The sequence below is a fragment of the Pyrus communis genome, chromosome 9 (assembly GCF_963583255.1).
Source record: "Pyrus communis chromosome 9, drPyrComm1.1, whole genome shotgun sequence".
Taxonomy (NCBI): domain Eukaryota; kingdom Viridiplantae; phylum Streptophyta; class Magnoliopsida; order Rosales; family Rosaceae; genus Pyrus; species Pyrus communis.
Genome location: NC_084811.1, coordinates 5058623 through 5117449, shown reverse-complemented (window position 1 = coordinate 5117449; position 58827 = coordinate 5058623). Strand labels below are relative to the sequence as shown.

The following is a 58827-nucleotide window of genomic DNA, read 5'->3' as shown; positions in this document are numbered from 1 at the left end:
TTCCATGGCCACTACATGTTGTGAGATTACATGGTTGAAGAACATTTTAAAGGATTTGAAGGTGAGTCACCACAACCAGTCACATTGTTTTATGACGATCAAGCGGCCATGCACATCGCTTGGCCATGCACATCGCTTTGAATCCGGTATTTCATGAACGGACAAAGCATATAGAGATTGATTGTCATCTTGTAAGAGAGAAAATTCAAGGAGGCATGGTTAGTACAGTGTACATACGAACAACTAATCAATCAGCTGACATATTTACCAAGCTGTTGAGTTCAACACGGTTTGAAACACTACTTAGCAAGTTGGGTGTCATTAATGTACACTCCAATTTGAGGGGGAGTGTTAAGGAAGATATCTCAAATTGATTAAGTAAATATTATAAATTTTCATTTAGTTATTTACTTACTCGTTTGGTATTTGACTTCCCTTGTTTATAGGCTTTAGTGTAAGATCAGGATTGTATTGACTCCATATAAAAGTTGTAACCCTAGTTCGATCAGTGACAAGAAAGAAATTCAGTCTCTTTGTATTACTTTTGATATGTCCCCCTGACTAGGTGTAATTTTTTTTTTTGTTATCAATAAAAATTTTCCCACCGTTGAGGTTTCCAAAAAGAAAAAGAAAAAAAAAAGAAAAAAGAAATGCATGATTCTCATAATACCATTACATGTCATACATTAGTCGTGAAATTACTCTTGTCATGATATATTTACGACTTTCCTAACAAATCACGCTTATTTTTTGGTTCATCGCATTATTCGAGCACAGCACAGTCTATATAATTGAAACTAAATTTTTTTGTATTGAAGTTGACCAATAGAAAATATATCCTCATCGGAGGAAATTAATGATGAAATATAACTTTTTTTAATACATATTTTTGTTAAATAATGTAAGATATTGGAGTGAATTAAAAGTATTTGAAAGATGAAGCCTCTGGTGCTCCAAAGTTGAGGTTCTAAGCTCTACAGGTTACCTCATTCTCCACATTGTAACTTGATATTTTCCATTCAGTTCATATTGCCTTGATTTCATATTTCATTATTAGGTGGTACGCCATTTTACTGAGTCATACTTCACCTAACTTCAAATTCATTTTGCTGAGTGATTTCATATTACTCTCGATCGGAAATTGGAAGTAAGTTAAAGACTAAAATCTCAGATATATGAACGATTGCGTTCTAATTTTAATTTTAGTAAGTTAAAACTTAATCCTTCACTTGCGAAGAAAAATGTGTTGGAGACGATTTCTATGTGCTATAACACCACTAGTAACTTGAGCAACAAAACTATTGACCGAGAGTAATGATGATGCAAGACAAGCCTAAGGGTCTTGAGAGACGGGGTAGATAACCTGGGAAACGCTCAATGAGGGGCAACGAAATCACTCATGTTGCTAATCGTGAATTCACTCAAAACGAACAAGTTAAACTCTTGATTTGAGAAGGAGAAATCACTCAATTCAATTGCACAAAGCAAAAACATTTTCATCCAATCATGTCTTCCTAATTGCTTGAATTACATCATAATATAAAGGAACCAAAGATAAAGAAAGCACAAATGTTACAACGTTTTAAAAGAGTCTAATCATAATTTAAATGGGCTTAACAAATTCCTACGTAATTAAAATACACAATCTTTATTATTCAAATGCATGTTATCAGTTTTCAATTAAATTTTTATGAGGGAGACCACATTTGTAAACCATATTGGTATGACATCTTATGTGGCCATTGATATACAACCAACATTCAATCAAATAAGTTCATTAATTGACGTGGCATGTACACACCACTTATCAGATACTACACTAATGTAATATAAGAATGTGATCTCCTTAACATTTTTCATGTAACAATGATTTACGCTAGGGGTGTGCTATCCACACACATTTTTTTACTTCTCACACACCCCTTATTAATTTATGTCTTTTCATTTTCTTCAATTCATCCGATTCAACGGGCAAAAATTAGAAAGATGTGTGAAAAGTAAGAAAGGGTTGCACTAATAGCGACTCAATGTTCCTATTATTTGGTTGGTGCATTGCAATATTTGACCTTTACTTGGCCAGATATTTCATATTGCTCATTTATGCTTGTCAATTCATGAATAACCCAACTGAAGCTCATTTATGTTTGGTGAAGCGCATATTCAGGTATTTGAAGGGTACTTTGACCTGTGGCATTACTTATTCAACTACTGGAAAATTGGAGTTGCTTGCCTATAGTGATGCTGACTGGGCAACTAACATCAATACTGGACGATCAACAAATGGATATGTTGTTTTCCTGGGATCTAATCCCATTTCTTGGCAGTCAAAGAAGCAGGGCAGTGTGTCTAGAAGTTCAACGGAGGCTGAATATAAAGCATTGGCTAATGCAGCGGCTGACATTGCTTGGATTTGATTGGTTCTTAAGGATCTTCATATGTTTCTTCCTTGTGCTCCTGTGTTGCATTGTGATAATCTGTCTATATTAGCTATGTGTTCTAATCCAGTGTTTCACACTAGGATTAAACACTTAGACACTGATTTTCATTTTCTTCGTGAAAGAGTACAAAAAGGGGATATGGAGGTTCAGTACATTCCTATAGATGCTCAAGTTGCAGATGTCTTAACAAAAGGATTACACAATCCTTTGTTTGTTTGTCATTGTTCGAATCTCAGATTGGGTTATCCCAGCTGAGATTCAGGGGGAGTATTAACAGAAGACACCTCAGCATGTTACTTAGGCACCTCAGTATTTGATTAGCTTAGTGGTTAAATTTTATCTAAATATAACAGCTGTGATTTTAAGACTATATATATGAGGATAACCACTTGTATTTTGTAAAATTCATGTTAGTAAATACAACTTGCTCTCCAAGATCCTTTATCTCTATAATATTTCATTCTCTCTCTTGTTCTTCACATTCTATTTCCATTGTTGAATGTTTGAGTTCTTGAGATCATGATTTCTCTCTAGTTATCAGTTCCTTGGCTCTCTAATTTCCATGTACTCATAAATTTTAATGCCTTGATCTCTTTCCAATTTTCATAGATGTATTAGGAAAGCATCCAATTGTGTCATGGTGTTCACTACTCAGCCCAAATTTCTCTTATGTGATAATGGCACAAGCAGTAATCCCTAGTCCCACGTTGCGATCATCATCCATCACTTCTGCAGCCCCAATCCTGTCAACATTGCAATTGTCTCAAAAGTTGACAACTTTCCTGTCAATGGTAACATTGAATCTTCAAAGTGAAAACCGGAGCATATCTAAGCCTTCATCAGCAACGAGTCTTCTACGGCACCGCTGGACATATACTATCGTCACTTTACAAACGAAGATAATAGTAGGGAAATTTTTATCACAAATAGCACGTGACGTTTTAATAAGTCTATTATCTCTACTTATAGTACTGTGCTGCACTATCTTATTCATTTGTGTACTTATATATTCTCTGCACATAAAAGATGGCAAGTTTTCAGACGGGATAGCACAAAATCTAGTGAAACAAACTAGATATTTTCTTGGCAAATAAAACAGCCGAATTTAGAAAGTTGGTCTGCAAGTTCTTGTGACATATACGCTAGTGACTCAACCATCCTTGCCCAATTTTATAGTAGTTATGAAACCATTGATAGTACCATAGCAGGTTGTTCATCTGGAACTGCAACTTCTTAATGGTATTAGAGCAACTTGTATCACGTGTGAAGGCCAACAAACATACGTGCTCCACGTTACCCCATTTGTGTTGTTCACGTGTTTGTTAGAGAAGGATGTGTTAGGCTTGAAAATTTGTCACACGTGAGGGAGCATGTTAAGCGTATCAATTCTAATTCAGAGAAGGGAGGGATCTTCCATGTCATTTAAGTAATTGGACTGCTCTTCATATTGCTAATTGATTTTATGGTGGAACCTCAACTTCCTTCAATTATCAATTAAAATGTTATTATCGATATCATTCAAGAAAGGGGTGTGCTATCCACACATCTCTTTTTACTTCTCACACACCTTTTTAATTTTCGACCGTTGGATCGAATGAATTAAAAATAAAAAAATAAAGGATAGAAATTAATAAGGGATGTGTGAAAAGTAAAAATGGGTATGTGCATATCACAACCCCTAAAGAAAATCATTCATATGCCATATAAATATCATTTTTTTTGTGGTGGATTGTTTTCGTGTTAGGGTCTTCCTCTTACAAGAAGTCACTACTACAATATTAGCTTTAAGTGTCGGATGATGGTGGCGGTTAATAAGTCATTATGTTGGATAAAAGATATCCAACACATCATTTAGTTAGTGTCGGATAAAAGTGAATTTATGTAGAATATAACCGACAGGAATTCCTGTCGGATTAAACCGACATAAAATTATTATAACCGCCAGTATTTGTGAATTCTTTTTTTAAAATATTTTTTTATAGATTCTGACGGTTTTGAAGTTAATGGTGGTGGTTATAACCTACAGAAATTGACTATTTTATTATTTTAGTATTTTGGCGATTTTTTTTTTAGTATTATGGCGGTTATAACCGATAGAAATTGCCTATTTTATTATTTTTACACCAAAAGTTTTTCAGTTTGTTGTTCATTTAGATTTCTTTCTCTTCTTCATCTTCAATCCTCAATCTTCAACCTTCATCTTCAATCTTCAATCCTTTTCTTCTCTTCATCTTCAATCTTTTTGTTCTCTTCATCTCACAGTAAGTTTTTCATTTCTTTTGCTTCCATACTTTTTATCTTCTATTTCTTTCTTCATCAAGCACTTCATCTTTTTCTTCTCTTCATCTCACAGTAAGTTTTTCATTTCTTTTGCTTCCATGCTTTTCATCTTCTATTTCTTTCTTCATCAAGCACTTCGTGGCTTATTTTTATTTTCTGATTTGATATGGATAAAGATTACAAAAATGCTTCGTGCTGACATCATGGGAACCTTTCATTGGAGAGCAAAATATGGGGATTGGAGAAGAAGATGTTGGGCCATCTACTGAAACAGGAGATTGGTTGACTGGTATTCATGATGTTCTTAATGATGTATTTGTCCAACCATTAATGGAAGAATGTGTTGGGCCGTCTACTGAGCCCCTTTCTGAGGAAAGAGCGTCCGGAAAAGGTCGAGACTTTTTTTAAGTTGCTTGAAGAGGCATATCAAGATTTGTGGCCAGGTTGTAAGGGATTTAACAAATTGGAGGCGGTTGTAAGATTGTATCAAATCAAGTGTTTAGCAATAATGTCGGACGAGATCTTCACCAAGTTACTCAAGTTAATTAAAAAAATGTTGCTTGATAGAGATTGTTTGCCTAAATCTTGTTATAAGGCAAAAAAAACTTATAAATGACTTGGGTCTGACGTATATGAAGATTTATGCGTGTCCCAATAATTGCATGATCTATTGGAAATACATTGCAGAGTTGACCGCATGCTCAATTTGTGGTGAATCAAGATATAAAAATGTCAATGAAGAAGATGGCTCTAGAAAAAAAAAAATAGTAGCTAAGGTTATGGGGTATTTTCCTTTAAAACCACGATTGTAGCGGTTGTATATGTCGAAGCATACAACTGAACATATAAGGTGGCACGCAACTGAATGCCCTAAGGATGGGTTTATGAGACATCTTTCAGATTCTCCAACATGGAAGCATTTGGATAATTTATATCCGGAGTTTGGATCAGAAATTCGAAATGTCCGATTAAGATTGGCCAGTGATGGATTTAATCATTTTGGAAAAATGAGGCAAGACCATAGCACATGGCCTGTGGTGCTTTCAATTTACAATTTACCGCCCTGGATGTGTATGAAGCAACTGAATTTGTTCTTGTTGTCTCTATTAATACCAGGATCGCGCATTCCCAGTAAAGAGATTGATGTGTACATGCATCCATTGATTGATGAGTTGAATGAGTTGTGGGAGGTGGGCATTCCTACTTATGATGCGTATTCCAACCAAAATTTTACGATGAAGGCTATCGTCTTATGGACTATAAGTGATTTTCTGGCTTATGGAATGTTATCAGGATGGAGTACACATGGATATAAAGCATGTCCACATTGCATGCATGATAAAGAATCTACTTACTTGCCGGCAAGTCATAAGATTTGCTATTTGGGGCATCGACGCTTTCTTCCTATTGATCATAGGTTTGGAAGGCAAACCACATCTTTTAATGGTCATCGATAGCATAGTAGTGCACTAAGCAGTGGACTGGTTTACAATGTCTTGAAGAACTTTGTACTTTGAGATTTACTTTTGGAAAACCAAAGAAAGATGCTTCGGTTGGGCAATGCAGAAAACGAACTGAGAGTAGTACAAGTAGTAGGAGTCAGTGGAAGAATAAATCTATTTTTTATGAACTACCTTATTGGAGGCATCTGTTGATTCGACACAATCATGATGTTATGCATATTGAAAAAAAATATATGTGACAATGTAGTGGGACCATTGTTAGATATAGATAAAAAAAATCCAAGGATGGATTGGCTGCACGTTCAGATCTTGAAATCTTGAACATAAGACATGGACAACATCCACATAGGGAAGGAAATAGAACATTTCGACCTCCAACATTGTTCACGTTGAAAAGAGAAGAAAAAACTGCATTTTGTGAGGTGTTGTCTACTATTCGGGTTCTCGATGGATATTCATCAAATTTATCGCAATGTGTGCATGTGAATGAACAAAAAATACATAGATTGAAAAGCCACAATTGCCATGTTTTAATGCAGCAGCTACTCTTGCTTGCAATACGTGCAATTTTGCCTAAATCTGTTACTATGATATTATTAGAGTTGAGTGCAATTTTCAGACAATTGTGTAGCAAGGAGTCGGAGGAAGGTTTCAAGCAATTGAATTCAAGAATTGCCTTGACATTATGTCAATTGGAGAAGCTATTCCCGCTACATTTTTTGATGTAATGATGCACCTCCTAGTTCACTTGGCAGATGAAGCAGCTATTGCAGGGCCTGTTCAATATAGATGGATGTATCCAATTGAACGGTAATTAACAAATCTTTATAAAATTTGTTAATTTATAATGATAATTTTTATTAGTAATTATAATAATTTATGTTTTGTATTATAATTATAGGTATTGGCAAACACTGAAGCGTTATATTCGTAATAAGGGTCACCCTGAAGCTTCTATTGCTGAAGAATATTTGGTGGATGAGTGCTTGTCCTTTTGTTCCATGTATCTTAGAGATATCGAGTCTCGTCGCACTCGTAAAGGTCGAAATGAAGATGGTATTGGACGTGGAGTATCTGGTGGGTTATCAAATTTTTACTCTAAAGGATGTTATATGGGTTCAGGAGAAAATGTGGAGCTCGAGTTAAATGTTCTTGATCAGTGCCACATATACATTCTAAATAATTGTGATGAGGTCAACCCATATAGAAGGTAAGAACATCTAGTCATACGTCTTAATGTTTTATCAATTTTCTTTATTTTGAAAAATTAGTTAAGCATATTTGGACCTGATTGGCTAGGCAACATGAGGAATTCTTGAAAAATCAACATCGTTGAGCAAGGCGGATTGTGCGACAAATCAAGGAGCTAAGCAAGAAGGAATTTCCAGAATGGTTCAAGCAACATGTGAGTTAATATAACAGTCGCATTATTACTTATGTTATTTTATTTTTTACATTTTAATTATGACGTGTTTATATTTGTCGTGTCAACTTTTATCCATTTACTTATTACAGATTAATTCAAGATGTCATGCTAATGACATCTTGATATCTGAAGACTTGCGTTGGCTAGCCAATTATCCTAGTAGGGTTGTGATGAAATATAAAAGTCACATTATTCATGGGTTCAAATTTCGTACAAAATCTGTGAACGATAAGCATAAGAATCAAAATTGTGGTGTCTTTGTACCTACAAATGTCCCTGGTGCAATTGGGCAAGTGAATTGTTATGGTAAAGTCATAGACATGTTTGAGGTAAGATATTGTGGCCCTATCGAAGCAGGAGACAGGGGTCAAGCTGTGATGTTGTTTAAGTGCGAATGGGTTAATAGTGAAAGTCCAAGAGGTATGAAGACCGATCAATATGGATTTACTTTAGTAAACTTCAATCGATTGAGATTTAAAGAGGATCCTTTCATATTAGCTTCACAAGCATTACAAGCATTTTATGTGGAGGACACAATTGAAAAAGATTGGCATGTTGTTGTTCAAATGCAGCCAAGAGATTTGTTTGACGTATTGGAGGATAATGATGCACTTGATGATTATGCCTTACCTGATTTGGATGATCGTGTACTTGACAATGAAAATTTGCATACAAGGGTTGGCGTGGAAGAGACTCCTTTTCACGAAGTATTACTGTTGCCTACCCAGTTCCCTGATGTTGTCAATGCTGACGATGATCTAACAGAAGATGAAATGGAATAGTTTTATTATTTACTTTATGCTTTTTAAGTATTAATTAGACTATATTTCAATTTGTGTGGTGACTTTTACTTAAAATATTTTAGTTTGTGTGGTAAAATTTTAAATGTTATTTAAAAACACATAGTTTAATTTTTTTTTTTTTCACTCATGGCCCTGTTGTATATAACCGACATGAACAAAACAAAATTTTGGGCGGGATATTTCCCACGACTTGGATTCAAAAAAATTAAAGGCGCACAAAAACCGATAGAGGAAAATTTTGTGGTGGTTTTTAGAAATTTTTGTTAGTTACAACGAACACAAACCTGACATGCATATTAAATAGGCGGGCACTTTTCAGTCAGGTTGTCGGATATAACCGACACCATTTACTTTATTGTTGGTCATAATCGACACTATTCTGACATCTATAAATGTACCGTTCTGACATATATAAATGCACTGTACTGACAGAAACATAAAAGCTCTGTCGGATTTTAATTTCCTGGCGGATATAACCGACAACATTTGTTACCCTCAACTACTTCCCATTTTTACTTCAGTCGTTCATCTTTTCTTTCCCATTTTCACTTCAGTCGTTCTCATCTTTCCCATTTCCACTCCTTCCCATTCTCACTTCCAACCATTTTTACTCCTACCCATTTTCACTTCTACCCATTTTTACTCTCTTCCCTTTTCTATGGATGAACAAAATGAACGTGGGACCCGCGGAGCTGCTATTCCGAAGTGGAAAGAGAGACAACTTTGTCTATTTGATTCGACAGGGAAATGTGTTAGTGAAAATGCCGTTGAATTTTCGAAATTGATAGCCTCGGAGGTTAAGGCTCCAAGACATATTCCATTGAAGAGGGATTGGTGCTTGGTTCCTGAAAATGATAAGGAAGTTTTGTGGGAAAGAATTAAAGTATATATTTTCGTTTTGTACATCTATATTTCGGGACTATATTTTGGATTTGTACTAACATGTTTATTTTTATGAATATAGGGGAATATCATTTTTCTTGATGAAGACCGTGACATAATGCCATTGATTCATAGCATGACTCTCCATGTTGCGGATCATGCTTACAAGGAATACTGTAATGGTTTAAAAGCAGAGTATTACACCCAAAGACAAGAGCATGAGTGCTCAGAACCTCCCCCTGGTGTGGATGGTGGTCAGTGGGCCGAGATGTTAGCGTATTGGGATAATCCTAAAACAAAGGTAAAAAATTAATGATTTGATATTTGGTATTTGGTATTGAAATATTTTTGTCTTATAAGGTTTTTTTTTACTTTTCAGGAGGTGGCAGAGAAAAACAAGTATAATCGGGAGTTAAATACAATGAACCATACAACTGGTCCAAAAACGTTTGCTTGGGTTTGTGAAGAACTTGTATGTGTTGCTAATTTGTAATATATGTAGTGTTTTTTATTTTTGTATTTATAATTTGGGGTTAATATGTATTTGTTGTTCTGTTTCAATATATTTAAAGAAGAACAAGCATGGGAAGGAGCTGGATCCCGTCTCTTTTTTTCGAGCTATCCATACCCGGAAAGATGACTCTTGGATTGATGAATCGTCATAACAGAGAGGGGTAAATGATTTATAACTCTATTCAGATTATGACTATTTGTATTTAATTCGTATTTATCTTTCTATTTGGATTGATGAATCTGTGTTCTAACACATTATTTAAACAATAATATTGCATTTGTTAGAACACATTATTTAAACACAGAATCTGTGTTTTTTAAGAACCTTGTTTATCTTTCTGTTTGAATTGACGAATTTTTTTTTATGAATCTTTTTTTTTTTTTTTTTTTTTTATAATAATCTTTTATTATTTTGTTTAAATATTATATTGCAAGACATCTATGGAGAGTCAAATTTAGTCAATTATCGAGTCTGGAGAAGAGGACACTTTGAGGTTAGAACATAGATTTATGTTGTGCAAATGGGTTCTGAGACTAGAAATAGGGTTCGAGGTTATGGTCATGGGTGATACCAGAGATGGTGTCATATGCAAGCTCTTCAGGTGCTAGGTCTTCCAGGAAATCATCCAGGGGTGCATTGGCCAAAGTGGTAGTTGAGAACAACGAATTGAGGAAGAGGGAGGAAGAAGCCTCCAGAAAGTTGGCGGCGGTAACAGTTGAGCTTGAGAAATCAAAGGCCTCGCAGCAGCAGGCGATGAACCAGCAGATGACGATGCAGCAACAACAAATGTTGATGTTGCTTATTCACAACATCTGTAGCAGCCACCACTCAGCCCTCAGGCATCATAGTATTCGGCCCCCAGTCAGCCACATGCGCCTGCATATCCCATGAAGCATATGCCTTTTCAGCCGCAGTATCCAATGCCAGTATATCGACCTCAGATGGCTTCTCCTGGTGACTCACATATTTCTCCATGTGTTTTCAATGGTGGACTATCCCTAGGTTTGTTTTCCGGATTGCTGTCGGGTAGTTTTGATAGGGATGTGATGAGGTATTTGGGAGCACATGGAGGATTGGCAGAAGCCTTTGGATCACATGGAGGATCGGCAGAAGGCTTTGGATCATAGAGAGGATCGACAGAAGGCTCTGGAGCACGGGAAGGTTCGGTAGAAGGCTTGGGTTCTATTGAATAGTTTGTTGGTTTTCCTTACGGCTATGTCTGACACTTTATCTACTTTGGACAAATATTTTTTGCCTAGTTATGTATTATGGCGGATTCAGATGACCATATTGTAGGTTAATTTATATTTAACGTCTACTTTATGTGTTATGGCGGATTCAAAAGACATTATTGTAGGTTAATTTATATTTGAATGCATATTATGTTTGTTACGAGCTTTGTTTATTTTATTCACTCATTGATTTTTTTTTTTTTTATTCTGACACAAGTTCTGTCGGTTTTAGAGTATTTTCTGTCGGAAAATTAATTTCCTGACGCTAGTAATTCTGTCGCTTATTATATCCGCCACTACATCCATTTTCTATCGGATTTTGCTTAATATCCGACAGTAATATATGTTTTTTGTTGGTTATTATAGCGACACTAATAAATGATTTTGTAGTAGTGAGTGATTTCTTAAAAAGCAAATAAGTTTTTCAAAGTTCATTTTTTTGCTGGCACATTGTTACTTCGTAATACCAATTCACAAACGTTATAACTTAGTATATATTAAGTTCAAACAAACGTTTGGTTGTTCGAACATCACTCAAGGCTCAAGGAGCCTAGAAAAGACTCTCGAGTGACTATATTTTCTACATTTTTAGTACAAACAATATTCTATACTAAACTGCACAAAGGAGATAGTTGAAACTCGAAACGCATTGAATTAAAGTAAAAACGTTAACCACTAGCATAATTCAACACTTGAAACTATCTATTCTAGAAGGCCCGCTTGAGAACTTGGGGTCCATAGACAAGTCTTCAAAGTAGGGTCCTAAAATTCTCTGCGACTCTTTATACGCTGATATGTATAGAAAGAATTCGATAAATAAATAAAAAGTTTTTTTCTACATCAAATGTCCTTAAAAAGTAGCAAACACAATAATAATTTCGAACATTAGAAAGTAGCGAATACAATAATAATATCAAACTATAGTACCATTATCATATCAGAGAAAAAAGTTCCGAACAACTGAAAAAGGAAAGCTATAAAAAAAAATAAAAAATATAAAAAGAAAAAAAGAAATGAAGGAAGATAAAATTCTCTTTTCATCACATTTTCAATTTGCAGGCAAGGGTCTAGAATTGATAATTTGGGTGTTTTGTCTATTTGAGAAGGGAACCGATTGTAATAAGCAAGGTTTTTAGAATGACAATTGTTATTAGCAGTCCAAAAATCTCATTCTACACTTCAAACTTTCTATATTTGGAAAAAAAATACACTTGTAAGGAATGTCGAATGAGATTTTTGGAGTGCCAATAATACTGCCCCTCAGAATTTGGTGTTTGTTTCAGGATGCGACAATGGACATAGAGTTTGGTTGTTTAGGGTTTGGTGTTTGGCAATATAGGGAGTGCGACAAAAAAGGTAAATAAGTCTGTTTTTCAAGTTAAAAAAAATAAGTTTGAGTCACTTGACGTTTTAACTTTCACATACAAAGCAGGTTTATTGTTTTTCTTCAATTAATCATATAAAACAATTAAACATTACAAATGCTGAACTCGCCCACTCACTCGAATTAGTTATTGTATCCATACAAAGACTCAAATTGATGGCTTCTCCAGATTTGGGAATCTGGCGGCCGTCTAAGAAGACTACCTTCAAGGGCCGACGCCCTAATACTAGATTAGAAAACATCCACGAACAAAAACGTGCCAATAAACAAAATTCGTTTTCCAAAATTCCCAAATAGCTCCCATAGTACATGGTACAATAAGCCGTCCCCCAATGTTTTATATCTAAGTGCATCTCCAAATGAAATATCAAATATAAAATGTCAAATTTCAATTTGATGGATGACTTGACAATTTGACATATTATCAATTTTTTTTTTCCACTCGATATGTCAAACTTTATTGTTTCATTTATGTTTTTTTTTAAACAAAAATAATAAAAGTTTGGTTGTTACTAATTTAAAAATAATACAATAATACTTAAATATGCTAGCATTTAAGGTAAGACAAGTGAAATACCTTTAGAAATAGCAAAAACTATATTTAAAGTCAGTTTCAAATTTGACATCTCTTTGTCCATGTAGTTTAGCCTTATTTTCTATGTCAATGTTAACATTTTGGTTGGAATAATTAATACGTCATTTGTTACTGTTATATGTCTATATGGTATTTTTAACATCCCTTTTGATGATAATCAAGCCTCGAGATCAAGAGATTCCTTACTAAAGATTATCGCACGCGGTGTCGTAATCTTCCCACCACGCACAGTGACGCGTGATCCACTTTTACTCGGTGCGTCCGTCTTTTCTTAATCGGTCCCCACCGATTAATTCCCGCGCACCATCTCACCGAGTCAACCCATCTCATAATATTCAACTAAACACCATCCGACCCCAGTTTAAATCACGAACTTCTCATCCATCACCAATAAATACCCCAATCCGATCACAACCCTATTCCAAAAACAATCAGAAATATTTCCAAGTCTAATTGATCATCGTTGCTTGAGAGTTTCTCTGACTAATTAATCAACGACATGTCTTATGCTGTACCGGTGCCGGCGGCAGGGCCTAGCGCACAGCCACTGGCGAACCCAGTGACGGTGGTGAGCCCGCAGTTCCTCGCGGCGTATCCGGTGGACCTGGTGATCACGGAGAAGATGATGACCATCAAGGAGGGTGCGTTTACTGTGTCCGATGTCAACGGCAACCTCATGTTCAACATCAAAGGCTCACTTTTCAGCCTTCACGACCGCCGCGTGTTGGTGGACAACGCCGGTAATCCAATCGTCTCTTTCCGACAAAAGGTATCCTACCAGTTATACCACTCCTAATTTTACCATGCATCTTTCTATAATTTCTTACCTTTTCTTCAAATTTTTTTGAAGTCCACATTTTCATTCCAAAAGTGGAAGGAAAAAATCAACTTCGTTGACGGACTTGAACAAATTTCTTACCTTTTTTTTTAAAATAAAAAATCGAAGTTCAACAAGTTTTAAAGTTCAAAATTGTGCCATAATTGACGAATTTGAACAAAATAAAAGCAAACTATGCAATAAAATAAGGGAATTTTAACGAAAAGCTCTTTGTACTATTCACTTTAACGAAAAATTATATTTTTATACTTAAAAATCAATTATGACACTATTCACTTTACCTTTTATTTTGTTAAAACTCGAAGTTTTCAAACTCTTTTCATTAGTTTTTCTATAAAATAATTATAGGGACGAAAGTGAAAATTCAAGTAGATTACATAAGTACGATTGTAATTTGGCCTCTTCCGAAGGATAATTCCCAAATTAAGAAGATGAAGTCGCCGGTTGGGTCAGTTCAACCAAGACAAAGGCATGGGAGTCTTTGGACATCTCATAGTAATGCAATAATCAAATCTTAATAATAAGACTTTGACGTTGACTCGTTTTTCTTTTCTTTTGCTAATTTTGGTCAATGAAACTTGTCGTGTTGCACTTAATTTTCTTTTCTTTTGCTAATTTCTGTTAATGAAATGTGTCGTGTTGCACTAACTTACTTATGTATGTTGAATGTGATCAAGTAACACTTTGAGGTGAATACCCATCCGATCGAGTAGGATCAATAGTTCCGCATTTATGAATAACATTTAGCAAAAAAAATGTACATTCAAATAATAGTTAAGAAAATCTTAAAATGATTAAATGAAGTGAATACGATAGATGCGCAAGAAAAGAAAGCTAGAAAATCTAAAGATGGACCTTTTGAATTTGTTGGAAGGATGGAAATTCAAAGTTAAGAAAAGGAAGGAAAATACTTGTTCTTGTTGGATTGCTTATTTTAATCGGATTCTTTTTTGTTGGTTAAGATAATGACGGCTCATAGGAGATGGCAAGTATATAGAGGAGAGAGCTCAGACTCGAAAGATCTACTTTTCAGTGCCAAGAAGGCATCTCTTTTGTAGTTCAAGACTGAATTAGATGTGTTCCTGGCCGGTAACACAAAAGAAGACAACTATGATTTCAAGGTCAAAGGAAGTTGGGGGGAGAGATCTTGCACCATATACACTGGAGACAACACCATCATTGCTCAAGTAAGAATTTTACTAATCATTCATCAATTTAGTGCTTCAATATTGTGTTTGCTTGATTACTGAGGCGGTACAACGATATATTTATATGATGCATATGCATGATTCTAACGTGTGCATGTGTTCTTATTGTTGAATGCAGATGCATAAGAAGCATGACATCAAGAGCCTTTTCTTTGGAAGAGATGCATTTGGAGTGACGGTGTACCCTAATGTCGATTACGCCTTCATAGTCGCTGTTGTGGTCATTCTTCATGAGATTAATATGGACAGAAGTGGGCTAGACTGAAGCTGTGCTTTATTTCTGTTGAATAAATTGATGATGTCTGTTGTAATGACTTTATTTCTGCTGTGTTTTCTAAAAACTTGCGAATGTATGATGATTTGGATCTTTACTATTCTGTGATCATGAGTTTTCATTACAAATGCGATCTGTAACTTGTTTGAGATTATTTGTTTCTTGTTACAACAACGTCGGAATTTTTCAAAATTTTTATGGTAATCAAAATATGTGAGCTTGATCTCCCCCATCTATATGATTCTGACTATTTATATGTCATTTTCCTTGACCGGCTCGTTCTAACAGTAGGATGTTTTTTCATTGTCACGAGCACTAATCTAGTGTTCGTCTTTATTAATAAGTGGAAAATATAAATTTGATCGACTCTACATATTTGATGACTAATTATGATTGACTTATTGTGTCGAAATTCTCACACTCCAATATTAGTGTGTCTAAAACTAAAAGAAATCCACTATATTGTCCTCATATAACGAAAAGTAACTCTTTCAACTATATTCCCTATGTGCATCCCATGAGCAAAGGTTCACCCTATTGTGAAAGGTTGTGGTCCCATATGCATCCATGTCAATATAAATGTTAAGGTTTGGTATGTGGGGTCGTGTTTATCGTATTCGTGTTACTTTGTATTATAGTTATTATTTTAATAGTTCGTGTCGTGTGAGATCCGTTATCTTAACAGGTGACTTGATAATGACTTGATTCGTGAACGGGTTGTGTTGGGTTAACGGGTCATACAAGAAATTGCATTACTTTAATGTCTTGATTTGGAAAACAATATATTAGCAGGTGATTCGATAATGATTTGACTCGTTAACAAATTGACCAAAAATCTATTATTTTTGTGTCATTTTGTGTGAAGTTAACGAGTTGTACAAAAAATTGTCATACCTATCTTTTGTTTTGTTACAGCTTGTTCTTTTAGACGCATGTGCGTACCCCACCTTTAATTTTACTAATTTAGTACTTGTATCTTTTAAAATTCGCTCAATCAGCCAACCTCAAATCCGGCAAGCCTACAAAGCCGCACGCTTTCTCGAAGCTCGTCATTGGCTCGTCGTCAACTCCCACTGCTTGAGTGGTTGGCGTTTTGCCCGATATACCCCTACATAGAAGATCACGTGACACACATGGTGTTATTTTTAGATGAAATTGCTAGTGGTGTCCCTTCGACGAAAACAATCAATTATGCATGCTGTGTTAAACTCAAGGACACGAAGTTACGTTCTAGGACTAATTGGCTCAAAGATCAAGACCTTTTTTTCTTTTTCTTTTTTTAGAATTATTATTAAAAAGAGAAGCGAGTTTGAAAGTATTACAAATTTACAATAATAAAGAGGAGTTGAGAAGTTTCAAACTTAAACACATGAATCAGGTGGATACCCAATACCTTAATTGGCTATAGGTTTCGGACTTGAACTAAAATGGGCTAATCAACTCAAATTTGAATGCCCAAAACTCTTCCTCATACCTTATCCATCCATATAAGGATTTCTCCATGAACAATACAAGTACAAATCCTTGCTCATCAAATCGTCTTTAGATCGAATGAAGTGAATAAAATAGATGTGCAACCAAAAAAAGCTATAAAACCTAAAGATGGACCCTTTTAATTTGTTGGAAGGTATGGAAATTCAAAGTCAAGAAAAGGAAGGAGAATACTTGTTCTTGTTGGATTGGTATGTTATATTAATCCGATTCCTTTTTGTTGGTTAAGATAATGACGGCACATAGGAGATGGCAAGTATAGAGAGGAGAGAGCTCAGACTCGAAAGATCGACTTTTCAGTGCCAAGAAGGCATCTCTTTTGCAGTTCAAGACTGAATTAGATGTGTTCTTGGCTGGCAACGCAAACGAAGACAACTATGATTTCAAGGTCAAAGGAAGTTGGGGGGAGAGATCTTGCACCATATACACTGGAGACAACACCATCATTGCTCAAGTAAGAATTTTTACTAATCATTCATCATTTTCGTGCTTAAATATTGTATTTGATTGATTACTGAGGCGGAACAACGTTGAATTTATACGTTGCATATGCATGATTCTAACGCGCGCATGCGTACTTATTGCTGAATGCAGATGCATAAGAAGCATGACGTCAAGAACCATTTTTTCGGAAGAGATGCATCTGGAGTGAGCACAAGTTCTGATTCCCGAGATATAGTTGATATTTTTGCCCACGATTCAGCAACACCATACTCTTTCATCACCCACATGTCATAACGAACAAATAACGAACAAAAATATATGGTCCCATACTCTCATGCTTCTCGAAAAAAGCAAGGGACTCCTTGTAAATTGAAACATGGCAAATTTGTTTTAACACTTGAGGTTCCGGTGTACAGCTTGTCGGCCTCCTCAAAACTGCTTTCGGCATTGCAATCTTGCCAAATAGTTTAGTGGACATATCAAATGACACGATCAACTTCTCGTCAAAAAAGTCTCTATGAATCCAATGCAGAGCACGGTTTACAAAAGCATGACTTTCATCACAAGTAAAAATTCCGGGCGAGAAGTCTCTAGGAATAACCGGACCTCTGAGGCTCTTCCAGGAGCCCCTAGCTAAGGACCAAATCTTAAATTTGCATGACAATCTGGTAATTGTACTATAACTCACAGTTCTCAGAACCTTATAGTCTTTGTTACGCAAATCGAAGCCAAAGGCATATGCTTCACTTCTCCGAACCTTAAGAGTCCTTGTTACTTTTTAAGATAACACTGGGCGGAGGCAAAATCACAAACTTTCTAATCCAAGGGTTCCAAAGTAATATTCTGGTTTTGTCAATAAGGAGGCACACCAGCCCGTTGCAAATTCCGACCAACTCACAACACCGACGTTTTACATCTGAATCCATCGTTTTATTATCACCTTGGGGTTGGGGGAGAGTAGCAGTGCTAGTACTAGGTCTATTAACTTCAATGTAAGCTACAAATAATAGTTTCGTAAGGTTGAAATACTCACTAGTTGAATTCGGAGTGCCATCCCTCTTGTCCGAACAATGTATGAGGAGCTGACCACCGTCGTTCTGGCCGTTTGGTTGGATGATTGAACGGTGTAGGTGGGCGTGAATGAATTTACGGCTTCGGATTAGACACCTCCATGACTTGCACACCCCAGTGAACTTGATAAGAGATCTGGCGGGCAACCTCCGCAGGATTTCGTTCTCAATGTCTTCAGGAAAAACTTGCTCATATCTTTGTCTTTTGTGTGGTATGATTTTTTTAGGAATATCGTCCACTGAGATTGCTTCCGTCCATTTTCCTTTTGATCTGGATCCTTCAACGTTGTCCACTGACATCGGTTCTGTAATGAAAATACAATGACAACCAATAAGGGAATGTTTGGTGATGGACTTCCAAATTCTAAGACATTTAGGCAAAATGAAGAAGAAATTAATCACAAAAAGTCATAAAGAAGGAATTAGAAAATGCATCTCATAAAGTTACGTGATTGGCAGTGGCAAATTCAGGATTCTAATATCGGGTGTTCCCAATATAAAAACTCTGATGAAAATAACATTGAAAATTCAGACAATCAACTACCAACTTCATAATCTTTGAACAAACAACATTACAAGCTACAACAACTAAATTTGTGAGGTTTCATACTCTAAAAACGTATCATGATAGTTTCATTGTTAATATAAGAACGACAAGGTTTCATACTCTTAAGAATGTATCATGATAGTTTCATTGTTAATATAAGAAGAAAAAAAAAATAGATGGATGATGGTTTGGAACTATTCAAAATTGGAGTTGAACTATTCGAAATAGGATTGAAACTATTTAAAATTGGAGTTGAACTATTTGGAAGAGTATTGTCTGAACTAATCGATGATGATTTTCACTTGTAATATTGTTCCATACTTCTAATTCTACACATCAATTAATCAAAACGAAAAACCATATCAATTGATGAAGCTAAAAAATATATATGAACTACCCAACACATGATCCAAACAATATAAAAAAATCATAACAGACAATAACTATAATGTATTATAAATTTAAAATTTTCATCCAATGCACATCAAATTTAAAATCTTGTATGATTAATCTAGACAGATGGAGCGTGTAGCAGCTTGTAGTGGCCTGGGAATAAGTTGAGTGTAGGGATGGACAATGGTTATGACGGTCGGGTAACCGCGGTTATTTACCCATAATGTTTATACTTATACCTGCATAACCGTTTACCCGTTGAGTAATTACCTAAATGGTTATACTCATACCCATAACCGTTTATATGGTTAACCACACCCATAACCGCGTACCCATTTAACCTTAACCATATACCTGTTTGCCCATTTATTCATTTTTTAACCCATTTACACCTTTTTGCGCCTATTTACATATTTTTTTTAACCGTAACCGCATACAACTTCAATAATTGAAATATTAAAGACGAACGATAGTTTTAATCAATCAAGGTAATATAATATATTTGCTAATAATCGATTTTTTACAAACAAAATACCTCTCATTACTTGAGTAAGCATATTGGAAAGAAAATTCATGTATTTTCGACATATTTTTCTTCTATACCCAAGCAAATATTCAATTATAACATCTATATGATTACAAAATAAAGCTTTTAAAAACTCAAGGTAGTCATTATCTTGAATAATAGATGATTCAAATCTCCAAAATATTTCAAAACTAAACACTTTCGAACACTAATGTTTTAAGCACATTCAATCATAAAGTCTCATCGACTTCTTGTCACCAAAAGAGACCTACAAAAGAAATGTATAAATTCAATTAGTATCCCAAAAGAAATGTATTTAACCAGAGGTGTTGGCATATAGGAGGAAATATCTATGAAGGATCAAAAAGGATAGCTAGCATTGAGTCAGGTATAACTAGTGAATGTGACCTCAGATTATACATCGGATTCGTACCACAGGTCCACAACCGGTTCCCATGGCAGCAATTTAAAAGTGAATTAAACATACCAATCAGATTCATCACCTGCTACTAAAATAAACGGGGTCCTAGCCTCCTGGCGGAGAGAACGAACAGGTTACAGTCTTACAGATTAGGTTTTTTGTTTTTTTAATTTTATATATCTATTAAAATAAACAGGTAACCATTATAACCGCAATTCATACTCATAACCGTCCATTTAAATTTCACAGGTAAACGGTTATACCCATAATCATTTAATTATCTAAACAGTTACCCATAACCGTAACCGCGAAATTTAAATAGACGGATAATCGCAGTTACCCATAACCGATGGCTATTTGCCCATCCCTATTTGAGTGGGGTTAGAGGAAAACAGAAATTGGAATTGGATATTCCCAGTTCGAGGAAGTGAGGTTAAAATGAGATTGGGACAGATCTTCAGTAGGAGGAAAGAGAATAAACTCTTATCTTTTTTCTAATTAAAAAGGGTCTCCTTCACGTGGCTTAATAAGAAAACTTGCTTTTAATTATTTGGTTTTAAATGGCTTGCCAAGACCTCCCCCACATGCTCAAACTTGGGTGGTCCTTGGAGGTCATTACAGCCACTTATTCGGGCTTCTGCCATGTCCCTTAATGCACCAGTCACTGATGATAGGGATTTATAAATGACTCCTTCAAAGTAGTCACCTTCGACTTTAGAAGCTCTTCACCCAAACATAATCACTACAATTAGAAACCTTTAACTCGACACCTCCATCCAATTTCTACGTACCAAAATTAGAGTAAATTATAGCAATAGTCCCTCAATTTTAATCAAATTGGAGCAATGGTTCTTCAACTAAAAATTCATTAACATTGGTTCCTCAACTCATCAAAATATGTAACTATGGTCATTTTTGTCAACTTCGTCAAAATTTTGTCAAAATGAGTTATGTTAGAATGAACATTGCTACAATTAGGTCCCTCAACTTTTCAAAACGTGTAGATATGATCTTTTTCGTCAACTTCGTTAAAATTTTGTCAAAATGAGTTATGTTGGACGAACCATTGCTACAATTTGGTTAAAATTGAGGGTTCATTTCTCCAGTTGAATTAAAGTTGATGGACCAATGATAATGAATTTTTAGTTGAGGAATCATAAGTTTTGATAAGTTAAGGAACTAATGGTAATAAATTTTTAATTGAGGAACTATTTCTCTAATTAAGTTAAAGTTAAAGGACCATTGCTACAATTTACTCCCAAAATTAAGACAACACATAGAACTTGATATGCAACAGGTAAAAACAAGGTCAAGTTCTAAAACAACAAAATCACCACATGTATCGCAGTTTTCAGCAACAAACCCTTCAATTAATGGACGAACAGAAGAACCAAACGTGTTTAGAAGAAATTTCCCAACTGATTTCAGATCTGAGAAACATGAGAACCCCTAATTTTAATTAAAGCCTAAATTACACAATCAAATAAAGCAAGAAAGAAAATTAATTTGCAAGAAAGATCAGATAGGGAAACATAGGGAACGACAGAGAGGGAAGGAGAGAGGACGTAGAGAGAGAAGGAGAAGGGGAAGGAGGAATACCTGGGGTTGAGAGGATGGTTGAACGGCAGCAGCGGGAAGAAGATTGGGGAACGATGCGCAGGACCAGATCCGCATCCGCCAGAGAGGGTGGAACACCGAACTCCGATTAAGTTTTACCGATCAAATTTCAGACAAAAATAATCTGCGAGAGATCCAGTCAAAACAATGACAAAAAACTCAGAAATATCGATCAAATTTCGGACAGATCTTCAAGCCATGTAATCATAAACAAAAAAATAGAAAATAATATTGAACTCAGTTCGCTACAAAGGGAAGGGACGGATTGAGATAACCATAAATTAAAGGAAGATCTGAAATGGTGGGAGGCAGATTGTCTGCCCTGTTTGTATACCCTTCTCATTCCCTTTTATTTTGTGCCGTCACGGTTAAGTCATATCAACATTTTATATTGATTTTTTAATAGAGATAATACAAAAAGCAGTTAGAATATAAAATGTTGACGTGACTTAACCGTGACCACATAAAATAGGAGGAGATAAGAAAGGCACCCAAACAGGAGGGCAGACAATCTGCCTCCGAAATGGTGTGCTGTGATGGTTGAGTAAAAGAGAGAATTCTTTATTTTTATTTTTCGTGAGAGAGTTCTTTGTTGGCGATCCCATTTCTCCTAAATTTTAGAAGCATCATAATTTGTAAATTTTCCTTTGTTATCATCATCTACGAACCAATGGATTTTGAGACTACGCTTCCAATGCACAATAGGAAAACCCAATGAATGGCTCGAGTCTGTCGCTATGAACACATTTGGTGTTTTGCCTGATATATCCTACAAAGAAAATCATGTCACATGATGTTTTTAGACGAAATTGCTAAAGGTGTCACTTCAATCAAAATGACCAATAAAGCATGTTGTGACAAATTCAAGGACTCGATTATAGGGGAGTGTATTCAATTAGAATTTTGAGAGATTTTAATGAATCTATGGTTGGTGTTTTGCATGATATACCCTACAAAAAAGATCATATCACACATATGGTATTTTTAGACAAAATTACTAAAGGTGTCGCTTCGATCAAAATAACCAATAATGCATGTTGTGCCAAATTCAAGGACTAGATTTTACGTTCATGAACTAATTGGCTCAAAAATCAATGCTCAATTTTATTCTCCTAAACAAAATTTTGAGCCCGAACTAAAAGAGCTAATTGGCTCAAAGTTCAAGGCCTAAAATTCCTCTTCATACCTTTTCCTAACAAATTGACCAAAGAATAATGAATGCAGCCTGACTTGGTACACATGCAACCATACAAGTACTCCTCCACAAGCACAAAGTACAAACCCTAACTCACCCAATCGTCTTTCCATCTCCTTTTCTCATTACATTACACATTTTGTAAGTGGTGGGTTTTACACATTTGGGGTTTTCGTGCATGGGATTCTTGATCGCCAATTTAATTTTGCTTCTAAAATTTTGTTCCACTATATCTCTGTTGAGGGGCCTGTTTCTGTTCATAATGATGGCCCAGAAGCAAACTCCATTGAGGGGCATGTTGCTGTTCATGGTGATGGTCTAGAAGCAAACCCCGTTGAGGGGCTTGATGATGGCCCAAAAGCAAACCCCGTTGAGGGTCTTGTTGATGATCCAAACTCAAACACCGTTGAGGAGGGGCCTGTTGTTCCTGCTGATGTTCCAAAAGCAAACACCGTCGTTGAGGTGTATTTTGTTCTTGTTGATGGTCCAGAAGAAATCCTCGTTGAGGGACCTGTTGTTCCTGCTAATGGTCCAAACGCAAACGCTATTGAGGAGGGGCATGTTGTTCCTACTGATGTTCCAGAAGCAAATACCGTTGAGGGGCCTATTGTTCCTACAGATGATCCAAAGGCAAACCCTGTTGAGGGGCATGTTGTTCCTGCTGATGGTCTACATGCAAATCCCGTTGAGGGGCCTATTGTTCCTGCTGATGGTCCAAATGCAAATGCTGTTGATGGGCAGGTTGCTCTTATTTCACCCTTGGATGGTGATAAGCGCATAATCTTTTTTTTTTTTTCCACAACAGGTCCAAAGTATTATTTACATCTTTTAATTAGTACTTATTCCTCCAAAAGTTTAGGCCTAACAAGTATGATAGAACTTTGGGTTTATTTTATGTCCTATAGGATTCTAAAGGCTTATTATTTACAATTTCAATAAATACTTAATCCTCTTGGAGTTAGGCCTGACTTATTTGAAATAAAACTTTGAGTTTATTTCATGTCCTATGGGATTCTAAAGCTTGATGAAGAGCCTAGCCATTTGATTCCAATGTATCAAACGATTGGACCATCGAGGCATTTGATGAGAAAGTTTAACAGAAGCTTGTTTGAGGATCACCATAGGCTAAAGTACGAGTTAATGATTTTGGCCATGAAAATGAGCCTCCATGGAGCTCACCGCATTCAATTTAGCATGTGGCCCGAAAGAGGAAAGAATGGATATAAGACTTCAGCATTTGTCTTCACCCGTAGACCATCAAATGCTGAAGTCAAATGCTAAAGTTGCATATCCATTCTTTCCTCTTTCTGGCCACATGCTAAATTGAATGCGATGAGCTCCATAGAGGCTGCTCATTTTCATGGCCAAAATCATTAACACGTACTTTAGCCTATGGTGATCCTCCAGCAAGCTTCTGTCAAACTTTCCCATCAAATGTCCCGATGATCCAATCATTTGATACACAATCAAATGGCTAGGCTCCTCATCAGGCTTTAGAATCCTATAGGACATGAAATAAACCCAAAGTTTTATCTCAAATAAGTCAGGCCTAAACTCTAGGAGGATTAAGTATTTATTGAAATTGTAAATAATAAGCCTTTAGAATCCTATAGGACATAAAATAAACCCAAAGTTCTATCTCATACTTGTTAGGCCTAAACTCTTGGAGGAATAAGTATTAATTAAAAGATGTAAATAATACTTTTGCTGACCTGTTGTGGAAACAAAAAAGATTGTGCACTCATTACCATCCAAGGGCGGAACATGAGCAACCTGCCCATCAACAACATTTGCATCTGGACCATCTGCAGGAACAACAGGTCCCTCAACGGCGTTTGCTTCTGGAACATGAGCAGGAACAACAGGCCCCTCCTCAACAACATTTGCGTCTGGACCATCAGCAGGAACAACAGGCCCCTCAACGGGGATTTCTTCTGGACCATCAGCAAGAACAGAATACACCTCAACGACGGCGTTTGCTTTCGGAACATCTGCAGGAACAACATGCCCCTCAACGATGTTTGCGTCTAGAACATTAGCAGGAACAATAGGACCCTCAACGGGATTTGCTTCTGGGCCATTACCATGAACAGCATCACACCCGCAACGGGATTTGCTTATGGGCCATTACCATGTACAACATCAAGCCCCTCAACAGGGTTTGCTTCTGGGCCATCACCATGAACAGCAACATGCTCCTCAACGAAGTTTGCTTCTGGGCCATCATTATGAACAGAAACAGCCCCTCAACAAAGTTTGCTTCCGGCAAACTAGTTTGTAGTCTATAAGACCCCAATGATATTTTTGAAAAATAAAATAAAAATATATTTTAAGAAAATATTGAACTCCAACAATACAATACAATACAATACATAAAGAAAAGAAAAGAAATATATTTTGAGGATGTTAATTTGTTACAACTGAAATTAAAATTATTATTATTCTTTTTTGGGAATAAGAAATTAAAATTATTAAACAAACCATTGGGTTGTTGATAGAGTATTATGTTTATATATGTAGAATCGGTGCTGGAGCTCGGTGATCCTGTGGGGAACACATTATCAAAGTTAGTGTAATAAATCTATTAACAACTAATAGATAATGAGAAATCAGGTCTCTATAATAAATAATAAATAATAATTATAAATCAGGCAATTAATTCGTCCATACTACAAAGAGATATATAGATGAACAAAATCTTAGGAACAAAATTAAATTGGTGATCAAGAATCCCATACACGAAAACCCCAAATGTGTAAAACCCACAACCTATAAAATGTGTAATGTAATGAGAAAAGGAGATGGAAAGACCCTCAAGATTCAAGTGATCATGAACAAAAATATGAAGCACAAAGATAGTAATTACCCTATATTCTACACTGCTTCAAAAGGAGGGAGATGGGGAGAGATCTCAAGACAATTGGGTGAGTTAGGGTTTGTACTTTGTGCTTGTGGAGGAGTACTTGCATTTATGCATGTGTACCAAGTCAGACTACATTCATTCTTCTCTAGTCAATTTGTTAGGACAAGGTATGAAAGAGGAGTTTTGGGCCTTGAACTTTGAGACATTTAGCTCTTTTAGTTCAAGCCCAAAATTTTGTTTAGTAGAATAGAATTTGGAAATTGTTATTAGCACTCCAAAAATCTCATTCTACACTCCTCATAAGTGTATTTTTCTTTCTAATTATAGAAAATTTGAAATGTCAAATGAGATTTTTAAAGTGCTAATAACAATTCCCTAAAATTTAGAATTGAGCATTGATTTTTTTAGCCAATTAGTTCATGAATGTAAAAATCTGAGTCCTTCAATTTGGCACAACATGCATTATTGGTCATTTTGATCGAAGCAACACCTTTAGCAATTTTGTCTAAAAACACCATATGTGTGACATGATGTTCTTTGTAGGGTATCAGGCAAAACACCAACCATAGCAACTAAGATGGGTAGAAAGTGTTCATAGCAACAGACTCAAGCCATTCATTGGGTTTTCCTATTATGCATTGGAAGTGTAGTCTCAAAATCCATTGATTCGTAGATGATGATAACAAAGAAAAATTTACAAATTATGATGCTTCTACGATGAAGAATTATTTATTCTGACCCTGAATAATTAAATGTAATTTCAAATTTTTTTTTTTCATATTTCTTTTTCGTTTTGTTACAAAAGAATCCAAAACCCAGTTAAAATAAGAATACTGCTAATTACTCCAAATTTATAATGCAATCTAGCATGTTTCAAGAACACAACAGTCAAAACAAAACGTCATCTGATTTTTCTATTCCTTTCTCACTTTTGTTTTCTGCCCGATGCCGCAATTAAATATGTTGCAATTTACAGAAATACCCTTTGAAGAACTGTTTTTTAGAGAGTTTTAACGAAAAGCTCACGGTACTGTTCACTTTAACGAAAAACCACACTTTTACACTAAAAAGTCAAATCTGATACTATTCACTTTACTCTTTATTTTGTCCTTATCGTTAAAACTCAAAATTTTCACACATTTTTTATTAGGTTTCCTTTTTTCTATTTTTTATTTTTTATTTTTTATTTTTGGTGAAAGCAACGATTTTCATTCATTTCAAAATGAGATCAGAACAAAAAGTTGAGCCCCCTCACCAATCCTGGGAAATACAATTAGAAATCAAAACATCCGTGATAATATCAGGTAGTTCTTCAAACCAGAAACAGAACCGGAACTTGAGACAGCAAAACAGGCAAGACGGTCAATCAATTTGTTTTGGTTTATAAGTGATTGCATCCGCTTCATACCCACTAGTCCAAAGAGGACACATTTTAATAAAAATTTTAATTAGAAGTTTGCTTCTTTGTAAAATGACACATAAGAATTTTAAAAATATGTTATAATAATATTATTATTTATTTTGACAAACGACAAGATAATTTACACCAAATTGTGGAGAAAATGATTCAAACATGAGATTCAAGTGCATGGGCAAATGCTCTTAACTAAGAGAACTACAAACTATTGTACAATAATATTGATTTAAAAAAAAAAATTTTAAAAAAAGGTTGGACTCGATTATTTTGTTAAATAAAAAAGTATTTATGTAACTTAAGCCCTAACTCATTCTTTCATCACCTTTCATTCAGAGAAAGCAACATGAAGATGGACTTAGACGATTACATTTCCATCGAAGAGATATATAAAAGATGATGTTTCTATTAAAGTGGTAGAAGATGTCGTTTCCATTGGAGGCAGAAGATGATGTTTACATTAAAGAGGTAGAAGATAATGTTTTATTAAATTTTGTATCTTTCTTTGATATATAAGGGAAAGTTTGTCAATGAAAATGGAAGTTAAAAACTCAGAGAATTTCTCAGACGAATGACGGTTATCAGAATCTACCTTTGCAGCAGCTCTTATAATCAAACTTTACCTTAATAAGATATAATCGAACTTTACCTTAATATGAAAGCACAAAGCTTTATATAATACCGAGGCCTGCAAAGGAAAGTAATCCCAAACCACGTAAGCACACATCAAGAAAAACCCAAACTTAGAAAGCTACAAAAAGGTCTACCCAAACTTAAAAGAGATTTGGTACAACTATCAAGCCCCAAACCATTACTACTGTGGATGTTTACAAATTTAAAATGCAGCCCCTGTTCAATAATTAACACTCAAAATTTAATGTTTCGCATGTTCCTGATTTAATGTAGCATCGAAAAGGTAGTGCAATATCTTTAATTTGGCAACTCAACATAACAAAGTCAAATATAATTGAGGAAATAAAGATATGCAGAGACGTACTTACACTGAGAGAGCGGAGCAATCCGAGACCTGCACTTACAGAGTCAAATCTCCTCTTCTTAGAATTAAGATGTACTGCACCCAAAAAATCAATGACCTCAAAAATGTTAAAACTACATATTCAGATTATAATAAAATAAATCTGAAATCAGAATTGCAAAAACATAAACACTTAACCCATATTCCTTTCAAAGTTTCTTCAAATTTGTCTCAGATCCTGTTTCCTATAACACCACAAATGAATGAATGAGTACAGATAAAGGGGTTTTGCCCATGGGGTCTACGCTACTCATATTTGAAGAAAGCAAAATTATCAAGAAGAAATTTGACTCGGTATATATGAGCTAAAAGATTGTGCAACCATCCATGTAAATTTTCTGTATTTGGAAACTCTCTCTTCAACTCCAGGTTGTAAACTCAAACTTTCCGACATCAGAAACTCATCCATTGAAATTTTCTGTCAAAAACAAATTAACATTAGCTACTTTCATTCTACTCTACATATGGGAGAGCTAAAAGACTGTAATCATCCAAGTAAATTTGAAGCTCAGCATGAGTTAATTACATGTTTGGATACAAGTGGGAAATAAAAGGATATTTATTAATACCTCTCCCATTCGTTAATGTGTTTTACAATTTAACCTTGTATTGTAAGACAAAATAATAAGCTATCAAAGTAACAAGTGAAATGAGTTTGCAATTATCTCAGATAAGCAACTATTTCTTTTGTGTAAAAAATGATAATTTTCAAGCAGAAAATAATAAAAAAAGGTTATGTTGTTTTTAAATCAGCCACGCTCACCTACCTGGAAAAAAAAAATATACAAACAGTTCTCTTCATATAGTGATTAACCGAAAGCAGATTCCTCAATAACCCAGGAATTATAAATGTTTTCTTATTTTTGTTCCTCAGTATACATAACTATATGATCAAAATATCTTTGATTCAAAGACTAACATTTCCTTTTGTGTATATCCTGATTTCCGATGTAAAACTAGCAAAACTAATCCATGAGCCAAGTAAAAGTAATTAAACACGAATAATTTAAGTTGTGTGCGAAGGACCTAACCTAAGTCTGGACTTGTATCTCAGTGGTAAGATTAGATATAAATGTTGACATGCATCTCTAAAACCAAATAATTAGTGGGAAAAAAAAGTGAATCACTTACCAAATGCACTGAGGAGAAGTAGAGTTTCCTGCGGGATAAAATACAAAAAAATCAAAATTTGTTAAAAAATTACCAAAAAAAAAAAAAATCAAACCCACAAAAAGCTAACATGCAAGCAGAGTTCTTGGGGATTTGCACGGCCTTTCATGTCCTTCCTCCAGCGCCGCTGGTGCTTGCACGGTCATAGGAACCTCGTCAATAGTCAAGAAAACTCGGATCGTCGAGCTGTCAGGGGGGAAAGCCGAGATCTGAGAGAGATTAGGAAGGGAAGAGAGATGAACCGAATCTGGCGAAGGTAGAGATAGAAAGGGGGTTGGAGCCTTGGAGAGAGAGAGAGAGAGACAGGGGTAAGAGAAAGGAGTCTAAGGGAGGCAGATATGAGAGAGAGATGGACCGAATCTAGGGAAGGTAGAGAGAGGAGGGGTTGCAGAGAGAAGAGGGGTTGCAGAGTAGAGATGAGAGAGAAGGGAAAGAGAGATGAGAGGGAAAGAGAGACAAGTTTGAGTCGGCACTGTTTTAATTTGTTTTAAAAAGTTGTCAGAAAATGCGTTTGTGCCCACTTTTCTATATAGGGCACAATATGTAGTGTTCTTTATTGAATGGGCACTTTTAATTTTTTTGTGTGGAAATAGACACAAATCCCTCATTTGTGTCCTTAATTTTGTATCGAAAGCCCCTTTGTTTTGTAGTGTTGGCATAAATACATATGCCATTGATAGGGGTTTTTTTTTAGGCTGCACAGTAGGAGCTTATCTCCAATGAAGCTAGCATACAAATAGCTCATCGACTCAATTGTACAGACTCGATCCCGGCCTTTATTGAGGCTACCTAAACTAGCCGTTGCAATTAAAACAAAAACTAGCCGTTGGCTTCCTTGGTTAATGATGCTGTTGATTCTGCTTCTTCCCGAGTCCAGAAACATTCTCTTGCGATGCATCTCTGATGAAATGATACTTTCTTTTAGTGTGCTTTTTTTTTATTTTTTTTATGAAACTTAGGATTCCTAGTCAGTGCAATGGTTGAAGTACTGTCACGCATTAAAGGTGTTGGATCAACTTGCAGTTCACCAACTTCTGTCATGAGTTCATATCCATGATCTAGTGGGCATAATATTCTAATATTTAACCAATATCTCCAAAATCAGTGTCATGAAACCAAAAAACACATGAAGCTTCAACAAGATATGAATGAAACAATGCACAATGTTAGGCTTATAACCGCAATCTGTATAACACTAAGCATTGGGTCATCTATTAATGACTGAAACCAACTTCAAACTGTAATAGCTTTAAAAAGTCTTTGTAGTCGCACATCTGCTGCAACAATACTCGGAACTGCAGCAAATGCTGAAAACTGGGAAAATTTCCATAGCAACTTAGCACAACTATGAAAGCTTTAAGACTCTATACAAAGTAATCCATGTTGCGGTAGACACAACAATACCCAGTCAGTTTGAAAATCAATCTCATTTGGAGATCCCTTTAAAATGTCAAAGCAGTTTTGATGAAAATGTTTTTTAAGCCAATCCTTGGTAAAAATGCAAAAAAATCATGAAAAACCACTAGTTATTTGCTTCCTATAGAAGTACCAGTTAGGAACACATAACTGGTGCTTCTTGTAAGAAGCACTTCAAGTGTTTTTGGAACCTATAAATATTTTCTCTAAAAGCAATTTCAGTCATTTTAAAAACACTTCCAAACAAGTCTGGACTTTGAGGTTTTGGGATCCATCATGCGATATCTACGTTTTCCGTCATTCCATGAGTCCTAGTTCACCAATCTTCCTAAAAAGCACACGTTTAAACTAAACTCGACCCAAAATCTACATGTTTCTAAAAAAGGCAAGGGACTCTCTGTAACTTGAAAAATACCAAATCTTTCCCATTACATCTGCATGTTTCTTGGCGTCATATCACAACATCATTATCAATAGAATCAAATAGAATTTTCATTCTATATAACCAAGTTGTCATTCAACCATTGACTTCTATTCATGTTTCATTGTATACAACGAAGTTATCATTCAACCATTGATTTCCCATACGATTCTTTACAAAATTGATCACAAAAAAGGCTCTTCCTATTTTGGAAAGGTTGTAGTTTCGATATGTTTTAATAAAATTATTAAAAATAAATAGTTTCTCATTTTGTATGCCCTAGCTAGGGAAACTAAGATTTTAAACCAAATTTTGCAAACCCAATGATGTGCCACTAATAGGAAACAAGCACATTAATCAACATTTATGGAATAATCCAATCATCACTATCTACATCATTTGGTTTACAAAATGTGGTCTTGAAATTTGATCTTCCTAACATTACCCTAGTGTCATATATAAAAATTAGAAGAGGAGATATTTGAAGTTGTTGGGGTCAATGACCGCCAATGCCCCCATGTTAGCTCCGCCAATGTTTGTATGAGACTTCAGGAATGCTAGTCAATGGTACACAAATCATAGGCTATCCAAAAGAATAAGGGCTCATTCAGAAGTACTTTTAAAATAATTGAAATGATTTTTAGGGAAATGTTTTTTAAACCAATCCTTAGTAAAAATCCAAGTGGATCCTGGAAAAGCACTTTTAAGTGTTTACTACAAGCAGCACATATCTAATGTTTCTTCCGAAAAGCACTTAAAGTGCTTCTGGAACTCAAAATCAATTTCACCAAAAACGTTTTTAGTCATTTAAAAGCACTTTTAAACGAACCCTAATGTTCTCTGTGATCAAGGTCACTGATTAAGGTAACACTAAGCGGAGACAAAACTACAAACTTTCGAATTATAGGGTTCCTATAGGCACACGAGCCCGTTACAAGTTCCGACCAATTTGATTCACGCATCATAATCTTGGGGTGAAATAGAAGAAGTAGAAGTATCTTCTGAAGAAGAATATTGCAAGCAAAAATCTTCTATTGTTTCTTTAGGTGTAAAACTATCACTAGCGGTATCTTCTAAATCAAAATCTTCAATTGGTTCTTTTTCTTCTTTGGGTACGTAAAAGAGTAGTAGAAGTAATAGCACGGGTGCGAGACATAATTTTCCCTGTAAGCTACAAATGGATTTGTAAGCTCAGAATACTCATTGAATCAAGGGCTGTTATCCAAATGCAACGAGTAAGCATCTTGTCTTCCGGAATCATCTCCAGAACTACTCGGTAGGAGGAGTTGTTGAATATTGTCATTTTCATTGTCAGATTGATCAGTGTTGCGTGGAGGTGGGTGCGAAACTGTTGGATAGTGGTCAAATTAGGCTAGGAAACAAAACAATATTGATGAGGGAACATCATGATGAGGATTATGTTTCCTTGTTTTGTGGCTTTTTTGTTCCTTATTTTGTGGCTTAATTTGCTCCTTGTTTTGTGGCTTTTTCAAAGCCATAATTATTTGGCTTTCGGGTGGAAGAAAGAAGGAGAAGAAAAGGGGTTGTTTTTTATTTAAATGCCTTGCCAAAGGAGAAGGAACGGATGAAGAGAAAAGCATCCAAAGAGATGGTGAGAGCATTTGGCTCTACCATGGGTACGAGTGAGAGAAATCAAGAGAGCTAGAGTGAAAGATCTCTTGTGAAATAACTCTTGGGGTAGAGTGAGGCTCTTGGGAAAATTCTGTGAGTGGGTGTACAAGGGATAAGGGATTGGGTTATGTCGATTTAACTCATGTGTAACTTGTACTGTTTTTCTCATAGTGAAGAGCAATATCTCTCCGAGGACGTAGGCAGGTTTTTGCCGAACCTCGTAAATTTCTCTGTGTCTTTATTTCTTGTATTTTAAACTATTCAACTGTGGGTTTGTATGTTGGTGAAGATAATCAGTCAAGGCACAACAATTGGTATCAGAGCTTTGTTGGAAGCTTTGGTTCATTGAAGGTTCAGATTTATTATTCACCATGATGACTACAAACATGTCGTTTTCAGTTGAGAAGTTTAATGGGAAGGGCAGTTTTACTCTCTGGCAGATAAGAGTAAAGGATGTCTTGACTCAACATGGTTAGAGCTTTGAAGGGAAAAGATGGGAAGCCTAAAGAAATGACAGATGACCAGTGGGAGGAGGATTTGAGAGAGACAGCAGGTTCAAATCAAGCTCCAAGGGCAAGGGACCACAATGCTATGACTGCAAAGAATTCGGGCATAAAAAGATAAATTGTCCTTTGAGAAAAAGAAAGGATGATCTTGGTCCAGGTAGCAGCAATTTTGTGGCGGAAGACTTCGAGTATGCCCTCTAGGTACTCGAAGCAACACATCTCCTGGTGATGTATAGTCTCAAGTGTTGCAGGGGTTTTGCAACAGGTGGAGCTATGGGATTCACAGGTGATGAGATGGTCCTGAAGAATGAGAAGTGTGAGGAATGTTTGTCTGGCTCGACGGGTGTTGCTGGAAATGGGTGCACTGACAAGTTTCCAAGTTGCAGACAATGAAGAGGAGGAAAACCTGCTGGAGGAGACGAGGATGTGTCGAGATCCTGTCTGAAGCTAAATGTTTTTTTTTGCTTGCAGCAGCTGCACATGCATTGGCAGTGACTGAATCGGAACAGGACCAACGAGGTTGATTCAGAGTGTGCATGCTAGTACGTAAGGCCAATGGACTTTGGTACAATTTGGCCAAGGTGGAGATTGTTGGATAGTGGCCAAATTAGGCTAGGAAACAAAACAATATTGATGAGGGAACATCATGATGAGGATTATGTTTCCTTGTTTTGTGGCTTTTTTGTTCCTTATTTTGTGGCTTAATTTGCTCCTTGTTTTGTGGCTTTTTCAAAGCCATAATTATTTGGCTTTCGGGTGGAAGAAAGGAGGAGAAGAAAAGGGGTTGTTTTTTATTTAAATGCCTTGCCAAAGGAGAAGGAACGGATGAAGAGAAAAGCATCCAAAGAGATGGTGAGAGCATTTGGCTCTACCATGGGTACGGGTGAGAGAAATCAAGAGAGCTAGAGTGAAAGATCTATTGTGAAAGAACTCTTGGGGTAGAGTGAGGCTCTTGGGAAAATTGTGTGAGTGGATGTACAAGGGATATGGGATTGGGTTATGTCGATTTAACTCATGTGTAACTTGTACTGTTTTTCTCATAGTGAAGAACAATATCTCTCCGAGGACGTAGGCAGGTTTTTACCGAACCTCGTAAATTTCTCTGTGTCTTTATTTCTTGTATTTTAAACTATTCAACTATGGGTTTGTATGTTGGTGAAAATAATCAGCCAAGGCACAACAGAAACAAGGCAGAGCTTTGGACATGAGACCTCCTTGACTTGCACACTCTGGTGATGTGATTAGGACCTCAGCAAGATGTCGTGCATGATTCCTACAGGAACGTTGTCCAATAACGTGATCACTTCCATCGATCTATGTCTTTTTTGTGGTCCGAATACTTCACGAACAACGTAGTCCGCTCGAACTGCTTCCATCCATCCGTCCATTATACCTTCGGAAACGTTGGCTCCTGACGACGACGTCTCTGACATTTTCTTGCCCAGTCTTCATTGCAAGAAAGAAGAGTTGGGTTTCTAATTTGGGGTTGGGGAGACTATATGGACGCTCCCACCCCCTTACATGTTCCATATCATTTCGTTGGGCTTGGGCGGCATCCACTCTTTGCTATTATAATGAAGGCCCAAAAAAATACATTAGAAACTAGAAAATAAAAATGAAAATATAAGAAAAACGAACCTTCAAGTTCTGGTATTGTCGATGTATCTTTTTTTTTAATTTCTATTATAAGACAATCCCTATTTTAATTAATTATAGTCCATTAGGGGCCGAATTTAATCCTAACTCGAATGTAAGATGGTGAACACATTGCTATAACTAACTGATCTAACTTATGTTTGTTTATCCAACATTTCTTTGTAAAAACTCCTTGTATACCAACAACAATGTAAGAGGCATGTTTTGTGTGTGCTAAAGAGGCATTTTCTTTGTCAGAAATTATAACAGCCATCTAATAATAGGTTTTCAACACATTTTCTTTGTCAGGAATCCTTCAACATCTTTTATAAGTCGCTGAAAATTAAAGGAGCTGGCAATTTATTTGGACTAGAATTTCAGAAACACTAAAAAGTAGGAAACCGTATGATAGTAAATATAAATTAAAATTCACAAACAGATCTAATCAGAAGCATTGAACTTTGAACAAGTCAAAGAACTTGATAAAATCATCAACTGCAAACGACATTTCGATCTTTGATGTACCAATCCCTTGTGCGAGCCAGTGTTTGATAACACAATACGATGTCGTTTTCCGTGCCTGTACCCTCAGCTGGACCAAGCGCTCCGCCTCTGTCGAACCCTGTGGTTGTGATCAGCTCACAATTCCTAGCACCGTACCCCGTGGATCTAGTCATTAGCGAGAAGCTCATGACCCTTAAGGAGGGTTCCTTTGCTGTCTCCGATGTTAATGGCGACATCATGTTCAGCGTTAAGGGTTCCGTTTTCAGCCTCCATGATAAACGCATATTAGTTGACAGCGCCGGTACTCCTATTGTCACATTTCGACAAAAGGTACAAGCTGATACAATTCCCTTACGTTTTTTTTTTTGGTATATTGAGGGTAATCCTTGTTTTAAATTTTTTTTGTCTTTTAATTTGTGTTTTTGGCTTAACTGATCAAGTTTTGATATTTGATTGCTAAAATGATCCTTTTTAGCATGTCGTCGTTACATGATCATTGTGTCGTTGATATATGATTGATATGTCATCGATATTTGATTTCGATCATTTTGACCGTTAAATTTTGTGAAGATATTGACGACTCATAGGAGATGGCAAGTATACAGAGGAGATAGCAAAGATCTACTTTTCAGTGCCAAAAAGTCGGGGGTTGTTCAATTGAAGACTGAATTAGATGTGTTCTTGGCTTCTAACACAAAAGAAGACATCCATGATTTCAAGGTCAAAGGAAGTTTTAAGGAAAGATCATGCACCGTATACACCAGAGAGAACACTATCATTGCACAAGTAAGATTAATCGCATGATGTATTTTTGTAATTAATTTAAGAAAAAGAATGTTCTTTTATAAGTGAAGAATTTATTGAAGATTTTTTTGAATTCTAGATGCATAAGCAACTCGGCCTTAAAAGCAAAGTTTTGGGGCAAGATTCGTTTTCAGTGACGGTGTACCCTCAGGTGGATTTCGGATTTATAGTTGCTGTGGTGGTGGTTCTTCATGAGATTAATCAAGATCGAAAAGGGGAAGACTAGTGAAGCTGGTAATAGATTTTGTGTTTATTTTGTTACTTAAAATTGAATTCATAATAACCTCCTCCAAGTATATAAGTGGGAGAGACTCCACCATTATGTTATTTATATTTTTAGTGTTTTGTTTGTATAAGTTGTTCGATACGTACTGATATGACAACATCAATATGTCCAATTCTATACATAGCTTAGAATCGAGGCGTGACATAAAAAGCTAGCAGTAGAATCTCTTTTTAATTACGTAGTTAATGAGTTGAATAAAAGTAAAATAGCCCATTGTGTGCTTGTGCTGATTAATAAGAGTTCAAGTGATGCTGCATGTGTTACAAATTTGACAGACTTGTTAATGGTGCTTTAAAAGTCTTGTGGTTGTGGCATTCTCCAGTACGTAATTGGAGGCTGATTGTATATGCATTAGTTGGGACAAATATGACTTCATTATATTCATAGTAGTGCTGCATGTATCGGAATCCTTAATTTTCTTGATGAATTTTGGAAACATTGAAAAATATTTGGGATGGCAAAGTGATAGTGACTTGTAGGCAACTAGAAAATTAAACTTCATTTGGACCCAGTTAATTAGAACAACTTTCACATTAAATGGGAGAAGTGTAAAGTCATATGAGATTAAAATATACAATCTTGTAAAAGCAACAAAAATTATACACTGATTATGTAGCGGCGCGTATACTAATCATACAATTTCAAGATTAGTTTCTCTTTACAAAACATTTGTGATTGACATGTAATGCCACAGTTGCATCTTGCATACAAATCTAAGTACTTTGTAAGAAGTGTGACGTGGACATCCCTATCCTTATTTTGTTTGAGTAAATAGATACATGAAAGAAGAAAAAAACCTTTGACCAGCATGTTGTGTTGGAATTTAATTTAGCTGGGGATTATTGACAGACGAATGTCAATTGCAAGTTTCACGTGTTCATGATTTGAAATCGATCAAAATCCATGGACTGTTGTTTCCTTCACAATTTGTTTTGGCCTATAAACTGTAATATATTAATAGGGAAAACTCCCTTCTGATTAGCTCTTTGCAGTTTTATATGCTCTTACCAACTAGATGTAGATGTTGGTAACGACTTTGCACTAAAAAAATGGATTCGTTTAACCTAATACCAAAAGGGTCACGGGGAGTTTTAACTCCATCCGCATTCCATTTCTGCATGAATAAATGGCATTGCCAGCATGCAAATCATGTTTGGGCATGCTATATCAAAAATGCTTGGAAGCCACTATCCACTATCCACTGTCCATACAAGGTGGTTCTATTCACACACTCATTTTTACTTTTCACATACACTTTTTAATTTTTAATTGTCGAATCGAATAAACTAAAGAAGATCAATGGACAAAAATTAAGTGTGAAAGGTAAAAAGAGGTGTGTGAATAGCACTACCATTCATAAATTTTATTTTTCTAGCCATCAGGGTTAAAGTCAGGACTACTCAGTAATCTATACTACCGAAGACAACCCATCAATACATCATGTATGACTACTTCAGTATGCAATTATGTTATCATTCATATTGATCTCCCATCCGATTTCACAACCATTCTATAATTTCTTTTGAGTCTTTGTATGTGGGGTAGTCATTAGTCCTGGATGGAGTGTTGCAAATATTAACAAGATTACATTATTTCATTTAAGTGGTTTTAAGTGGGGTGTATTACTTAACCATGTCGCACTACATCTAGTTTTTTTCTCCTACAAATAAAAAATGAGTAGGGCCATTGCCCCAGTGAGCTTATAGTAGCTCGTCCCTGCTAACCACGGTGGGTTCAAAACTTCTATAATTCGAGAGGTAATACAAAGAGTGGAGATGCTAACTTTTTAAGATCCTAACTGATATTGTAGTGTTTCATTTATTATTTGTCCGAACCAACTCTATATATATTTTTTTAATTCGTAGCAGATAAGAAGTTTTCTGTTATGGTCGAAACAATAGATACATTAATTAATGGGTTGATCTTTCAAAAATCACATTGTTGAGGTCAAAAGTCTACAAGCACTCGTGTAGGTTAAAATTTTGTCCATTATCTCTCGATAATATAATCCTGATAAATATTATTTATTATCACGATTGTATGATTATTATTAGAATTAAATTATTAATTGGTATGAGTATTTTTGTTGCTGTATTCTTATACGTATACGGTAGCAAAGATTAGCTAAAGCAAAATCCACCTACATAATTTAAAAAGGGATGATGATCTCAAGGTTTTTTTGGTTATAAAAAAGAAGAAATTAAATATCATTCTCGTGTTCTATGTTGCATTGGACTGTACGTACCAGTTAGACTGTACCTCAAGTAATTCTTCTGAAAAGTTCTGAAACTCTTTAGCATTACGTAGTTGCAATTTTGTAATTTTATCCTCTTATTATTTTTAGACGTCAACAGATTTACTCATAATTCTTTAATAATAACCCAGAAAGTTAAAAGATAGTCAATTCAGAAAATATATATGGATTTTATCAGCTTTAAGATCTTGTCACATTAATTCACACTGAAAATTCGAATCTTAAAACTTAAATTTAGAATGCAACTATTAACGCTTTATCCTTATACGACACTTATGCTGTGAGAAATGTATGAGTTTAACAAACACTTAAAAGGTACACATGTTACGTGCAATGCATAAGAATGACACTTAAGTAAACATGGTGCACATATCACGTGAAAGTAAAGTGAAGAAGAACAAATTACGCTCGCCCTTATTTACTCGATATGATTCTTCAACGAAATGAAATTAAATATACGAGATAGTATTCTTTTTCTGGAAGTAAAAGGATACATTGTTGAGGCAGGAAGAGAATATATGATCGTCCGGTGGAAACCTTTGCATGGTTCATATCACAGATAAAATAAAAGAGACAAGGCCGGCCCCGACAGAGTATCAATTATTCCCTTCATAATTCTTATCCACAAACACAAAAAAGTTCCATTATTCCCTCATGACTTTTCTACCGCCACTCACCCAGTGCCCACTATAACCCTAACCTCACCTTTACTTATCAAATAATTAAAATTAATATTAAAATAATAAAACTCTTTTTCAAAATGTTATTTGAAATTGGCATAATTACTCATTTTGGTATTTGTGATTCAAAATCAATAAAAGCAATCTCTAAGTTTCTTCATTATCCATTATTTTGATCATTTTATCTTTATTTAATGAAATTTTTTCATGAAATGATCAAAATAATTGATAGTAGACAAACAGAATGACCATTGTTATCGATTTCGATTCTCAAGAAACAAAATGAAGAATTATATCAATCTTATGAACCGTATTATTTACATCGTGTGTTTTTTATTTTTTAAGAAGTGAAAAGATAATACTTGAATTTATTCAAATTCTGTAAAAAATTAGAATAGAGAGTGAAACAAGCTGTTATGCTAAACTCGAATTTAAATAATATGTAAGAAAAAACTTAAAAGAAAAAAAATTCAAAAAGGAAGAAAAGGAGAGGAAAAGGAGGAAAAGGACTTTTCCATGGTCCGACGTGTACAAAAATACAGTATAGTGACCGTAGATGACGAGGTATGCGGTTATGCCGAAGCAGCCGTTCGCGCGTGAGCTGGTGGAATTCAACAGTCAACTAGTTCGGAGGAAAAGCATGCTAAATTTGGCAGCAGCTTCCGGATATATTATATACAACCAAGTACAGAGAGAGAAAATCCAAAATTCCGTTTCTTTCTTTTTCTTGTTGGGGTTTCGAGATTTTCCACCTATCCAAACAAGAAATAATCATGGCGGGTGAATTTTCCGGGAAAGTGAGTTGTGGGTTATGCTTTTAGTTGCGGATTTCGTTACTTTTTGTCGATAAACAGAGCCAAAGTTTCTTTCTTTCCGTCTTTCTTTCTTTCCGTCTTTCTTTCTGCTCCCTCCATCCACCGTGGAGAGAAGGAGAAAAGTCTAGAGAGAGAAAGCCCAGGGAGAGAGAGAGAGAAAGATGATAGCAGCGACGTCGTCGTTATCGTCGTCTTCGGCGAGTGTGGCTGTGGACAAGGCGACGAGCGATCTTCTGATAAGTCCTGATTGGACTATGAACATAGACATCTGCGATTCCGTCAATTCTCATCATTGGTAATTTACATGTATATATGTATATGTAATTCAACTCAAAGCTTTTTGCTTTTAGATTTTTTTGGGTTTTGTTTGTTTCTTTTTGTTTTGGTTTTTTGAGTTGACTTTGTATTTCTATCAGCCTAGGGTTTCTCTGATTGATGGGAAATTTATCAGCTTGATGTTATCTGTGTTACACCAAAACAAAAAGGGTTGTTCTTGAATTTTTTTTTTGTCGCTATAATTTGTAATTTTGTGTATGGGAGAAATGGAGGGAGAGATTGATGTTGAAGTTTTTGAATCATATTATTGTAGAAGTGTTTGATATTTTTACTTTCTGTAAGTGGATTAAAATTGCTGGAGTGTGTCAATTATTTGGATTGCATAAGTGATTCCAGAAACAGATAAGGGAAATTCGAAGAGGCGGAAAGTTTAAATTTTGACATATATGCAGATATCTGGTGCAAACCATTTTTAACATTTTGCACCATTAATTACTTTCCCTGTTTCTGGATTTATTTTCCTTTTTGGGGTTAGAAACAAATTATAGGGGCTTACGCGCTTTGTACGAAATTATATTCATGGTTTTAGTTTTAGCATAGGCAGACTTATTTCAATCTTGTTCTGTAGAGCCAAGTTATGGAGATGTTTTGTTGCATCCAAGCTTGTTGTAGGTTGTCCTTTTCCTTTTCGTATAACAAAATTCTTATTTGTGGTTGTTCATTGATTGATGTGTGTTAAATTTCTCAGGCAGGCAAAAGATGTCGTAAAAGCTGTTAAGAAAAGGTTGCAGCATAAGAGCCCCAAAGTTCAATTTCTAGCCTTGACGGTATTTATTATTGAAAGCCTTTTATCTTCTTCCAATTTAAGCCATCTGTATGCATTTTTTTTTTTTTTTTTGGTCCGATAAAATGTTTCCTTACGTATGGCTAATGGTTTGCTAATCTACTTTTGTAGCTTTTGGAGACAATGGTGAAGAACTGTGGTGATTATGTCCATGTTCAAATTGCAGAGAGAAATATACTAGGAGAGATGGTTAAAATTGTGAGAAAGAGGGTAAGTATTGAATGTGTTGTTGGCCGAGTATTTTGAGCTAGAGAGAAATTTTGGTTATGGTTTTTCGGTTTCTTTTTCGTTAAGCTGTCATTGGAGCCTTTTGTTTTTGTCAATGATTAATAATCTTGAGTCTAGGGAGAGCATTCGTGTATTCAAATGTGTTGCACCGGAAACTCGAACTTCTCTAGAATATGTATTAACAAGACGGCCCTTAAAATGGTTTTTCTTAGGACTTTGCGGGTTTTAATTCGCACTTTCTTGCTGGTTTATGGTCTTTGTTGAAAGTTATTGACCTCTTTATTCTTTTAGACCTTAGACATGCTGATCTGTATGTTTGAGGGTGTCATTTTGTATAATCCTGTAAGTGGGTTTCTTTTTAGCGTGTGTTTGGTATTGAATGATTAGTGGTCAAATGGCGGGTTCTTAGTGGTTTTCAAGGCCTCTCTACGTCTTTGAAAAGCTTTGTTCTTGTGGATTTGATAAAAAATTTGAGTTTGATGACAGGCAATGTCTCAATGTAGAATATTCACACTTTTATGACATTTCTTCTCATGACTTATTTACTGCATCTTTATAGTGTGTGTTTATATGATACATCAAAGCCTTTTCACTCAGTTTAAGCATTGTTGGTTGTTGAACCTTTTTTACCCATATGGTGGACATATTTTTTTTGGCTTTCTGTTTCACCTATTAACCTTTGTTCAATTTGACTCTAATTAGTCCTGCTAGTTTTTCATTGGTTAAGTATATTCAATCTCACCTTGAAACATATATATGGATTTCAGGCAGATATGCAGGTTCGGGATAAAATCTTGATATTGCTGGACTCTTGGCAAGAAGCATTTGGTGGTCCTGCTGGAAAACATTCTCAGTACTACTGGGCATGCGAGGAACTAAGGGTATACTTTAGCTATCTGGCTCAGCTTTTAGTTTTATGATTATGATATTATTTAATAAAAGTACACTGCATGAATGACAGCGTTCCGGAGTCGAATTTCCCAGGCGTGCATCAGAAGCAGCTCCAATATTTACACCACCTGTTGCACATACAGCATTGAGGCACGCTCAAGCTGGATACGGAATGCCTAGCAATTCCTCAAGAAGGCTCGATGAAACAATGGCTACAGAAATGGAGAATCTAAGGTGAGTTTGACTCTACTTTTGATTGTTAGCCCTTACTGTTCCCCCGTTCTGCATTTGTTAGTGCTCTTGTTAAGGATTTCTTTAAGATCAATCTTCTGTTCATTCCTCTGCTTGATTTTTCTTTTGATTATTTTTAGTTTGTCAAACCTGGATTCTATGAGGAATGTTATGGAGCTCTTAGATGACATGCTGCAAGCTGTGAACCCTAGTGACCGTTTGGTATGAGGAACTATGATGTTTTCAACTTTTTCCTCACAACTTATGGGTAAGATATTTACCTTTTGTTTCTTTGTTTGTAGGCCATAAAAGATGAAGTGATAGAGGAGCTTGTCAACGGATGTCGTGCCAACCAGAAAAAACTGATCCATATGCTAACTACAACTGGGTGAGAGAACATGTTTAACGTCACTTCTTTTTCCTAATTAACAAGCTCATAAAACATACTCAAGCAGTGAATATTTAATGTTTCACATTTTTGGTAATGTCTAGAGATGAAGAACTTCTTGCTCGGGGTCTTGATTTGAACGATAGGATGCAAAGTCTGCTTGCAAAACATGATGCTATAGTTTCTGGTTTGCCTGTGCCAACTCAAGCTACAAGCTTTAGTCCCCAACCGACTGAAAAGTTTGCGTCAAGTTCCAAGCAGACTGAAGTAAAAGAGTCCAGCACAAGTGACTCTAGTCCAAGACCTAATGCTAATGTATCTGCACCAGTTGGTACCATGGCAAGGATCCAGATTGATGAAGACGAAGAAGAGGAAGATGAATTTGCACAGCTAGCTCGAAGGTTTGTGCATGACTGGACATCTTTCTCTGTTTTCTTTTTCTTTTTTAATAGGTCATAGAAATGCCTTTTCTTATGTCAATGGTTTCCCACCATTGCTGGGTTTAGTTTTGCCGTTTTGTGATTTAATGATAACTTGCATAAAGTACTTTTGGAATACCTCGTATCTATCTTAATCTCATAGTATGGTGAAAGTTAACTCACAAGTGTTGCACTTATTTTATGGATGCAGGCATTTTAAACCACGGTCAGTGCCTCCTCAAAACACATCTAGTGGAAGTAATGATAATTTGGCATTGGTGAGCACCAGCAGCACAATAGATCCATCAGCCACAACATCCGCTCCAAGCAATGCATTAGTTCTGGCTGATCCACCAGCACCAGTTAAGACAACAAAAGAGCAGGACATGATCGACCTTCTGAGTATCACTTTATCAACAACAGCTGCCTCCCCAGACACCACCCCTCACGCCCCAGCATCTGACCCTCACACCACGCCAGACCCGCACACGGTTCCAGCATCTAATGGCAACACACATCAGGAGCCTGTTGCCCCCACCATACAAGGAAATCCCTATCCTTCCCAGCCTTATCCCGGAAATCCCGGGATGGTACCCTATAACAGCTATGTTGTTCCATGGGCACAAGCACTACCTCAATCTCAACTGCAACAGCCAAAGTTCCAACCGCAATCACAATTTCAGCCTCAGCCTCAATTCCAGTCACAGTTTCAACCTCAATATCCTCAATACCCGACTGCCTACCCTCCTCCACCGTGGGCAGCTTCACCGGGATATTCTAGCCAAAACCATCTTTCCGCCAATAATACATTTTCGACTCCTCGTACCCACACAACCACATCTTATAGTCCAGCACAATCAGCTAGACCTTTGCACCACTTCAATTCGTTCCCTGCAAGGGGAATGAATGGGATAGATAGCAACGGAGGTTCAACGAGCCCGAGTCCTAGGAGCCCTGCCCCTGCAGCAGGACAAAAGCCCTACATTCCCTCGTACCGATTATTTGAAGATCTGAATGTGTTCGGCAATGCAGATGGAAAGTTTAAGATGACAAGCAGCAATACATCATCTAGCTTGTCTGGAGCTGCCGGCCAAGGTATGGTAGGTGGGAGGAAGTGAGATACTGTCGTACAGATTACGAACCGGGATGCAGCTTTGTGAATATATCCTGTATATCAGTGTCTGCGTCGTCTCCCGGTTTGTGATATATTCGGATTTCGTTAGATTGGTATGCTTTATTGATTTGCAGTTGTCATCGGTCACCATTTGTGTGTCGCTTTTCAGCAGAATCATTTGACCCTAAAGACTAGCATTTTTCTTCATAAACTAAGGTTTTTAATTATATTGAAATGAAGTCAATAAGCCTTTAATACTCAGAATGTTTATAGCTGTATATATTTTTGAGCATTCAGAATTTCGGATTCTCCGCTTCAAATTTTACTTTCGTTGCTTTTGAGCAAAGGCGTAACGCGAGGAGTTTTATGGATTGCCGAGGTAGTCGCGTTTTAGATGACTTGGCTGCGTTCGTGATCCAAATGAGAGAAGTGAAGAAAACAGCTATCCAAGTGAAGAGAAAGTCAAGGGTCTAACTAAGTGATGCTTGTCAATAGATAAATAGATGAGCTATTATAAGTTGTTACAAGTTGTTAGAATTACAGTTGAGACAAGGAGGAAGATTAGTTGCCAATATTAGCTTAGTAAGAAAGAATATATAACAGCTCATTTATTTATCTATTGACAAGTGTCACTTAGGTATTATGTAACCTTCATAGATGAATGTACTCAGATATACATTGGTTTTCCATTTAAATAATAAGTTAAAAGTTTTTACAACATTTGTGCATTTTTTATGCTTATTTGTGTACTCAATTTTCTGCACAACCAAAAAACTTACAAAGTGATGGTGGGGGTAAATATGTAAGCACAAAGTTTCAACATTTTCTATCATAAAAAGGCATGTTACATCAAAGGTCTTGTCCCCACACCCCAGAACAAAATGGGTTGGTAGAAGGGAAACACAGACATGTTGTAGAAACTGCAATTACATTACTTCAAACTGCACATTTACCTACTAAATTCTAGTTGCATGCTGCAGCAATATATTTGATCAACAGAATGCCATGTGCTATTTTAAAAATGAAATCCCCTTATCAATTATTATTTCACGAGATTTCAGATATTAGTCATTTGAAAATCTTTGGTTGGGCATGTTTTCCACTGATTACAACATACAATAGCTCCAAACTGCAACCAAAAACAAAAACTTGTGTCTTTCTAGGATATGCAGATCACTATAAAGGGCTCATTTGTCTAGACATTATCACTCAAAGAATTTATATATTCAAGCATGTCTTGTTTGATGAAACAACTTTTCCATAGTTTAATGCAGCACCATTACCCAATTTACCAATGTCATCACCTGCAATTTCACATGAGCATTCTCCAAATCCTACAATAGCATCCATTTCATTACAAAATCAAGTAGTGTCACATGCATCTCATACTCATTCATCAACATATACAGCCACAGATCCATTGAACTTGCATTCATCTAGTGCCTTAGATTCTTTGATTGCATCCAAAGCCTCAGCTTCCTTAGATACACTTGCATCTAGTGACTCAGAGTTTATTCATTCCCCTTCACAAAGCTTAAATGTAAACCTTGGTTCTCATTCTCCTACACAATATCCCGTTCCTGTGGATCCTGATTTTCAACATGAGCAACTACAAGTTATGTTACCATACCTATGAATATTCACCATATGTAAACAAGGTCCAAAAATGGAATATTCAGAAGAAATGCTCTCTCTGCATCTATAAGCTATTCTCAGGCATCCATCACATAACAAAAATCATTCAAAGCAGCTTCAAAAGTTTCAGAATAGCAAGATGCCATGAAAGAAGAAATTAGTGCTCTACATACACGGAAGACTTGGTCTCTAGTTCCATTGCCACCTGACAAGAACTTAGTTAGATGTAAATGGGTATACATAATTAAGAGAGATGCAAATAAATCTATTGCAAGGTTTAAGACAAGGCTTGTGGCAAAATGGTATAGCTAGGAAGAAGGAATTGACTATGTAGAGACTTTTAGTCATGTGGTGAAGCCTACAACTATAAGGTTGATCCTTGCATTACCTACACAATTCAATTGGCCCCTCAGACAAATGGATGTAAAAAATACATTTTTGCGTGGAGTTCTTCAAGATGAGGTGTATCTGGAACAACCTCCAGGATTTCAAAGTTCAGCACATCCACTAAGTTATGTTTGTAAATTACAAAAGTCTCTATATGGACTTAAACAAGCCCCCAGAGCCTGGAATGACAGGTTCACAAGTTTTTTACCAAGCTTCGGATTCAAAGCTTCACAAGCTGATCCCTCTTTGTTTGTTCAGCATTCATCCAAAAGCAATGTGGTCATACTGTTATATGTTGATGATGTGATACTTACTGGTAGTAGCTCTGAGCTAATTTCAAATGTGATTACAAGCTTCATAGATGAGTTTGATATGAAAGACTTGGGACAACTAAACTATTTCTTGGGGTTACAAATCAATTATACACCAAAAAGGGCTATTTTTATCACAGACAAAGTATATCAATGAATTGGTTGAAAAAGTTGATTTGTAGGATTGTAAGCCTTATGCTACACCATGTTTACCATATCATAGATTACTTAATAATGATGGAAAAACTTACCATAGCCCTGAGCAATACAGAAGCATTGTTGGAGTTCTTTAGTATCTCACATTTACAAGACTAGATATAGTATTCTCAGTGAATCAAGCATGTTAGTTCATGCACAATCCTATGGAATCCCATGTTATTGAAGTAAAAAGAATCACAAGATATCTCAAAGGAACTTCAAGTTTTGGTATTCATTTCAGGCCAGGACCAATACATTTACAATCATATATGGAGATCCAAAGGAAAGAAGATCTACTTCATGTTTTGTTATATTTCTTGGTTCAAATCCAATCTCTTGGGCATCAAAGAAGCAACACACAGTTTCAAGGTCCTCCACAGAGGCTGAGTACAGAGCTTTAGCAATCACAGCTGCAGAATTGGCTTGGGTTAGACAGTTGTTTTGTAATTTACATGTTCCCATTCAACTCCCTCCAATGATCTATTGTGATAACATCTCAGCCATTGCACTTTCAACCAATCCAGTGTTTCATGCCAAGTCCAAACACATTGAGATAGACTATCATTTTGTAAGGGAACGGGTTACTAGAGGTGATCTTCTTGTTCAACATGTATCCTTTGCTGAACAATCAACAGATATACTTACAAAAGGGTTGTCAGCACCTTTGTTTCAACAACACTGTGGCAATTTTATGCTCAGTTCACTTGAGCATACAATTATGGGGGGAAATAAAGATCCAAGTGAAGAAAACAGCTATCCAAGTGAAGAGTAGATTAAGGGCCAAACTAATTGACACTTGTCAATAAATAAATAGATGAGCTGTTATAAGTTGTTACAAGTTGTTAGAATTACAGTTGAGATAAGGAGGAAGATTAGTTGTCAATATTAGCTAACTAAGAGAGAATATATAACAACAATTGTAATCATAACTTGAGTATCAAGATATCAGTACAACTCTCTCTCTCTCTCTCTCTCTCTCTCTCTCTCTCTCTCTCTTCTGCATTCAGTGCATTCATCAAGCTTTCTCAATACCAACAGCAGTAACCTCAGTGACCAAAGACAGCAGGAACTTCGCGTCCTCAATGATAGGTCTCATAGGAGAGACGTTCATAGAAGGATCCCGAATCGTTAAAATAGTCTGAAGCGAATCACTTTCAAGAATAATCTTGTGTAAACCCCTTTCTATCACCAATTCAAGCCCTTCTCGGACAGCCAACACCTCAATTTGGAGCGTAGAGAAAACATTTTTAATGATGCGAGTGGCAGTAATCATACGTTTGCCTTGAGAATCCTTGATGGCGATGCCAATTCCACCGAGGCTGAGATCTTCGAGCCAAGCACCATCAACATAACTTTCAGCAATCATAATGTCTGAATGCTTTAAAATGTCATGATCATGCTATATTTAAGCCGTCAAGCCTGTTGTACGCTTGGTAAATTCGTGCTCCTACTAGATTTGCACAATATAATTCATTAAATTGAACCAGAACGAGTGGCTCAGTGGTAAAGGTGTAGACTGCGGTTCCCCAATAAACAAAAAAATGTGAAAGGTCCCGGGATTGATGCTCTGAGCTGGTGAGTCTGCTTGACTGTAGCCACGGGCATGATGAAATTCTCCATAGTCTCACTGGGCTCGAAAATGATGGATAACCGTAACTTACCACCAGTTGTCCACCCTTTAAAAAAAAAAAAATATTCATTAAATTGGACATTTTTAAAACTCCAATGTACTTTACACATATAATACGCCTACGTACTATATATATTTAATACACGTTATGTTGATACGTTTTTTAATAATGAGTTTTTAACATATTGAAAATTAATAACTTAAATAAATAATTTTAAAAATTTTAAAAATCTCAAGACATTTTATGCAAATTTATTGAACAATACACATGCGTATTTTCACTTTGAAATGGTCAATTTTCTCAATTTTAGAAATATGACGCCAAAATTGATCACCAATGTCGTCAATATTTAATAACTATGTCAATTGTTTCAATTTTTATTTATTTAATTTTTTTTTTTTTGGCAACAATCAGACTTTGTGAATTCCACACTCCCGCCATTTTCCAAGAAAAAATAAAACTCAGTGCCATAATAATTTTTGCCCAGGAACACAATAAGGTACATTTCGTTAGGGCACAAGTATCTGAGGACAAAACATAGAACAAACACAAGGGAAATGACTCATGAGTTAATTACAAGTTACATGACGATTAATTCCAAGGGCAGCGCGGCCTAAAACCTCAACAGAAAACATTACATGATGAGCAAACGTGAGATTATTGAATTCAACACAAACATAATTACCCGCATCAACATCTACGATTATGATCAATTAATGTGCGTTGTTTTTACAAATCGAACAAAGGGAAAGGGGAAAAAATGAACACACCAAAACGAAAAGGATATTTACATGCATTTACCCTGTACGACAGATTATTTTCCAGAGCCTCCAATAAATATGCAGGAATTTATTCCCCACAACTGTGACCCTCTATGCCGGAGGCTAACGAATATTATAGCATACACAATCGGTAGAAAGCAACGTACCGATGCTTCAAGATCAACTCATTGACGTTGAAGAAGAATCGGGGCAGTGGAATGTTATATCACACAATGGTCCGAATGCCATCCCCGAGTGATATGCAACGGCAAGATTGGAATTGAAGTCGATCCACTTGCACTGCCTTCATTTTGAAAGAAAGCCTTATCAAACCGTGAGGATAGAATTACAATTCTCATCTAGCTTGAGAGTTGTCGTCGGCATAAATGGATGCGCAAGCATCTGCAGCACCAGCTGCAAGCAGCACTTCGTAGGGATGGAAGGCTAGGGAACTAACAGGACCAATCTTTTGGGCCATAAAGGAAGGGTAGTATCTTATTGTGCCTAATTGTTCACCCTCCAAACTGAAGACTTTTATGAGCTGTTTGGCCGAGCCACTGGCAATGATTGGGGCATGCCTATGAACAGCTAAAGCAGTCAGTGAACCCCGGTGAGCTTCAATCGTGAGGTAGGCATCCCTGTCATTTCTGATATCAAGGAACTGAATGTCACCAGCTTGAGATGCACTTACAATCTGGATGAAGACGAGAATTTCATGTAAGTTTCACTTTCTATCAGAATAACTTCAGAAACAATATCAAACAAGGGTCTCTCTCACTTACCTTGGAAGGATCAAGCCCGGGTTGAAAGCCGATCCCCACAACTCTTTCCACCTTCTGAGTGTGTGGCTGGGTTGAACAGACAAGCCTAAGATTTACAAACACACAAGTAAAACAGCTCAAAACACTAGCTTAGCAAATAATCAGCACCACATTAAGAAATAAGTTTAGTGAGGAGCTGAGCTCAAATGCAGTAGCAAAATATGTTTATTGTTTATGTACAGTGACAAAACCAGACATGAAGAGTGTATCCTTTGCCACATGTATAATAGGCCTCTTTTGGCCGCTAGGATTGGATACCCCCACTATATCCAAGACATGTCGGAGGGACAGACGAAAAAATTTGAGTCCAACTTGAAGGCCGAAGATGGATTACTCACCAAGGAAACTCATCCATTCCAACACCTCCCACCCCCACCCAAAAAAAAAAAGAAAGGGATTGGAAGGAATAAGTTTACTTCATCTTCATGTCTAATCCCCAACATGAAAAATTATCTGCCTCTACCTTCAAATACCTCGAATACAGTGGGTCATCCAATCCTAAGGACCCAACAAGGCCTTAAAGAAATTGTACATCTAGCTCTGCGAATTTAACTATTTGTCACTTATCATTTGCAGTTAGTTGCAACACTTTCACAAAGAACACAAATCATATATTAGCCACAGGAGACGTGAAGAGCTTACATCTCAGGAGTTCGCACATCATAAAGTCTGACAGAACCATCTACAAAACCAGCTGCAAAGTGACCCCCGTGAACTTGAGAAGCAGACTAACAGAAAATGCAGGAATCAGTCATTATTACGCCATTCATTTTCTAGATTGCAAAATCAATAATCCATACGTCTGTAAATTGATAAAATACAGCTGTAAATTCAGATGTCGAAAGTAAGTTGAGGTGGTAAAAACTCACCAGTGCTGAGATGCTACAATCTGATGAAGAAGGAATAGAATTAATAAGCTGCTCTTTATCCAGATCCCAAAGCATAATGGATGATAGTTCACCAGAAGCATACTAGCAAATGAAGCAATGCAGAAGTAATCAAAATATTATTCACAACAAAGACCAAGAATCACAAAATTTGAAACAGAACTTGTCCTGTAGCCCTAACGTATTACATCTTAAAGAGAGGAAGTACCAGATATCCAGATTGTTGTTGCCAATCCACAACAGCATTCAAACTTCGCACCCCAGGTTTATGACCTTGAATTGAAGAAAATGCAGTCACAAGCTTCTGTTGACCCTTCAAAGTGTAATCTTTCCAAATTCGAATGTTTCCATCACCTAATTATACGACCGCAAAAAGGTGCAACTTATTTAGAAAGGTTCAACAATAGCGCCCTTCCTGACTAAGAAGCTAATTTTTCAGTAGTATAGAATATTACTTGAAGCAGCAAGAAGCAAGCTGTCATCAAGCTCATTGACAAGGCAGAGCTTGGAGATTCCTTTGTCAGGAAAATCATGATTATCGAAGCTGTTGAGAAGGGTAGCCTCCTTCTGCTCTTGGTAATTCCACACCCTATGAAGAAATAACCACCAAAACATAAACATAACATCAAATTTTTACTAGACTACATAGTCAAACACTGAGGGTAATCAATAAATATTAGCAACATGAACCAAATTCACTCATACAAGAATACATATGCACCCAACAGTTACCCAAAACCCAAACAAAACCTCATAGTTTGACAAAGAGAGGCCATTTCATTTTTCAAAGGAAGCAACCCTCCATCATTCATCAAATACTGATGCATATATTAAAAGGATACCTATTAATAATCATACAAAACCAAACTAAACAACCGAAGAAAAAGACAATTTCATATGACTTAATGACTATTTCAATCACAGCTGTTCCTGTCTGTGAAAGTTTATCGTGACGAATAAAGAAAACATAGAATGAATATTACCCACATTACATAAATATTGAAAGGTGAAATTTTAAAAAAGTGATGACCTACGCACCTGATTTGCTCATTCTCGTCTGCACCGACCACAATAGGAGAAAATGGTTTCAACAAGATTGTTTTTGTACCCGTCTCAAACTTGGTGTCCCAGCTAGCAATTTGATTATTAAGCTTGCTCACAGCTGACCACGAACATGGAAGATACATTAATTCCACAAAAGAGCCTAAATAATGATAAACAAAAATAAAAGATAAAAGAGCAAAAGGAGGAATTAGAGAAGAAAACCAACAAGAGTGCTGGCATTTAGCAATGTGCTCCAAGGAAAATTTTTCTCTCTCCTCTCTTCTACTTAGTACTTCTTTACTGTCATCCGCCACAAAGAGAAGTGGCTTGGAAAAGTGCCCGCAACCCCAATTGTAGATGGCTGATTGAGGAAGAAAACTGCATTCGGAGGCTCCAGAAGTTCCCCCAGAACCTAAAAGTGGATCCGCTAATCCAGAATCTGGACTCATTAGATGAGGCCTGAAGTCTAAAGAGCATACTCTCCGTATTCCAGTTAAGTGATTTGGCCGAGGAGGGCTAACAGGAGGAGTTCGGAATGGCATGTGACCTGTCAAAAATCGGTCACTAAACAAAAAGACTGGAAGTGCATAGATAGATTAAACTAACCAGCAATACCATACATTACCAACATCAAATGGAGCTCAATGTCAGGTTAAAGAATAACTTCCAAGATATTTTTTACCCCCCAGCTCCATTTGATGTTTTAATATACTAATGTTAGAACCTGCAATTAATAAAAAGGAGAATGTCTGGAAGAAAAAGTAAGTAATTCTCATATCGTTACCTCCATTCATATCTAACCATGAAGAAGACCGAGCTAATCCACCAAAACTGGGAGTCGGAGTTGCTGTAATGGATTCACCAGGTCGAACACTGTTACCAGTGGACTTTACGGGTTTGGCCACCACTTGTTCAATCCCTATGATGGCCAAAACCCGCCTACCAATGCTTGCAATGCGTGGAGAAGGATCCTTGGCTAAGGTACACATAGCCAATACACACTGCGAATACATTGCATTGTCCAGGGGTTTAGGTGTTGAGTGGTTGACAACACCATTGCTCACACCATCATTTAATATTCCAGAATCAGAATGATGAGATAAATCGTCAGACAATGGTGATCCATGCATAATTCCAGAACTTGCTAGAGGGCTGCTGGTGGAGACTCTCCCATCTCGACCCAATGAGTTATCATTGGTCCCTCTCAACAGTGGACCAATTTGAGTTGAAACAACACAACCTTTAATATGGGCCAAAGAGGGGAAGGAATTCAAAAGAGAATTAGATTGTGGTTTCCAATATGCAGCAGCTATTGACTTGAGGTGCTTGTTGTGGCCAAAGGCAAAGCGTCCCAGTGCTGTAAAGAAGATACAAGTTTACTCAAATCAAATTCCTACAAGAAATCTCTTGATGATTAATTAAATCTCAGGGCCCCGTAAAACAATCCTGCTGTTGTTTTGAATGAGGGGAAAGAAGGAAAGGAAAGAACACTAGGGTATGTACTGGTGACAGAAAATCTAGTGCATTTTTATGACCCAAAAGCAATAAAATTCCAACCAAACGAGTATGATTAACTGATTATCAGATCCCTAATCACATACCAACAGCAACTTCAGCCCTGACCAGAGGGCTGCCATCTGAAGCAACACTTAATAGACTTCTAATAATACTAATTTCAGCTCTAATCTTTTCATCATCATCGTATTCTTCTTCTCCACCAACACCATCTCTACATGAGCCTGAACCCACATCAAGAAGGGTACCCAGTGCGAAAACAGCAGAAGCTCTAACCTGAAATAGAACAATCTCAGTGACTAAGTTAGAACCCAAAAATGTCATTGGTTAATAATAGAGTCCATATAGTCAAAGTTTACCTCTGGTTGGGGCTCAGAAAGTAGAGGTGCACATATTGCAGGGGCATGTGCCTGCAAACCAAATATTTGGGCCTCTGTAAAATCCTCCCACAGCTTTCCCAGACAGAGGCAAAGCCACTGAAGAAATAGTGGTTCTGTCTGTGTATCATTTAGAGTTGGACCCTGAAGGTGCTTCAAGCAAATATTTATCAAACCTGCTTCAATACAAGCCTCCTGCCCACGTCTATGCCCATCAACAATTACAGCTAAAACAAAAGCAGCCATTGCACGCTGTTCTGGATATGCTTCCGTACTATCAAGAAACCTAATGAAATATGTATGACCCCCATCCTTTACTAGATCAACCTGACATGACTGATTCCATGAAAAAAAAAAAAGGGGTGATTACTACTGTGGTACTAACTGAGAAACTGAAAGGGCGCAGGCATATGGCACCAGAAAGGAACGTATAAGCAAAAATGGATCGAAAATAAATCTTAAGTTCACAACCCATCAGGAATAAAGCAAAGAAGCACATGCTTCACAAATTGTTGATGACAGAGTTTTGATATGGAGACATCAATGCCTAAGATTAGAAGCAGGTATCAAGATAGTATGTAACAGTAGCAAATTCTAAGATTAGAAGCAGGTATGAAGATAGTATGTGACAGTAGCAAATTCTTATGAAGAGCATGTCACAATGACAGCAATTATAAACATCTGGAGAAAGAATGTGCTGCAGTAATCTAGGCATACCTTATCAAGAGCAAGAATTTTTGTCCATATAAATACAAGAATATGTCGTAGTTCAGGTGTCATTGTTTGTAACAGCTTCAGAACATACGGAAATATCCCAACAGACAAGGCCTAAAACACAGAAATGTGAAATTTGTAAAGAACGTCAAAATATTGCTGTCAACCAACATAGAGATAACAAGACGGAACATTTTCAAATGACAACACATACCAGATCTACAGCCCAGGGTCCCATATCAAGGAATCTTCCCAGAAGAACCAGAGCTCGAAATCGGTGGCATTGACTAAGTAACACCTTAAATACATATGTTATTCAGTCAGGGGTTATTAAGGGAAAAAAAAAAAAAGGCAAAGAATGAACTTAATACAATGATACATGATGAATAACAAACCAGCAAGTTGAATCAACATAACGAAGAAAAGTAGAACTGCTCTTCAAGCCAAATTACATCACCACAACTTACAGTCCATGGCACTACTCTGTTATCATCTCAATAGAAATGAACTCAACCAATACTCCCTAGGACTACCATGTAATTTTGCCCAGTTATTTCACAGCTGGGTTTACGAATAAGGTACTGTTACCAAACACCTTATTAAGGAACTTTATATCAATTGCCTCAAACAGGATACAAACAACCTAAAGATGACTATTTTCAGCCCACTTTAAAAACAAAATCAATTAGACATGATACAAAGAAAGCATACATAATACCTATATCCCAGAAAGCTTTAGCAAACCAAACTAAAAAGTGATAAATATAATATCACACCTGAAGAACAATAGGCAATTGCTCTGGTGGTTTCTTGTTTTCAGACCCATGGTCAAGCCATACCTCAAAAGCAGTCAACTGCTCAGTGAAAAATGGGCTTGGCTGGAATAAAGCAAAAATATAACGATCAAAGTGAATGTCAGGCATGCCACAAAAATACAAAACAGGAAAGTTATACAAATATCTAATTCCACATAACACTGTGAGGAACCTAACTGCATAAAATAAAAAATGCAACAAACTTGCATAAAAAGAACCCAGAAGCACACCTGGAACTCCGCATTAGGATCCTCAACCAATACTGGAAGCTGAGAAAGGCATATCTCAGCAGCCATGTCCCATGCATCCCTGCAGTTAGCATAAGCAAAAGAGGTGACAATTGATTCAACTAACATACGAAGCATGACTGAAAAATTCTCTCCTTTAGTACCACATATGATGCTGATGGGTTGGAGGCAACTGTGGGTGAGAGATCGGAGAGCAATTTGCAGATCGCATAATTCGCTCAGCAAGTAAAAAATTACGAAAAAGGCTGGCAACTAGCAGGTCTTGTCTGAACAGTCTCTGGAAAAGATCTGCAACACAGAACTGAGTATTAGATCAATGTACCATCACCGAAGCAGACATAAATGAACATCCAGTTCAAAAACATTGGATAATGGTACAGCAGACCACTACATTGGAAAGAAAAAAACCTACCGTGAGGGAGAACATTCCATGCAATCGTATCAGTGACTGCAGTAAAAATCCAATTCAACTCGCCCAAAAGTGTTTTCCGGTCATTTTGGCGGCCAGGGATTTTATCTATTAGCGAATAATCAAGAGACTCATGAAGTAATGATCGTGTGCAGAACCTGAGAGAATACATAACAATCCTATAAGTAGAACCATATAGAATGCTAGAACATAACAAAGAGAGAAACAAAAAGTGAAAGCATGAGAAATTATAATCAATGACAGTAATTGTACAAACAGCCTAGTGGATGAAGTACAACTCCTAACAGTAGACAAAACTTAAGACCGATAATCACTTCTTGTAACAAAACAAGGAGAACAAGCTTCACCATCTTAATGCCATCTTGATGGGAGTTGTGAGGCAAGAAGTAAACACATCAGCAGGAAATTCAGCACTCTGTGGAAGAGTCTCGTGTGCTTCACAAGCCGCTAGCAGGATACAATCCTTTGCAGATCCAGATGAGCTAGAGCTACTCCAATCATGAAGCTAACCAAAAAAATCCAACTATTACATTGAAGTCTATACTATCGAATTAATAATACCAGTTCAGACATCTTGGAAACCTCAATATCAAATTTACATAAACATTCATAACTGCACTGTAGGATACCTCAATGAAAGAATTGACTATCATCCCAGCAGCAGAACAATCAAACACATATATTGAAGGGGTCTTCAACCAAGAATCGAGGTCACTAATTGGCAAGGGGATATACTGTGTATAACTCTGCACCCAATAAAAAAACTAAATGAGAACTACAAAAGCATTATTTAAAGATAGCAAGGAACAAAACAGCAGGCTTCAAATTGGTAAGAACCTTATTAAACAGCCAAATTTCACCATTAGCAGTTGGCTTGGGTACACCATGTCCATTATAATGGAAAAGAACTCTCTCAGACTTGGCACATTTGCGGCATGTATTACAAAGTTTCTTCACTTCTTCTACTGTAGGATCAAGCTGAAACTTGTAGCGAGCCTGGTCGAATATTATCAAACAAAATTAAAAGTTAATTTTAGACAACAAAATTAACAGCATGCACAAAGAAAACAAAACCTGTCTCACCCTTGGTTGCCACCTTTCGTACTGTTGACTCAAGGTTTTACCAATTGTTTCAAGAGCTTTTTGTGGAGCCATAGCAAATGGATCTGAACACAGAAAAAACTGTTAACAGAATGGTAAACTTGACAAACAAAAAAATATAATATCCAAAAACATTCTGTTGCCAAAGGGAAAATAAAAATAAAAGTGTTTGGTTGTGTCTAAGTTATAATGCTTGTAGAGCCACAACTGTGTATCATTCCCTCTTGGCAACATATATTTACTATTATATTTAATAATGGGTAGATGTTAACAAAAGATAAATTCAAACTCCCCTAAGGAATATGTCATATTTGGTGAAACTTAAATCAATCTTTTACGTCATGCACTGTAGATTATTAGCCATATCATGCCAAGGGGTGCTTTGGTATTGAAAATGAATAAGAGAATCTAGAACTCACACACACTATACCAAGTCCAACAAGTAAGAAACTCAATAAGACAACCCAAACGGTTAAAAAACAGAATTAATAACCAATACACTACCCACAAACTAAAGCAAAAGTAAAAATCAGCAGTGTAAAAGCACCTATCCAGCACTCCATTCTGGCACAGGGAGATATCTTAATTACATCGGGCGGATCAACGCTAATGTTTAAACATAATACCAGAGCTACACATCCCGTCTTCATCTGCAAAGGAGTTGAAAGTTAAACCAAAATAAGCACAAATTAACGAGCACAATATTGTGAGCGTCTTCAGTCAGAACAAAAACAAGAAATTAAGTTCAACAAATCAAATAGCTCCAAGTAAGAATTACTTTAAGCTTTGGCCATCCCCTGAAAGAATATTGTCGCTGTATTTTTTAAAGGAAACAGTTATATTTAATAATTCCTTCAATGCCGTCGTTGAAGAATAGGGTTGAAAGATAAGAAAAAAAACCTAAATTAGCAATTCTACAAGAAAAATTAGTGCCTATATTCTAAAATTCTAAATAAAGATCAGGTTTTCCTCAGATAATAGTTCAACCAACATTGACAGTGCCACCAAAGTCACCTACAGGCTAGACCTCAAGGGGCACCTAGGCTATCTGTGTGACTTCCATTACTACCCCTAGCCAACTTAT

General features: G+C 36.4%; 5 protein-coding genes, 1 long non-coding RNA gene and 1 pseudogene across 6 annotated transcripts in view; 4 read left to right on the top strand and 3 right to left on the bottom strand.

Annotated features, from left to right (window-relative positions):
* Positions 1–13364: 13364 nt before the first annotated feature.
* LOC137745691 (protein LURP-one-related 15-like) lies at positions 13365–15486 on the top strand (annotated as a pseudogene).
* A 2544-nt stretch (positions 15487–18030) lies between these two features.
* Positions 18031–18642, bottom strand: LOC137744242 (putative F-box protein At2g02030). Its single transcript, XM_068484102.1, has one exon. The coding sequence runs from the start codon at positions 18640–18642 to the stop codon at positions 18031–18033; it is 612 nt and encodes a 203-aa protein (XP_068340203.1).
* Positions 18643–23064: 4422 nt separating this feature from the next.
* Positions 23065–24086, top strand: LOC137744241 (ribosomally synthesized cyclic peptide phomopsin precursor phomA'-like). Its single transcript, XM_068484101.1, has 3 exons — positions 23065–23079; positions 23285–23782; positions 24072–24086. Exons 1-3 carry the CDS (start codon positions 23065–23067, stop codon positions 24084–24086), a joined length of 528 nt encoding a protein of 175 aa, XP_068340202.1.
* A 1362-nt stretch (positions 24087–25448) lies between these two features.
* On the bottom strand, positions 25449–29934 carry LOC137746113 (uncharacterized). Its single transcript, XR_011069763.1, has 6 exons — positions 29595–29934; positions 29486–29513; positions 28677–28772; positions 28493–28539; positions 28320–28390; positions 25449–28006 (listed from the first exon to the last, which is right to left on the bottom strand). It is a non-coding gene; the product is annotated as an uncharacterized lncRNA (long non-coding RNA).
* A 5764-nt stretch (positions 29935–35698) lies between these two features.
* Positions 35699–36668, top strand: LOC137744678 (protein LURP-one-related 15-like). The gene is made up of 3 exons (XM_068484448.1): positions 35699–35968; positions 36209–36424; positions 36522–36668. Exons 1-3 carry the CDS (start codon positions 35699–35701, stop codon positions 36666–36668), a joined length of 633 nt encoding a protein of 210 aa, XP_068340549.1.
* A 3668-nt stretch (positions 36669–40336) lies between these two features.
* On the top strand, positions 40337–45124 carry LOC137745920 (TOM1-like protein 6). The gene is made up of 9 exons (XM_068485952.1): positions 40337–40772; positions 41502–41580; positions 41709–41807; positions 42593–42706; positions 42787–42950; positions 43088–43169; positions 43250–43335; positions 43440–43736; positions 43966–45124. Exons 1-9 carry the CDS (start codon positions 40639–40641, stop codon positions 44870–44872), a joined length of 1962 nt encoding a protein of 653 aa, XP_068342053.1. The 5' UTR covers positions 40337–40638; the 3' UTR covers positions 44873–45124.
* A 4520-nt stretch (positions 45125–49644) lies between these two features.
* LOC137745270 (regulatory-associated protein of TOR 1-like) overlaps positions 49645–58827 on the bottom strand; it is a 10883-nt gene continuing 1700 nt past the window's right edge. The window contains exons 2-23 of the mRNA XM_068485188.1: positions 58291–58393; positions 57726–57808; positions 57480–57638; positions 57272–57388; positions 56990–57147; positions 56625–56779; positions 56356–56500; positions 56195–56273; positions 55926–56027; positions 55364–55447; positions 55153–55263; positions 54418–54771; positions 54145–54334; positions 53328–53900; positions 52770–53090; positions 52538–52661; positions 51955–52088; positions 51708–51853; positions 51482–51583; positions 51255–51340; positions 50574–50658; positions 49645–50485 (exon numbers count right to left, since the gene is read on the bottom strand). Of these exons, the coding sequence (XP_068341289.1) occupies positions 50147–50485; positions 50574–50658; positions 51255–51340; positions 51482–51583; positions 51708–51853; positions 51955–52088; positions 52538–52661; positions 52770–53090; positions 53328–53900; positions 54145–54334; positions 54418–54771; positions 55153–55263; positions 55364–55447; positions 55926–56027; positions 56195–56273; positions 56356–56500; positions 56625–56779; positions 56990–57147; positions 57272–57388; positions 57480–57638; positions 57726–57808; positions 58291–58393 (3750 nt within the window). The 3' untranslated portion in view covers positions 49645–50146. The remainder of the gene's footprint in view (positions 50486–50573; positions 50659–51254; positions 51341–51481; positions 51584–51707; positions 51854–51954; positions 52089–52537; positions 52662–52769; positions 53091–53327; positions 53901–54144; positions 54335–54417; positions 54772–55152; positions 55264–55363; positions 55448–55925; positions 56028–56194; positions 56274–56355; positions 56501–56624; positions 56780–56989; positions 57148–57271; positions 57389–57479; positions 57639–57725; positions 57809–58290; positions 58394–58827) is intronic.

Bases quoted from the DNA above. Each gene is read 5' to 3' on its own strand.
- LOC137744242 (XM_068484102.1), bottom strand. From the start codon at position 18,642: ATGTCAGTGGACAACGTTGAAGGATCCAGATCAAAAGGAAAATGGACG.
- LOC137744678 (XM_068484448.1), top strand. From the start codon at position 35,699: ATGTCGTTTTCCGTGCCTGTACCCTCAGCTGGACCAAGCGCTCCGCCT. The intron at 35,969-36,208 runs GTACAAGCTGAT...AATTTTGTGAAG, and splicing joins TTGTCACATTTCGACAAAAG to ATATTGACGACTCATAGGAG. The intron at 36,425-36,521 runs GTAAGATTAATC...TTTGAATTCTAG, and splicing joins AGAACACTATCATTGCACAA to ATGCATAAGCAACTCGGCCT.
- LOC137745920 (XM_068485952.1), top strand. From the start codon at position 40,639: ATGATAGCAGCGACGTCGTCGTTATCGTCGTCTTCGGCGAGTGTGGCT. The intron at 41,581-41,708 runs GTATTTATTATT...CTACTTTTGTAG, and splicing joins TTCAATTTCTAGCCTTGACG to CTTTTGGAGACAATGGTGAA. The intron at 43,170-43,249 runs GTATGAGGAACT...CTTTGTTTGTAG, and splicing joins TGAACCCTAGTGACCGTTTG to GCCATAAAAGATGAAGTGAT.